The 72,089-nt window shown below is 38.5% G+C and overlaps 1 long non-coding RNA gene across 1 annotated transcript; it reads left to right on the top strand.

Moving 5' to 3' along the window:
- The first annotated feature begins 35,844 nt into the window (after nucleotides 1-35,844).
- Nucleotides 35,845-58,109, top strand: LOC139015703 (uncharacterized). Its single transcript, XR_011472484.1, has 4 exons — nucleotides 35,845-35,916; nucleotides 40,271-40,391; nucleotides 41,215-41,389; nucleotides 57,928-58,109. It is a non-coding gene; the product is annotated as an uncharacterized lncRNA (long non-coding RNA).
- Nucleotides 58,110-72,089: the final 13,980 nt, after the last annotated feature.

The following is a 72,089-nucleotide window of genomic DNA, read 5'->3' as shown; positions in this document are numbered from 1 at the left end:
ATATCTACACTAATAAAAGACAAACATGCAAATGGACCATACCTTCGCTACGCCTTAAGCCATGCCCACCAGCCAATCAGAGTGACTATATGCAAATTAATCCAACCAAGATGGCGGCCAGCAGCCACTGAGCTGGAGCAAGCAGGAGGGTTGGTTGCCCCAATGATGGAGAACCCAAGCTTCCCCGCCTGCTGCAGCCAGTTCTGAGCTCCACTCAAAGCAACAAAGTTTTAATTATAGAAGGTAAATAAACCCCAGATACCTGCTTTCAGCTGGCCGTGGCCATGGAGCTGGAGCAAGCAGAAGTGGGTTGCCCCTAGCGATGGAGGAAGTCAAGCTTCCCGGCCGGCTACTGCTTCCTCTCAAGGCAACAAAGTTTCAATTATAGAAGGTAAATAAATCCCAGAATTAAAAAAAAGAAAAAAAGGAGAGGCTGGGAGCTTCCGTCACCGGAGGGGCTTGGCCAGCCTGAAAATGGCCCTCAGCCCCTCACCCAGAATGGCCAGGCACCCCTGTGGGGACCCCCCACCCTAAAGGTGGTATGGCCAGCCTGAAAACAGCCATGAGTCCCTCACCCAGGCTGGACAAACCTCCATGGGGTGAGGGTCCCCACTGAGGGGGCTTGACCAGCCTGCAAACACGCATCAGCTCCTCACCCAGGCTGGCCAGGCACCCTAGTGGGACCCCCACCCTGATCCAGGACACCCTTCAGGGCAAACCAGTCAGCCCCACCCATGCACCAGGCCTCTATCCTTCCTATATAATAAAAGGGTAATATACAAATTGACCCTAACAGCAGAATGACTGGGAGTGACTGGTCACTATGACACACACTTACTACCAGGGAGCAGATGCTCAATGCAGGAGCCATCCTCTGGTGGTCATTGCGCTCCGACAGGGGGAGCTCTGCTCATCCATAAGCCAGGCTTATGACTGCCAGAACAGCGGTGGTGGCAGGAGCCTCTCCCGCCTCCTCAGCAGCACTAAGGATATCTGACTGCAGCTTAGGTCTGCTCCCTGCTTGGAGGCGGACATCCCCCGAGGGCTGCTGGGCTGCCAGAGGGTTGTCTGACTGCCAGCATGGGCCCTATCCCCCAGGGAGCGGGCCTAAGTCAGCAGGTGGACATCCTCCGAGGGGTCCCAGACTGCAAGAGGGCACAGGCCAGGCTGAGGGACCCCCCCCACCCCCGGCCCAGTGCACAAATTTTTGTGCACCGGGCCTCTAGTATAAATAATAAAAGCATAATATGCTAATTAGACCGGACAGCTGAACAATCTTCTGGACGTCCTTCCAGATGAAGCCACCACAGTGGGGGCTGAGACAGAAGAAGTTAGGGGATACCAGGCAGACATGCAAGCAGTTAGAGGCATCAGGCAGGTAGGCAGGCATATATATATATATGAAAGATTAGTAGGTAAAAAGGAAAATAATGAAGGCTTCCCCAGGTGAGGTAAAGTGGAAAACAGCAGCAGTTATGTGATCCATTTTGAATTCACTTTTCTGAAAAGTGTAAGCACTATTCTAGGGTTATTACCTTTTCAAGTGGAAGTCCAGCTATTCCAGCAACATTTTTTGAAAAGACTAGTTTTGCTCTGTTGTATTGTCTTTCCTTCTTGTCAAAGATCAGTTGACTATATTTAGGGTTTATTTTTGGGCTCTCTATCTTGTTCCACTAATCCATATTTGTTTGCCAATACTACATTGTATTAATTGCTATAGCTCTATAGGAAACCAGAAGTTAGATAGTGTAAGATCTCCAACTTTGTTCTTCTCCTTCAATATTATGTTAGCTGTTCTGGATGTCTTTTTGCCTCACATAAACTGTAGAATGAATTCATTGATATCCACAAAATAACTTGCTAGGACTTTGATTGAGGTTGCATTGCATCTATAAATCAAGTTGAGGAGAACTGACATTTTGATAACATTGAGTCTTCCTAATCCATAAACATGAAATATATCTCCATTTACTTAGTTCTCAGAGTATTGTAGTTTTCCTAATATATATCTGATCTATGTTTTGTTAGATTTATACCTATATATTTCCATTTTTAATAATATAAATTGTATTGGATTTTAATTTCCAATTTCATTTGTTAATTAATGGTATATAGAACAATGATTGACTTTGATTTATTAACCTTCTATCCTGCAACCTTGTTATAATCACTTATTAATTCCAGGAGGGTTTTCCTTTTCTTATTATTTTGGATTTTCTACATGGATAAGAACAAAGCATTTTTCCCCCTTCCCAATCTGGATGCTTTATATTTTATTATCTTGTCTTATTACATTAGCTAGAACTTCTAGTACAATGTTAAAAGAAGTAGTGAAAGGAGAGATATCCTTGCCTAGTACCGAATCTTATTGGAAAAGTTTCAAGCTTCTTGCCATGAAATATGTATGATGTTAACTGTCATTCAAATGTTATATTTCAAAGTAAGTCCTGTAGCTACATCAAATCCATGGTGGCAGAGAAGTACAATTCTGCCTTGTGATGAGAAAGAGACTGGTTATATTTGGTGAACAGCAAAAATGACTACTGCATTCATTAAGAAAGCAAAATAATTTCTAAAAAAATCTGTTACAATAATGATTTTTCAACTTTAAGAATCATAGACAAAGAGAGAATCTTAAAAGCAGCAAGAGAAAGCAGTTAGTTACCTACAAGGGAGTGCCTATATGACTGTCAGCTGCTTTCTCAACAGAAACTTTGCAGGCCAGAAGGGAGTGGCAAGAAATATTCAAAGTGATGAGTATCAAGGACCTACAAACAAAATTACTCTACCCAGCAAAGCTCTTTTTTAGAGTTGAGGATCAGATAAATAGCTTCACAGATAAGAAAAAGCTAAAGGAGTTTATCACTACCAAACCAGTATTTCATGAAATGTTGAAGGATATTCTTGAAGAAGATAAGAAGAAGAAGAAGGAGGAGGAGAAGGAGAAGGAGAAGGAGAAGGAGAAGGAGAAGGAGAAGGAGAAGGAGGAAGGGAGAAGGGAGAAGGGAGAAGGGAGAAGGGAGAAGGGAGAAGGAAGAGGAGGAGGAGGAGGAGGAGGAGGAGGAGGAGGAGGAGGAGGAGGAAAGATATAAAATGCAATAAATACGTATGTATCAACAATTGAATCTAAAAATCAAAATAAACGAATAAGGAATGTAATGAACAAAATAAACCAGTTAATAAAATAGAATCAGAGTCATGGAAACATGGAATTGACAGATGAATCTCAGAGGGAAATGGTGAGGGGTTTGGGTTGGGAAGAAATTAACCAAAGATCTTATCTATGGACACAGACAATAGGATGGTGAAGGCTTGGGTGGGTCAGGCAATGGGGGGGGAGGGGGGGGGGGAAGGAGGATATCTGTAATACTTTCAACAATAAAGATTAAAAAAAAAAAGAATCTACATAGAGATAAAGCAGGGAAGACTCCATTTTGTGATGCAAATGCTAACCTTGCCTTGGGCAAAAACTCATAACCTCTTGAATAAAATTCTATTTTCATAGAAACTAGTAACTCCTTGTAGCCTTTTGTTACTACCTTACTACACTAATGTTATTGCAAACAATGTTGAATGGAGCTTCTCCTGCTGTTTTAAAATATTGTCTGAGGAGCCAGAGCTAAAGGGAGTGGGCAACAAGTGTCTCCACATTCCAAAAAAGGACACAGTCCACTCCTCTCATCCAACCAATGGAGCAGATGCCTACATATTAAAAGTTCATTGAATAAGAGAGAAGCTGTAGGCACAGAGGAAGAGCACTTTGATTTCTTTTCTCCCTCTCCTTCCATCTACTGAGAAAATTGCTCATAGGCATTGGAATACCTATTAGAAATGGAGACTGACATCTTCCTTTCCTGATGACAGCTTGCTGAGCCCCAGAAGTTCACGAGGCCCATGTTGGCACAGACATCAGAAGAGAGGAAGGTAAGAAGGTTCTTAAGAAAGCTTCACAAGTACCTCATGGATTTTGCTTGAAGTTACGCAAACATAGAATTCCAAGTGAGAAATAGCTGGAGCATCTGAAACCCAGCGAAAGAAGAAACAGCAGCAGCAGACAGCCTGCACATCAGTGTTTTACGTGACAAGGATGTGTGAATATTCCATGGATCATGTGGAGGCCTCAGAGGCCTACTGTGTCATGGGAACTGCACCCGCAAGAAACTGTCGGGCAGAAAGCCAGGAGTCGGAGATGAGAGAGAGAGAGAGAAGAGGTCAGCCATAGAATGCATCATTCATCTCAGGAAACCTCTGGGAGAGGGGGCTCAGCTCCAGGAAACTACAAAATGTGCAATGAGCAGCTTGTGGACAACTGTCACCCTGCCCATCCCCATTTGAGAGCTCAACAATGTTGAGATTCAGGGAAAACATAAAAATACCAGAGAGAAGAGAGGCAGTGAAAGTGTATGAAGCAAACTTTGCTGCCTTTCCCCATGGCAGAAAGCAAGCCACCAGGCAATATCCAAGTAAGAGAAAAGAGGTATTTTAATTTGAATATGAAATTTATATTTTGTTCTAGACTAGATTTTAAATATGAAAGGGATCAGAAGTCTGTGGGATTTATCTTCAATGAATAGGGAAAGGAATGATTACAGAGTATAATTAGATGGAGTGATAAATAGAAAAATTAAAGATCTTTGTTGTTGCTGAGACCATTCCCAAACATATTTGTCTATTGCTCATGTCATTGTCTCTTAAACGGTATTTCTGGAACATGGCGCTAGGCAGAGGGGTTGAAGGAAATAAGCTTGTCGGGAAAGGGGAATGGGCTGGAGTACAGGCAAAGTAACCCAGGGCCAAGGTGCTGTTAGCCCAGGTCTATTCATGGAACTAAAATTGAAGCCTGGCAGGCAGTCCACATGAGGCATCAACCCAAAGGGGAGAGACGCAGAGTCCAAGTAGAGGGCAACAGGTTAGAAAATGGGAACACCAGATATGGGAGCAGTTCGAAAGAGAAGATGGTTGATAGGGCAACGAGATGTTTTGGTTACTGGAATGTTGTTGTAGACACAGTTAATACAGAATCCAATAGCCTCCTTAGCTGTTAAGACTGCTGAGCTATCTTAGATACCACCTGGAAAACCCATCTTCTATTTCTGACAGTGAAATTCTACCCATTCTTCTGGGACAGCTACTAGTAAAAGCCCCAACCTTCACAAAATATGCTTGCCTGCCTCTTCCCACATTCCCTAGCTGGACATTCTCTCTTTCCTCTTGGACTGCAATAACATGTTGATATTTACACTTACATATAAGTGTGTCCCCATGTTTCCCACACTCCATGTGAAAATCAGGAGGGTTAGCAGTTATTTATACACAGGAAGTATTTAGGAAGTCTTTGCTAGATTAATATAACTGTGAAAATAAATTCACAATATAGAATAATTTTGAACCTGACTTTTAAGCTGCAAAGAAAGTTGCAGATGAAGTCAACATCAATAAGTGGTATTTATTAAGCAATCACATTTACATATTGATGTCATAAGCAGCATGTCAAATAAGTTAAATAAATTGTTCCCAATTCTCTGGGACCAACTTGCAACCTTATGATTTTGTGATGTCCAGGAATGAATTGACTAGAAATACATGTGAAACGCTGTGAAGTCAAAAAAATAATTTATAAGATGAGCAGAGCATTTGGCAGAGTCCAACAACTAGAGAAAGATAAAATGATAGGTAGTGATCCAATTTAGTTGTGGTTTTAAACATAATAAAACATCGTGTATTTTTCTCTTGTACTACCACAAAACAAGCAGCACTGAACTTGCAGGCAGAAGACATACTGATCTTTTCCATGTTCTAATCTTGTTCTTGCAGGTAAATGTTGAACATAGGCATTTCAGTTACATCTTTGAGTTTCCTTTCCACCCCCTGTAAACTGAGAGTATTGAACAAATGAGTGGCCTTCATTATTTTCCAGTAAACATTTTTGTCTGAACAAATTCATGTTCTGAATTGTAATATAAAAAGTAGATAAAACTGGAGCTATTCGTCGGCCTGCGGACTGAAGGTCCCGGGTTCGATTCCAGTCAAGGGCATGTACCTGGGTTGCGGGCACATCCCCAGTGGGAGATGTGCAGGAGGCAGCTGGTCGATGTTTCTCTCTCATCAATGTTTCTGGCTCTCTATCTCTCTCCCTTCCTCTCTGTAAAAAATCAATAAAATATATTAAAAAAAACAAAAAAACAAAACTGGAGCTATTGTGGTTGAATGGAGTATTGAGTCTAGGGCAGTGGTTGGCAAACTCATTAGTCTACAGAGCCAAATATCAACAGTACAATGATTGAAATTTCTTTTGAGAGCCAATTTTTTTAAACTTAAACTATATAGGTAGGTACATTGTTATTAACTTAATTAGGGTACTTCTAAGGCTTAGGAAGAGCCACACTCAAGGGGCCAAAGAGCCGCATGTGGCTCGCGAGCCGCAGTTTGCCGACCACGGGTCTAGGGGATACTAGACTGTAATTTTGGCTTTCCTGAATCACATGTAACTGACTCTAGACCTTAACAGATATACATAATACACAGAAAGACTTCTAGTGTGGACTACTTCTTCCATTTGTTTCTGCATTCAGATTCTATATTGTACAATGGATATATCCTTATGTGCAGAGAATAAAACATACTTTCTAAGCATTTTTCTCAGTTAATGCTAAAAAGTCAAGAATGAGATAAAGGCAAGTGTAATTCCTACACTGAAATACAGAAATCAAGGCAGAGAAAGGTCAGAGACATGAGTTGGCCCACTCACTAACAAACTGAATCTGCCAGTATATCTGTACTGCCTTGGACTTCAGGTTTCATTTTGCCTGCAGGAACTTCCTGAAAATGTTGTGAACTTTTCTATTAAGTTATATATTTAGATAATGGTGAAATCTTAGAGACTTGATTAATGTTCTCAAATGGAAACATACACCTTATGAGTATATTTGCATGCTCAGGTATTTAGCTATAAGAAGAATATTCAACACCCCCGAGTAGATCAACACTATAGAGGAAAATATGAGTTCTAGTACCAAATATTCTTTAAAAGTAAGATGCTGAGGTTGATAATTAGAGAAACCAAATTGACATACTAGCTTACTCTGAAAGTCCTTTGTACTGGAATATAATAAGATTTATATCACCAGATTTTACATTTTCCAAAATGTTTACTCCACAGCAAATCTAATGTGGTTTTCTGAAGAAGAAAAAAGGAGGAGATATGAGAAGTATGATTTGAAAAGAGGGCTGTATTTGCTCAGGCCCACAGCCTGAAGCATTTTAGTGTAGAAGAATGACTGTGGGCATTACTGCATTTCTTTCAAATAACATTAGAAAAATCCTTGGTTTTGATTGACTACCACCAAAAACCATGCTCCATCCTGAACATTCTTTTTTGAAATAGGACAGACCCAGTTTTATTAAACCAAGCACAGAAAAATAATGCTTGTTCTCAAGCCAATTGGAGGAGGGCAACATTCTAGTCATCGCAAATATTGTTATAAACACAACAATGACATTGGCAACATGATTTGATCTTTGTGCCAAGGGTGAAATTAATGTCATATGCTCACCCTAATGAATGACTAGAAGTAAGTTTCTACAAAGCGCACTTAAAAGCAATGGTGTCCTCTCTCAATTCCATTTTTCCTTCTTATAAGTCAAGGAATCCTCACAAGCAATACTGACTACTTGAGGTCTAGAAGTTGCAAAGGAGATTCAGAAGTAAAAAAACAAAAACAAACAAAAAAACCCAACAAATTTAATTTAGAGCTATTTTGTTCTTCCTTGGCAAACAAAGAGAGAGACAAACACACAAACAAGAACTTCCAAAGGTATTAACATTTTAGTCGGCAAAAATTGCCTCCATTCTCTCCCAATTTCAAACACCTTCCATGATCAGATAAGTTCTTGCAGATGTTGGAAAAATCCATTATGACATGGGTGCTGGGAGGTTGGCCAGATCCAACTCTGGCAAATACTTACCATTCCCAATCTGGGTTACTCCGCATTCATTATTTTCTTTATGAACCTTCTCTTCTTGTGGCTTGTGGCTTTGTTAAAGAGGTTAGTAACAAATGAACATAAATACTTTCCTAGGTTATACATTTTCACTTTTAACTTGTGCCTTACCAGGTCACCCCAAGACAAATAAATGAGGTGTAGTGTGCTTCCAGGTTGAATCAACAAAGGCACACATATAGCTGTGAATTGATTGCACATGCAAGCTTTTGATTTTGTGTTTGCTTCCTGGCCAGGCAGAAACCAGATTTCGGTGAGGAATCACTTGTTTTTGTATATGGGAAAGCATGAGAAAGAGAGGTGCTACTTTTCATATTTCCACCTTCCTGTCTCCAACAATGAACTTTCTAAGGAAGAATATGCACTGGGGAATTTGTAAGAACCGATGCGGATCAATAGGCAAAGTTGGACGGTGATTCATTACCACGTTGGATAGAGGCTTTGGATATTTGTTTGTTTGAAAGCCAATTCAAGTTGGATTTGAAAAACCAGTGTTACTTATATTTTTCACTATAGTGCCTGTAGACTGATAAATAACAAGGCAGGATTCGTTTTACTTAAAATATCGCGAGTGAAAAAGGTGGAGGGATTAAGAAGTACAAATGGGCAGTTACAAAATAGTCATAGGGATGTACAGTACAACATATAGTCAATAATATTTCAATAATTGTGTATTGTGCCAGGTGGGTACTTATTGGAGGAATCACTTTGTAAGGTTTATAAATGTCTGAGCCACACCGCCCGGGGCGGGATTTCCTTTTGAATTTAAACATGTGCCACTGAAACATGGACCTTCACTTCCTGATTTAAAAATGGGGAGCACTTTTAAAGTTGATGATTGTCTCACCACCGTGCTATGCACCTGAGACTAACTGTAGTTAAAAACTAAAAATTTTAAAATGCATTAGAATAAGATTTTCCTTCCTGTATTTTTTTTTAAAATATATTTTATTGATTTTCCACAGAGAGGAAGGGAGAGAGATAGAGAGAGTTAGAAACATCGATGAGAGAGAAACATCGATCAGCTGCCTCCTGCACATCTCCTACTGGGGATGTGCCGGCAACCCAGGTACATGCCCTTGACCGGAATCGAACCTGGGACCTTTCAGTCCGCAGGCCGACGCTCTATCCACTGAGCCAAACCGGTTTCGGCTCCTTCTGTATTAAGGTAGTTTATTATCTTAGTCTAAAGTTGGAACAAAATAGGAGTCATACATTTTGTCATTTTAAGAGTTTAATTGGTCGCATTAAAAATTAGTCTTGGGGGAAAAAACCCTGCATACCTCGTTGGCAGTTAACAACAGGCAGAAATGATAACCAAAGTTCTGTAATGTGGCTCTTCACAAACACGGGCAGAGATGAGAAAGTTGTTGGAGTTGGAGGGATATCGCTGGGGCTCTGGGAGTTCCTTCTGAAGTCATTCTGAATTAGCAGCTAATGGGGAGCTTTCTTTGATAGCGCTATTATAATTAAATGCAGCTGGATGAAAATCAACCACAAAGCAAACTCGTTTGTTTATCATTACTTCTGACTTTGTTAGCAGATGTTTTCGAAGTACCATAGTAGCCAGCTTAATTTGTCTCCCTGTAATGTGGAGCAGGTAAACTTTGATTAATAAACTGACAAGTACATTCCTTAATTTCTTTTCTGAAGTTTCCTTCTGCGACTCTTATCCAGCACATATGTCAAATCCGGAAAACGCACGGATAAACATTCCGTTTCTTTTTATATATGTCAGGCCAGCTGAGATGGAGGTGTCAGTCGGCGGTGAGCTGGCTTGTCAAATGTTCATCTTGAAAGCTGCTGTAGTATTATCGCATGTAAGTAGGCTAGTGAAAAAGATAAACACATATGGCATATACATACCAGGCTACGGAGCGACAGCTCTCTCGGTTGTAATCACTATTGGCTTTCCATAAGGGACTCAATAATTTTCAGTAAATTGGATCCTTTATGGGTCTAAACATTAATTCATCTATTTAAAAAGGGTAATTTTGACATATCCTTTGCCTGTAATAAATGCCTCCTCCACTTCTTAGCAGGCAGACTTCCGCACCACCCACTTTGTCTGCTCAACACACTCTTAACTCCAGCGAATTCGTGCAGAATGCACTGTCTACCTGGTTTCCTCCCCAATATTGCAAAGTGCTTCTCTCCCATCATTTAAAGAACTCTTGGAAATTGCACCCCTTCCTCCAAATCTTTCCCATATACCTGGAAATAATGTTTTGTTTTGTTTTTATTGGCTGAAGAAAGTTCAAATATGCAGTGTCCACGATTCACAGTGTGTTAGTGACTAATACAACATATTCATGTGTACTATGATCTTGCACATTTTTGCTATTATTTGCTCAAGATAAAGTTGCATATGTATCTGCATGTCCTCTGGTTTTTTGGTCTGGGTCAATGTTATCAGATTTACATTGCAATATCTACATATGTTTTAATTGCCATAATACTAGTACAGTATTCCATATGGACTTGAAAATGACATTTCTTTTTATGTTGGTGCTGTAACACTAACTATTTATTAAGCTATTCATTACTTTTGAAAATTTGTTTCTAGGGATATGTGTGTGAATGTGTATATTTATGTATGTGTTCATGTTCTCACCTGTTTTTTGTACAGAATTTATTCAGGCTTAAGTTGGGAAAAGGGGTGAAAAAAAGCTATGGCTTACTCTGAAGTTCCCTGTAGACAGCATAAGGAAATGTAATCTTTGGCACCATCTTACATCCTTTTCTTTAAAGGTCTAAGTTTAAAAATATTCTAGATTAAGCAGAATGGCTAGGAGAAGGAGCCTGGCTTGGAGACTAGATGGTGTCCCTACCAGCTCCCCGAGCCTCATCTGTAGAACCAGGGACAATAGAACCACCTTGTGAAGATTAGAGTTGGCATAGCTGAAGATTCTTGCACAGAATAGGCCCTCAGCGTTCATTAGCCAATGCTATTAGAAATAAGTTCTATGCTCTTTCAGTAGAAGAGAAAACAAAGTTAAAAATGGTCACTCTTACTTGGAACAGTATAAGCGTGGCCTCCTGTGCTGGTCTTCATGGATAATGTTCACTGCATGCATTAGCACACCAACTTAGATATTATTTCATGTGACACTTAAAAATGTCACACTATCTGCCGTAACTCGTTTGGCTCAGTGGATAGACTGTTGGCCTGCGGACTGAAAGGTCACAGGTTTGATTCCGGTCAAGGGCATGTACCTTGGTTGCGGGCACATCCCCAGTGGAAGGTATGCAGGAGGCGGCTGATCGATGTTTCTCTCTCATTGATGTTTCTAACTCTATATCTCTCTCCCTTCCTCTCTGTAAAAAATCAATAAAATATATAAAAAAGTCACATTATCACTGAGAAGTAATTGAAATTCATTAATGCCTACAGAGTATTTCCTGTGAAAAGAGAACACCTTTCCATAACCAGCTGAGTGCTGACTGTATATGCAGCTCTCAGCTACCAATTGTCATTTGATTAAAAATAATCTATCTCTAACTGGCACTCTTCTAATTGGGGAACTTTTCAAGGAAGCTTCATTAAATTCCCAGTCTCTAAAAGTTTTTTAAACATTTGTATGAATTAGAAGTATCAGGATAATTAGTTAAATCACAATCTTAGGTTTGTATGTAGTGAGGATCAAATGTATGTTGGCACCTTTATGTCACTTAGAATATTTGAAGTTTTGTCTGGAATTTTTTTTTTTTTACCTTTTAAGCTTTTTCTCTAATGGGAATCTGTCTTTACTTTCTTTTGGGGTAAGCAGAGCAGGACCAAAGTAACAATATTTTCATGTAACTTCAGATTAGCTGATTCTGAAAAAAATCTTGTTAAGATGAATGCCCTTGAGAAAAATTCATGTGTGAATAACTGTCATTAGTTCATCTATTTTGCTAGAGAATAGAATTACCTGACCACATTTTAAAGGAGGATCAAATGTTAATTGGGAAGAAGTGTGGCTTATAAACAATGTGACCTGTGCTTTCTGGAAAAGGCTGCATGGGGATGGGTCAGAGAATTAAGTAAGGTGGCCATTCCATGTGACTTCAATTCTTGGCTCAGCATTTCAATTTATTTCTTAAGATGGCCAAATTTACAGACATCTACAGGATGAAGAGTGGGGAGCCCACAGGGTACTGTTCTTCACTTGAAAATAGCCTATATTTGATCGCATGTGCCTTTCTCAAAGCTGGGGTCAGGGACACCCTTTGTGCCAGCAGGTTGACTTCCTCTGAGATCTAGGGAAATCATATCACATCTTGAAAATCATTCCCAATAATTGCAGTCTTCATCAGGCAGGTGCGATTGAGTGTAAGACACTAGGTCAGTGGTCGGCAAACTGCGGCTCGTGAGCCACATGCAGCTCTTTGGCCCCTTAAGTGTGGCTCTTCCACAAAATACCAACTTCTGCGCATGGGCCACAAAGTTTCAATCACACTGTACATGCACACCCGAGCCCGCACGTGGTATTTTGTGGAAGAGCCACACTCAAGGGGCCAAAGAGCCGCATGTGGCTCATGAGCCACAGTTTGCCGACTACTGTACTAGGTTGTCAGTTACTATGTGGGTATAATTGCTATACTAATGCTATTTGAGCAGTTGATAATCAAATAGCATTATTTAAGCAGGATGCCTGTTTCACTATCACTGGGCAGCAACTTGCTGAGTTGTGAGATTCAGAATAGACATTGCAGTTTCAGCGACCATGACATTTGATGGTATTTGTTGAGTCCAGTAGAGTGCTATTACTTGGAATGTGCTCATGATACCGTTGTAATGAACCCAGGTATTAATAACTGGAAAGGAGCAAAGGGAAGGACACATTTTATAGACATGTCATTCATGCAGCTTTGCCGGAAGCTGAGTTTAACACTGCCCCAGAAGCCATCAGACTGGACAGGAGGAGAATAGACACATGCCTTGCAAGGTCTGGGTGGAATAGGGAAGGTGCTTGTCTGTCAGTCACACCTGGAAACAGGTCATTGGACAAAGTAGGTGTGGCCCAAGCGAGTGTGGGGAGTGTTGGTATACTAAACTCCCAAACAAAGGAGTTTGCTCTCTTGAGACTCTTGTTGCAAGGAGCATACTCTCTTGGCTCCCCTACATTCCCCCGCATGTCCAACAGCCACGTGGACCCCACACCTAGCCGAATGCTATAGCTGACCAGCCTCACCATGGAAGGGAAGCATTGAACTCTAACTTTGCTTCTAGCCCTGCTGAATCCCCAGCTGCACCTCTTCCAGAACCGGATTAAAGGAAATGGGATATGCAAATGGAGAGATGTAATTCTATGCAAATAAAAGCTTTCCACCACATCTCATTCTCCCGTGGGGGCCTCCGGGAGAATTCAGCGGCACCCCAAAAGCGCCACTCCCACTAGCAATGGAGAAAGACCATCCATACATGTCTCCAATACTACTCAGGGAGGCACTTGTAAGTAAAAGAAGAGGGACATCTAAACATTTTGGTCTAAGGCAGTGGTTCTCAACCTTCTGGCCCTTTAAATACAGTTCCTCATGTTGTGACCCAACCATAAAATTATTTTCGTTGCTACTTCATAACTGTAATGTTGCTACTGTTATGAATTGTAATGTAAATATTTGATGTGCAGGATGGTCTTAGGCGACCCCTGTGAAAGGGTCATTCGACTGCCAAAGGGGTCGCGACCCACAGGTTGAGAACCGCTGGTCTTAGGAGAGCTGAGGCCAGGTAGACAGTAAGTCTTAATGATCTTGGGGAAAGTCACATGCTATTTGCAATTAATGAGAAGCTCTTCTACCAGGTGCTACAGAAAATGGATGCCTGATGCCCATGATTTTTATTGTGATGCCTGGAATATGAAAGATTTGCCGTGTGTAAATCAAGGAGAATCAGGGCGAGACGGTTGTCATAGCTATAAGCAAAGGGTCTGCAAAGGTGATAGGGCTTCTGTAAAAGATATTGTTCACCAGGCAAATATGGCTTCAGGATGCTGTTGGAATGTGCACAGCTTGTTCTTTGTGTTGAAAAAATGTGTCCAAATGTAAGGAGACCAATATAAGAACATGTGAGTGGTGCTAACTGTCATACTTCTGGCGATGTGTGTCTGCTTTGACATTTCCAGAAGACCTGACCCTGACTTCAGTCTCAGAAGCTTATCTCTTAAGCTGTGTCTGGGCCTTCATTCTTTTGCTCTCAGCCTGCAGAACTCCAGGAGACTCAGGCCTGGTGAACATGGCGGTGACCTTGTTGATCCAGGAGATTTCCAGCCTCTGAAGCTAAAAGATCTATCAAAGGACGGACCCCCTAAGAGCTTCATCCCTTCTTGAAATTAAAGAGAGAGTGGGTGCTAATTTGAAGGATTGCTTTCTAGATGTGCATCTATTCCTGATTTTTACCCAGCATCTTGGGTGAAAAGTTCCACAGCAAAAGTCTGCAAAAGAAAACAGAGCAGATGATGGAAACTGATGACTAAAGTCAGCTGTTCTCTAAAAGCGGCAATAATGTCAGAGAAGTAACTGGGTAATCCATTCTGTTTGGGGCTTTGTCTATTTTTCTTGTATCTAAATTGTCACTTGGTTGTCTCATTTATACTTCAGCGAATGGTTCACAACGTGTGTGTGTGGAGACATATGTGAAAAGTAGCTGCATTGTAATATTTATCATTAAAGAGCTGCCTTTGTTTCATTTTACAACCATCACATTGATGATTTGAATAATAAAGCTGACTGGCTTAGTCACTGAAGGTTGCTTCCATAATGGAACAAATTTATGTACCGAGGTTCTCGCCTTTCTTTATTGGATAATTGGACAAAATGTTGAGAAACTGCTACTAATTGAGCGCTCATTCCAGCTTTTGTCTACAGTGAGGCTGGACAGGTTTTTCTGAGGTTTGCAAAAGAATTAAATATCCACCAAACCTTGCAACAGCTTCTCTTTTCCCGGTATGTTTTTATTAACTTTAACTGAGTCCCTGGGCTTAAATGTGGTTTATCCCAAAATTTTCACACTCACCTTTTATAAGAATCACATATTGGAGGATGTTTTCATTTTAGGAAAAAAGTGTGATCAAAGACAGGTCATATGTTTCCTCCTTTGAGGCAGCAGAGGCGAATGGGCAAGGTTCAGATCAAATGTTTTTGCTAGTGTGATATTCAATAGGTAACAGTTGCCCCAAAGCAGGGCATGAAAGAGTTAGGAGAAAAAATAATAGAAACTGAAAAACCTTTGAAAATCCATATAATATTTTGAGAATCAGAAATTTAAAACAATTCATTTATAGGAAATGCACAGTGGAGCATAGGCATGCTGTTTCACAAGTCCTTCTTTTCCTCCCACCGCAGCTGTTCTAGTTGAGGTCATGATAGTCGCTCTGTCTTTGTCTTTTAGACAGCTTCCCTAATGTACAGACTCTTTGCCTTCACACAATATGTCTTAGTTCAGGTCTATCTTTCAGGAATTATAGGCTAATTTTCTTGAAGCACAATTCTTATCCTGTTACTGTTATGTTAAAAGTAAACAATTCCTCACATCTAAAATAATAGAGCTTTAACTTGTTAGCAAGACTATTTAACCTGACCTGCTGCAAAGACTTATTCTCTACTATCACGCATTCATGTTTCCACCAAACTGGAATTACTACTTGCTCCTCTCAAGCAAACCCCTATGTGATCTTACCTGGGCATATGTGCTCATTCTCTTCTTAAAATCTGTACCCGTAAACTCTTTACATAGCTACCTGTTAAAATTCCACCTATCCTTCAGGCATAATCTAGTGTGCAGACTCTGAGATGGCCCCAATGATCTTGCCTCTTGTATTCCTGCTTGTGTTATCCCCTCCCTTTGAGTGTAGGCTGCACCTAGGGACTCATGTCTAATGAACAAAGGCATGAAATGTCACTCCTGGGATTAGATTACACAAAGACTGTGAAGCTGGTCTTGCTCATTCATGCTCTCTTGTCCTTTCACTTCAAGGGAAGCCGACTGCTATCTTGGGAGCTGTGCTATGGAGAAACCCAGATGGCCTGGGCTTGGGGGATGCCTTTAACCAGTGACCAATGAAGACCTTAGGCTCTCAGTTCAGTAGCTTGAGAGGACCTGTGTTCTGCCAGCCATTATGTGAGTGAGTTAGAAGCAGATTCTCCACAGTAGACCCTTTAAAAGAAACTGCAGACCAGAGGACACTTTATGAGAGATCTTGAGGCAGGGGCTTTCAACTAAGCTGTACCAGGATGTGTGGTAGAAACTATTGAGATGATAAACGTTTAAGGCACAAAATTTGGGGGTTGTTACACAATAATATATAACTAATACACATTTTGGTACCAGGAGTTGAGTTTACACCTCTGAAACCATCTATAATCTCTTTTTTTTTTTTAATATATTTTATTGATTTTTTACAGAGAGGAAGGAAGAGAGATAGAGAGTTAGAAACATCGATGAGCTGCCTCCTGCACATCTCCCATTGGGGATGTGCCCAAAACCCAGGTACATGCCCTTGACCGGAATAGAACCTGGGACCCTCCAGTCCTCAGGCCGACGCTCTATCCACTGAGCCAAACCGGTTTCGGCTCATCTATAATCTCTTCAGTAAAAACTAGAATCTCTCTTTTATATGTTCCTAGGATACATTGTATGTAACTGGCATTTTAGAAAATTTCAAATTCTGCTTTATTTTGTTTTCAGTTGTATATGGCTTTTCTCCCATATAAAATTGCAAACTTCATTGAGGTAGGAGCCAGTCATATTTATCTTTGAATCCCTTGCCCCCAGGGTTTTGGCACCACATTCACCCAGCTATATATATATATATATATATATATATATATATATATATATATCACTTCCAAACAGATTTATTGAGGTGACCATTACACTCATATCAAAGCCAAGTACAGGTCAGTATCCCTGATGAATATACAATATATTTTTTAATAATAAATGCTCAATATTTATTGTATTGAATTTAGTGAATATATTTAGTCATACTTCAATGAACCAAGGTTAGTGAAGAAGGTTAATTGTCCAATTGATAACTAAATATTTTACAGCTTTAAAAATTTGTCAAGAATTAGTGAGTGTGCCAGATGGGACCAAGATGGCGGCATAGGTAAACACCTGAGATTGCTGCCGCAAACAACCACTTCAAAAATACAACTAAAAGACGGAACGGACATCACCCAGAACCACAGGAAGGCTGGCTGAGGACAGACTCTTCAACTAGAAGGAAAGACAACAGCATACTGAGGCTCAGAGGAGGCGCAATGTGGAAAATATAAAGGTACCGAGGTGCACGCGCAAAGCGGGCTGGTGGCTGAGGGCGCGGTTGTCGTTTTCAATCAGGAGGGAGTCTCAGACTCTGAGCTCCAGATCCAGGCAAGTCTCTAGAGACTCAGACTCAAACGGGAGAAGCGGGATTGTCTGGCATCAGTTGAAACGTGAGGGCAGCTTTCTCTCCGAGGTTTGCAGCTGTTGCTGGGGTTCTGAGAAGCAGAGCCTCTGGGAACGGGACTGAGAGCAGCCATAACTGCTCCCTCCCCCCGCCCTGTTGATCCCGCCCCGCCCAAGCCCTGCGCAGAGCCATTTGCTGGATCGCTTCAGGCAAAGGCTAGATTAGCACCTCTCCAGAGGACAGAAGTTTTCCCACAGCTGATTCTCACAGCCAGTCGGCCTGGTGGTCAAATCCCTCTAGTATTAACTACAACAATCAAGGCTCAACTAGAACAAGACTGCGCACAAAGACCACAAGGGGGTACACCAAGAAAGCATAAAAAATGCGGAGACAAAAAAAACATGACAGAAATGGAGGATATAGAGCTAAAAAACGCAATTTTGAGGGCTTGCAATAATGTGCTAGAAGCAGCCAATAAACTTGATGAGAGCCTCACGAAAACTAATGAGACCCTCGATGCTATGATAAAGAACCAACTAGAAATTAAGCATACATGGACTGAAATAAAGAATATTATACAGACACCCAATAGCAGACCAGAGGAGCACAAGAATCAAACCAAAGATTTGAAATGCGAAGAAGCAAAAAACACCCAACCGGAAAAGCAAAATGAAAAAAGGAATCTGAAAATACGAAGATAGTGTAAGGAGCCTCTGGGACAGCTTCAAGCGTACAAATATCAGAATTATAGGGGTACCAGAAGATGAGAGACAGCAAGATATTGAAAACCTATTTGAAGAAATAATGGCAGAAAACTTTCCCCACCTGGTGAAAGAAATGGACTTACAGGTCCAAGAAGCGCAGAGAACCCCAAACAAAAGGAATCCAAAGAGGACCACACCAAGACACATCATAATTAAAATGCCAAGAGCAAAAGACAAAGAGAGAATCTTAAAAGCAGCAAGAGAAAGAGACTCAATTACCTACAAGGGAATACCCATACAACTGTCAGCTGATTTCTCAACAGAAACTTTGCAGGCCAAAAGGGAATGGCAAGAAATATTCAAAGTGATGAATAGCAAGAACCTACAACCAAGATTACTTTATCCAGCAAAGCTATCATTCAGAATTGAAGGTCAGATAAAGAGCTTCACAGATAAGGAAAAGCTAAAGGAGTTCATCACCACTAAACCAGTATTATATGAAATGCTGAACGGTATCCTTTAAGAAGAGGAAGAAGAAAAAGGTAAAGATACAAATTGTGAACAACAAACATGCATCTATCAACAAGTGAATCTAAGAATCAAGTGAATAAATAATCTGATGTACAGAATGAACTGGTGATTATAATGAATCAGGGACATAGAAAGGGAATGGACTGACTATTCTTGGTGGGGAAAGGGGAATGGGAGATGCGGGAAGAGACTGGACAAAAATCGTGCACCTATGGATGAGGACAGTGGGTGGGAAGTGAGGGCGGAGGGTGGGGCGGGAACTGGGAGGAGGGGAGTTATGGGGGGGGGAAAAAAAGAGGAACAAATGTAATCTGAACAATAAAGATTTAACTTAAAAAAAAAGAATTAGTGAGTGTGAACTGGTGGTATATTGAGGGACATCTTCCCACATATTCATGATATTTGACATTATTCTTATTTGGGGGGTATGTGAATTGCAGAAACACACACATATGATTTTGATGAGCTCTGTATAGATTTAAGTAATATTTTTCAAGTTAGATTATGAAGAATCTTAGATTTTGTTAGGTGGTGGTATCTACTGGACTATCAGGATTGTGAGGGTGTATGTGACTTAAAAAATGTTAGCCACCTGGATACCCTCACAGCATCAATTTCTCTTCAGGAGTTTTGTTTCTTTACTGAATGGTTCCATGTGGACATGGGTTTGCTATGCTGAATAGGGTTCAAGAACTTCTTGGAGATTTGGCACTGCCATGCAGTAGAAAGTGTTTGTTTTGGGAGTAAGATAGTTCTGATTTGAATTTTGGACAAATAATTTATTTGCTGTTTGACCATAGGGAAGTTACTTAGTCTCTTTGAGCACTCCACATATGTTAGATGACACAATAGACTCAAGCCATGGGTATTGAGGTATAATTTATACAGAGTGGGGGAAAAGGAGGCTTATAGTTATAAGTATGGGGGTTTATTTTTGTATTATTATTTATTATGTAATTTTCCATATAAACAATTGTAAAACCTACTTTTCTCCACCCTGTGTAGGTGGAGAAAGAGAAAGAGAAAAAAACCCCCAAAAAACAAAGAGAGCGGGAGGTGCTACATATATAGTATATATAGAGAGAGAGAGGCTAGCAAGAGTATATATGTTGAGTTTGTCTATCTATCTATCTATCTATCTATCTATCTATCTATCTATCTATCCATCTATCTATCATCTCTCTATCTAGAGACAAAGATGACAGTGGAAGACAATTATAAATTATGAAGTAAATAGTAGCTGAATATGAGACTATCTAAACTAGTTAGTATAATTCATAATATTTAATCATTCCTTCCATTTCCAATTTATATTCTAATGAAATTCATGGCTCTCCTTCCTTTTTTTTAAGTTGACCCATAGATTGAGGAAAATCTTCCTTGTCCCATCTGTGATTTTACAGACTTACCAGTGCTATGAATGAATTTAATCTTTCCCTTTGTTTGGTCATCCATTCAACAAATATTATTGGGCCCTTATGAGAAATAAAGGGCTGTTTACTATCACTTTTCTGAATTTCTGGTGCCTTTGATTATTTGAAATAATCACTTGATATATGACATCTATTAACCTTTGTTGTTAGATATCACTTAATGTGGAGGAAGATTGGCTCTAAGCAGTAACTTTGTAGTTATTTGACCTTGATTTAGTTTCTGAGTCTTTCCCTTGCCAGCTGTGTCAACTGGGGTGAGTCACTTAATTTGATTAATTATCAGTTCTGTAACTATAAAATAGGAAGGATAATGGGACCTCATAGGACAGCTATATTGATTAAATATTATATTCATTATTGCATCCTAGGCACATGGTCAGACATAGAGCAGTCAACAAAATTGAGTTATCATAAAAGTATGATGTGAGTGTATCTAATTTCACAAGTTTTACATGTTCAAAATAATGTAATTGTGCTCAAAAAAATGCAGAACTCTTTACAAGTGTAGGTGATCATTTTTAATAGTGTCTGGGATGAGAACTATTGCTAATACCTCATTGAATTCACAGGTCCAACTATTGATCAATGGGTGATCAATAATGGTTTGCTGTTGCATATGATGAGGTACTGGTAAGACACCAGGCAGGCCTCATTCAGTGCTGAACAAGCTGATTCTTTAAGGTATGGGTCAGCCAATAAAGTGTTTAATCACTCTCTTGGCTAGTGAGCATTAACATCCCACAGTGTTTGCCCTAGTTTGTTTATTCTTTCACGTTCTCTCTTATGACAATAACGTTCTATTTTGCCACCAAAGATATTTTCATTCCAAGCAAAAATTTTGATTGTTTTCCAAATGAAAAATAAACACAGGGTTCTTTTCATGGTTAAAACACACCAGATATTATAGCAGGTTGAAGGTTTAGCCTCAGATGAATGAGAAGGTCATGCTGTAGGCCTACTCACCTCCCAACAGAGGACCTGCCAAGTATGCTGGGAGACAAAGGACATCATTCTGTACACTTTTGCCACATGTTGACTTTAGACGTAGTAGCCACAGAGACGCATAGCTCAGATGTCCTTCAAGGGAGCCTACTGCCAGGAGCAGAGTTGACTGGCAGTGCCAGCTGCCCCCCGCCATGTGAACCCTGAGGCCATGCTTTCACTAGCTGCTCCACTCAGTGACTGAGCATGATAGGACTACTAGTGCTGGCTGTTCCCTGAGACTTAGAATTCTCCCTTTGACCTGGCTGGGATTTCTCACAACTGCCCTGCTGTCTGAGAGTGTTCCTACCCAATTCTTCCTTTTCTCTATCTTTTCACAGGTATTAGACTAGAGCTATGATCTAAAATCTCTCCCTGTCCACTACTGTTCTCTTTCCATTTACTCACAAGAACAGTTAACCCCCCAAGTTTGCATGTCAAATCCTGCCTTGGCTTCCCAGAGGGTCTGCCCGGACACAGTTGGTAATCTGTTACCACATTGGAAATACAGCTCCATTCAGTAGGGTTGCCATACTAAGCCCAGTGTGGAGCTATTCTACCCATGTCCTCATGTCCTGGAATCTGTGCTCTTGCACTGAACAAAATACGCCTCTTGTCTTAGTCATGAGAAACCTGAATATTTGTACAGGAAAAAAGACAAACTCCCCAAATTCATTAGCACAATCATGGGCTCCTCAACATGCACTTACAATTTATATCTTAGTATGTACATATTTATTTAATATGACTACATGTTTGTAAACATTAATCCACCAATTAATGGATTGTCTCCTTGAAGGAGGTTGTTGTCTCCAGTTTATATCACTTTGGATTTTCATCTCTAACATTAAATATGTTCAATACATGACAAGAAATATATATGAAATGAATCATTCCATAGTGGATCCAAGAAGGATCTGTAAACATTCAGACCTACGTAAAGATCCCAGTTGTGCCCTTTCATGTTTGTGTAACATAGGTCTTGTGTTTTTTGCCTCATTGAGCCTCAGTTTTCTCATCCATAAAGTTTTGTGAGTGTGAGGTGAGAAAGTGTAGTGAACATACAGTCTTTGGTGCAGTTAGCTATCTGCATATGGTATCAAGAGTTAATAAGCTTTATTGAAAATTAATGGTATCTATTGCTATACGTTCCAAATTCTCTCATAAGCACATCTGAGAACATGTATTTTACCAAAGATAACTTTTCAGGATCACAACTGGAAGGAAGTTAAATAAACCTTTATCCTGGATTCTGCCCTATAGATGCATAATTAATACGTTATCCTGTTAATACAATACTATTTATTAGTATTAACATTATTAATATACAGATATTATCATTAAGAATTATAGAATTATAATTTTATGATGATTAACAATGGTTAATATAATTCTAATAAATAATAATAATACAATTATTATTACTAATTGATATTAATGCTTATTATTATTAATTACCAAGAATTAGAGTTCTCTTGAATTATTTTAAGTTCAGACAGTTATAAGAAAACTGTGTACTCAATTGAGTTTCTACTATGCAAACACATATCTTTATACAGTCTTGCTTATTTTATAGTCTTTATAGAGTTAGAATATCCTGAGCGAAGAGCATGCAGTAATTTCCCAAGGTCTGTTCTGGTGGCTGCTATGAAACAGGAGGACAGCTTTTCCTTAGCTTACCTAGCCCCCATATCTTATCTTCTCAAGGCTGGGCTTCTATGCCTCCCAAGGTTACAACTGCCTGATGGGAACGAGTTACCCATGTTGATACCTTCAGGGATAAGACTGAAGACAGTTCCCAAGGCCTTTATCTTTTACAGGGTAATGTTCAGTTTACAGTGACCTCCAGATGCTGAAGACCTTGGTTTTTTCCCTGACTGAAATGTCCTAGGTCTCAAGAATCGTGGAGTTGTTAGAGCAAACAACTGGGGAATGCATTTTGGGAATGTGATTACTTTTGTTAGCCCTGAATCATAGCAGAGGCAGCCACATCTACTAATCACATCAGGGTGAGCCCACGTAGTTCTCATCCTGATGATATCAGAGCATTTAATATTGCTTGGAAACATATCCCAATTCCTACTGAAACTGGAGTTTTTGATACTGGATCAAAAGACATGTGTGATTTCTGCAAAACGTCCAGTCCTCTATTCTGCAATAGTGAAAGCATGTTCTTCCTAAATATCTATAATCTTTTAAGTTCTATGGTATTATCAAAGAATTAATTAAGATGTCCATGAGTGATAAGCTGCAGTAAGGAAGATTCTGATTTAGCGGGTATTAAACTGACCATGTAAACTTTTTGACAGCTGAGAAAAACACTAAACTATAAGAAGATGTGTTCTCTGCATGGACACAGGATAAACCTCTAAACCAGAGGTTCTCAACCTGTGGGTCGCAACCCCTTTGGGGGTCGAACGACCCTTTTACAGGGGTCGCCTAAGACCATCAGAAAACACATATATAATTGCATATTGTTTTGTAATTAATCGCTATGCTTTAATTATGTTCAATTTATAACAATGAAAATATATCCTGCATATCAGATATTTACATTACGATTCATAACAGTAGCAAAATTACAGTTACGAAGTAGCAACGAAAATAATTTTATGGTTGGGGGTCCCCACAACATGAGGAACTGTATTAAAGGGTCACGGCATGAGGGAGGTTGAGAACCACTGCTAAACCATAGCAAACAGAAATGATGACCTTCTGTGTTAACAGTTTCTCTCTCTCTCTCTCTCTCTCTCTTTCTCTCTCTCTCTTATTGTTTAAAGTATTACATATGTCTTCTTTTCCTCCAATTGACCCCTCCCCGGCCACTCCCACCCCCTAGGACTAGCCCCCACCGCCCCAGTGTTCGTGTCCATTGGTTATGCTACCATGCATGCATACAAGTTCTTTGGTTGATCTCTTAAACACAGTTTTTAACCATGACTACTGACAAAGTTCTTTCTGTTAGCTAACTCAAATGTTTTATGCTGCAGTTCAAGAACATCTTTCTTATTCCCATATATTTAAAGTACTTTTTGATTTATAGCAGAAATAATTTTCACATAGTCTTTCACCATCTGCTCTTAATTTGCTACTAGAATACCTCTGCCTTCCACTGTTCCACTTCCTCTGTTACCGAGCTGCTTTGCTCTGCCTCACCTCGCGACCCTAGATTCACTTCTGGCTTTGCATCCTGACTAGCATACAGGAATGTTCATATGCATATACTTGATAACTATAACCATTATGTTCAAACAACCATCAAACACTGATGATATTAGCTCCTAAATATTTCACAACTGAAACCGTATGTCCCCATCAGCAAAATCACTGGCTCGGTGCACACTTATCCAGAATACTGGGGTCTCTGATCTTTTGTTTTCCTGCAACCCAACTGATAAACATTCTTGAGGCCTTGCCTCCAGTTTATATAATTTATAAATGAACTTGTGTATTAATACATTATATACATTATAAAATGAGGGCCAAAAGTTCAGTTCCTTTTCTCTCCAAATGAATTGTCTTGTACTCTTCCCCTTGGGAGAAACATATCCCATGTCCCTCCCTTTGGAGGCTCTTATCCTCAGATATGACAATACTATACTTAACTCATGTCCTTGTCTTTAATGTATTGCCTTAATTTTATCTCTACTTACCTGTCTAGGTGGTCCATATGAAATGGGTACTTGGTCCTGTCACTCACTGCATAGAGCAATTCACAGACTTCATGTGGGGCCTCTCCAAGTATGAAGTCTCAGCCCTCTCATACAAAACTTTTCAAATCTGTCCCACTGGCTGCCTTTCCGTCTTAATCTTTCTTTATTCTTTGCTGAAGACTTCCCATTTTTGTAACATGAAGTAGCTTATAGTTTAGCTGTAAACAACTTACTCTTACATCACTCAGTTTCTGTTCATTCTTTTCTTGCACCTGGAACATCATTCCCAATCTTCTTGACTCACCATTCAAAGATGCATTCTTCAAAAGTCATCTCAAGCATCTCCTTTTCTAAGAATCCTTCTGAGTGTTATTTTAATCACTATTATATGCATAGAGAAAAAGCCTATGGGGTTAACTTAGCAACCAGAAAAAGAAAAAAAAATTCTGCAAACTTGAAACAAATAAAGATTTAAATATTGAAGAGTATAACATGTCATTCTGTCACCCAGTCAACTGCTACTGCAACTCAACTCAAATATTATATAGTTATATAAAAATTACATTTATTTCTTATATGTGCCAACTTTTAAATGTATTTACTATAACATAGACTTGGGCCTCCCAATTCGTAGAACTAAATATTGAATACATCTCAGGTACAAACATTTATAAATATATAAAGCATTAAGCTAAATTTATGAAATTATAAATATCTTGCATACATTCTTACTTTAACATAGCAAATTAAAGTGATAGATAAAGTATTATTTAAAAATAACAAAATGTACATATGGAGACAATTTAATACAATTAATTAAAATAAAAATCATTTAAAAACAATCAATTTTGAAAGACAAGATGTACCAATTGTTTAGTTGAAAGTATGCTTTTCTGAAAAATTTTTTCAGTGGCAGCCTTATTTCTGAATTTATACTAGTTAGAGAAATATCAAGGAAACAGATGTAAACTGAAGCCAAATATATTCCTTTAATTACTTCATCTTCAAATAAAGTTATTTTTTATTTAATAACTAGTGGTCCAGTGCACAAAATTTGTGCATATTAAAAGGGAATTAATTAGAGGAAATATTTTAATATTGCTATTTGCCCTTTCTCTATAATAGAAGTGTCAGAGATGAAAGAAAATTAGTAAAATGTATATGAAAATCTCCCTCCTGTCAGAATCTGGAGCATGCCACCGGACCTAGAGTCAAGTCCCTGCCCACCACCCACACGCCTTCAAGAATGCAGGAGACCCAGACCAGCCAGCCCCGCCCCCATTGGGTGAGACTCAGACCTGGCTGGCCCCAACCCCGCCTGTCAAGCCCCTCTGGGTGGGGGGTGCAGCCTCAGGTCCCCCAACCTAGCACCAGGGTGAGGGGTGCAGCCTGAGGTCCCCTATCAAGCCATGTCAGGCAGGGGGTACAGCCTCAGGTCCCCCAGCCTGGTGCTGGGTGGGGGGCGCAGCCTGAAGTCCCCTGGCCCGGTGCTGGGGCTGGGGGTGTGGAGTGAGGTCTCCCAGCCCAGTGCTGGGGCAGGGAGCACAGCCTGAGGTCACCCGTCAAGCCCCACCAGGCAAGGGACATGGCCTGAGGTCTCCGTCAAGCCCCGCTGGGTGGGGGGCATGGCCTGAGGTCCCTCGTCAAGCCCTGCCAGGCAGGGGACACAGCCTGAGGTCCTCAGGCCTGGTGCTGGGGCAGGGGGAGTGGATTGAGGTCTCCCTGCCTGGCACTGGGGTGGGGGGTACAGCCTGAGGTCCCCTGTTAAGCCCCACGGGGTAGGGGGCGTGGCCTGAGATCCCTCGCCCTAGCCAGGCACCATGCAGTCTCATGTCCCTGCTGTCTGGTCGTGACATTATGGCGTTCTGGGCTAATTTGCATTTTCCTCTATTATATAGATAGATTTCAGAAGACCATTATAAACTTTCTCCATGGAAATTCACCTAATCCTTTATTAATAGCTTTATGTCATTTTGTTTAAGAATACATTATAGTTAATATGTACATTCTCTGTTTTCATCATATATAAATGGAAAAGTCAATTTAAGGTTTCTTTATCAATATCAGTGTAGGCATGCTTGAGTCTATTTGCTCAGAAATCCTTTTTGGTAGACTAAGAATTATTTTTGTGGCAACAACTTTATCAAGTCTCATTTTCTAACTACTTTGGAGAATTTTGAAATAATTTTAAGTGTGGGCACTTTAATATCATTTGTGATTGGAATGCTGTATATACGTCCTGGGTTGAGATGTTCATTCAGCAAGTGATTTCAGCACAAAATAATGAATTTTTATTGATTTTGTTCGCAAGAGATTTTCACATTTATCCATATATCTACCCTTACCAAAGAACTGGATATTTTTACATGACTTTGAGTTATTGTCTAGCATCCTTGCATTTTAACTTAAGGATTATCTCTAAATTTTTTGCAGGGAAGGTCTAGTGGTAATGAATTCCCTCAGCTTCTGTTTACCTGAAAATGTCTTAATTTCTCACTCTTTAAAAAATAGATTTTTATTAATTTTTAGAGAGAGAAACACCAATGTGAGATCAAAACACCAATCAGCTGCCTCCCTCATGCCCCTCAATGGAGATCAAGCTCACAACCTAGGCATATACCCTGACCAGGAATCAAACTGGCAGCCCTTTATTGCATAGTTTGATGCTCCAACCAACTGAACCCAACCAGTCAGGGCTTCTGCTCATTTTTAAAGCACATATAGATATAGAATTCTTGGTTGACACTTTATTTTTTCTTTCAATACCTTAAATATACAGTTCCTTCTTACCAGAAATCTTCTGCTGAGAAATCTGCTGGCCATCTTATTGAGAATCTTATACATGATGAGTGACTTTTCTCTTGTTGCTTTCAAGATTCTCTCTTTGTCTTTTGAAAGTTTTAGTAGAATATGTCTTGATACAGTCTATTTGAGTTTATCCTAATTGGAGTTAATTGAGCTTTTTGCATTTGTATAATCATGTCTTTTCTCAATTTGGGGAAGCTTTCAGCAATTATTTCTTTAAATATGCTCTTCGCATATTTTTCTTTCTTCTCCTTCTGGGTTTCCCATAATGAGTATATTGGTCTTCTTATGAAATCCCATAAATCCTTTAAGCTCTGTTCTCTTTTCTTAATTCCCTTTTCTTTTTTCCCTTTAGATTCAATAATTTCTAATGACATGTCTTCAGGTCCACTGATACTTTCTTCTGCTTGTTTGAGCTGTTCTTGAATCTCTTTTGTGTATCTTTCAATTCAATTATTATATTTCTCAGATAGAGAATTTGTGGTTTTCATTTTTTATAATTTCTCTTTGTTGATATTCTCATTTTGTTCATATGTCATTTTCTGTTTTTGTTTTTTTAAATTTTTTTGTTTGTTTTAGCTCTTTCAGCATATTAAGGACAGTTGTTTTAAAAGCTTGGTTAGTAAGTCTGAGGCTTGTGTTTCTTCAGTCATGCTTTCTGGAAGTTTATTTTGTTTACTTTCCTGTTTCTTTGTATGCCTTGTGACCTTTTGTAGAAATTTGAGTTACCTCTCCCAATGTTTGCTGACAGGATCGATTATGAGAGAATGATCTTCACTAATAAATTCAGTGAAGAGTTTAAGGTCTTCTCCAACCTTTTTTTTGTGTATGCATTTCTGTGGCCCTGTGTGTGTGCTTTCCCCCCAATTTTCCAGTATACCTGGCTGCTTTAAAATGTCTTAATTTTTTCTAGAAGTTTCATCCATGCTTCTTTTTGGGGACTTACAGGCTCTATTGTCTACCCTTCATTTCTTGTCCCCAGGTGTAAGAAGGTCTGTAGTCTCCTTGCAGTTTTCACAAGTCATGCCTACTGCTTCCTGATGATTTTTCTAGCCTATAATCTGAGATAGAGTTGTCTATCTGTGCTCCAGGCTGGGTGACACATAGACCAGTACCTCAAGTAGCTTGCAGACAGGTTAGAAAGTTAAAAGTTTGCCTTACTCAGTTCTCTTCAGGTCACTGAATGAAATTGAGGACTTGACTGGATTACTGTTTTCTTCAACCTGGATGGGGCAAGAGGGATTTAAAACTCAATTAAATTCTCTACCATTTTGTATGTGGCTTTTTTTTATTGAGTGTGCTTGGTTGGTGTAGTTTTTTTTTTTAAGGGGAGAATGATGATTTTTATTTTTTTAAAATATATTTTATTGATTTTTTACAGAGAGGAAGGGGGAGGGATAGAGAGTTAGAAACATCGATGAGAGAGAAACACCGATCAGCTGCCTCCTGCACACCCCCTACTGGGGATGTGCCCGCAACCAAGGTACATTCCCTTGACCAGAATCGAACCTGGGACCCTTGAGTCCACAGGCTGACGCTCTATCCACTGAGCCAAACCAGTTAGGAATGGTGTGGATTTTTTAACTAATTATCAAAGTATCTATAAAATTAATTTAGTCTGTTTCAATTTATTTAGTGTTTCAGGGAGAATAAGGGCCACATCTTGCTGATGTCACCAAATTCAGAATTTTAAAAAGACCATTACAGAGACCCCTTCTAAATACCCTTGGCCTGATTTTTCTAGCCTCTGCTGCCATAGTTACCTTAGACTCAGGTGTCCTTTTCTGTAGTTGACCTCTTTGCTGTGGCCTCTGATATAGCTGGTTCAGTGGGGCTTTAATATTTTTCTGCCATATTTGACTCCTCTATGACAAACATTCAGAACCATTAATTCCAGGCAGCTCGTTTCCTCTAGCCAGAGGTTATTTTAAAAATTTTTTTGTTTCTTTCTGCCAACTGAGGAATAAATGACCTGTTCAGGCAGAGACAACCACCTGCTTCAGAGGATTTTTCCCATCAGTTTACTTTTTTTGAGGGTGGTGGTGAATCAGGTAGAGATAGAATGGGTTGAATAAGGAAACTGCAGGAACAGAATAGGAAAAGGGGCCAGGTGGGCTTCAGGTGAAGGTTTCAGGAAAGGGCAGAGAAGCTGGAATACTGAGCAAAGTTATTGACTTATGTTCAAAATAATGTTATTTTCTCTGTTTACCCTCACATTGTTAATATTACGAGATAACATGGTCAACTGAAAATAATGTACGACAATCTGATTTATCTTTGTACTCCCAGTGTTTAACAGGGTATATCAACTGCTTAATTTGTGCTCATTATACAGTATGTTGAACTAAAATAACAATTATTTAGTCTTAAAAGTGGCTCTGAATGGAGAACATTAATATATCCTCTCCCACAAGAAAGTTGGTTTTTATTCCCAAATAATGTTACATGTGCCTGTCCATAAAGAATATAATAACTACTTATAGTTGAAGTATATATACAAATATTTTAAAATGCATGCCACTTTCATCTTTGTGAAGTCTGGAGAAGATTATGAGTGTGATGAATATATTTTTCCTTTTTTTTTTGTTGTTAATACTCACCTGAGGATATTTTTTTCCATTGACTTTTAGAGAGAGGGGAAGGGGAGGGGGAGAGACAGAGAGAGAGAAACATGGATGTGAGAGAGACATATTAATTAGTTGCCTCCCGCATGCACCCTGAGTGGGTCCAGGGGTCAAGCCAACAACCAAGGTACATGCCCTTGACCTGATTGCACCCATGACCCTTCAAGTTTTGGCCAATACTCCAACCACTGAGCAAAACTGGCTAGGCCTATTTTTTTGTTGATAGGACAATTTCCAGTTTTTCTCCTATTATCTCTCTCAATCAATTATTAGGGTGTGTTTGCTCAGGATTTTTAAGTTGCTATAAAATAAATGTTATAGCTCTGGTCCTAGAAGAACAATGTGATATATCTGCTCTCCTCTTTCAAATCCAATTAAGCAAAGGATTTGTATCTTCTATCTGGGGCTTTCTATTTTATAAAACCTCTGACCAATTTTATTTTATCTTTTGATGAGTAAAAATTAGAGAAAGGTAGGAGAATAATCTAATTTAAATTCATTTTCAGGCACAGCTTGTGTATAAGAACTAGCCTTGGACTTATCAGGAATATATCTGTTCTAGTCTTAGCACTTTTACTCTCTACTGATGTGTAATTGTTCAAGGAAATTTAATTCTGCATTTTCTCACCTATAAAACAATGATAACCACAGTTTCCTTACATGCCTTGACAGAGTGCTTAGTTTTGATGGGTGTCCACGTGTGATAATGTATGAGAAGATGCTATAAAATATGAATTGTTGAATAGATTTTCCCTTGACCCTCCCTTTTGTTTCACTTTGTCTGTTGGAGGAAACAGACAGTAGATTGAAGGGCAGAAATTAGCAGCAACAAATGCCCAAGGTGGTAACCCATGGAGAGCACAGGTTGTCAACAAATCTCTGTGTATTGAAAAGTGGAATATTGGAAAGTGTGTGTGTGTGTGTGTGATTGATCATGTTCTCCCTGCTCACAATCCTTCAGGGACTTTCCAAACCACTTAGCATAAAATCCAATGTCCTTTCCATGGTCTTCAAAACTCTTTTCTCTTACTTTAAACTTACTAGTATTTCCTCCTCACTCCTACATCTCTGCTCTTTCACAAACATCCCAAGCCCAACTGCTGTTCATTCCTCTTTCCAGAAGGCTCACAATCCTCACAATTGCTTGACTTATACTCTCTTTTTATTCAGGTTTCTACTCAAATATCACCTCTTCCAAGAGGCCTTCCCAGGACATCTATCTAAAATAATATCCCCTATTTCTCTAGTCCCATGACCCCTCATTACCTTTGTTCATAGCACTTATTGCTATCTCTCTCTCTCTCTCTCTCTCTCTATATATATATATATATATATACACACATATATATATATATATAATCTATATCTATATCTATATCTATATCTATATCTATATCTATATATACTTTTAATTATTTTTTTCCTACTAGAATGTAAACTCCAGGAAGGCAAGGGCCCTGCTTATTATTTTTAAAGGTCTATGTTCAGTGCCTGGCACATTGCATGTGCTCAATAAATACTTATTGAATGAAATAAATGACTAGCTGAATGAATGAACAAATATGAGTGTCCATTGCATAAACTCTGCATAAGGTTTGTAGCCAAGTCTATATTTTCAGAAGTACTGTCTCTTGTAGATTAAATATCTGATCATAGTTAATAGCACTTAGCTTTTCCCACTTTCTATAATGGCCCACTCTTTTGCTCTTACCTCAAAAACCTGGAAGGGTTCTTTTAAGCCATTGCTTTGAAGACATTTGTATATTTTTCTAAAGATGTTTAATGAGTTGGAAATAACCATGCATGAAGCACTTTTAGTAGAGCCTTTACAAAGTTAGCTTTTGCAGGTTAGGATTCTGGTTAGATAACTCACTGGAGAAAAATGTATTCATTTATATCCGATTGTTTCTATTGCAGATGATTTTTAAAGCTACTTTTCAAGTTATTTAAAATATGTGGTTATAAGAAAGTGAGGAGACACAGATCCCCAAAAGACAGAAATCCAAACTGGGCTCACGTGGAACTCAATGAACACTTTTGCTGGCAGCATCACCACATAGGCAGTTAGAAGCAACTCTGTATACGAGGCAGTGGCTTGGCTCCTGGCACAGATGCTGAGATGGAGGAAAGCAAAACTAATTGTAATTAGTGAGATTCCAGATTTTACTGCCCTAAACACTTATGAGAGTAGCTGCCCTATAAGCAGAGGGAAATTTAGAGAAAATAGGGAGATATAGAAACCTTCGTGCGGTTGTGTTGGCTCTTACTTGGCTTCCACAGCAGTGCTGAGTTTTGCATTGCTCCGGTAATTTTTTAGCTATAGGATATATAGCAAAGTGTGCTGAGATACAAGGACGAGGAGCAAAGGAGAATGATAATTCTCTGTAAGGTAGATACGTGAATGTTCATAAAACATGTAGTTAAACAGATGCAACTGTGCGTATTCTGTAGTTAACAGTAAAACTGTAGCACTGATCTGTGGAGAATTTACAAAGGGAGGAAGTCACCTTCAAAAATTATATTAAAAATGTGTGTAGACTGAAAGGAGAGGAGTCATGCAAATATATTTCTTTGTAGCCTGTGTTACTATCTTCTTATAATTGAGAACAGTTTACTCCCAGGTTTGGCTAGGAAAATATTTACTCTAATTTTCTTTGTTTCATTTTTTCTTTTTAAAAAGACCAACAACTTTGAAGGAGACATTAGCATGATATTCTAGGAGGTTACTTGCTGAGCTTCATATGACAATGGAGAACATTGCTGTGAGCCAATCAGGTGCTGCCTGTGGAGATGTTTTTGTTTGCAGCATTTTCACACATACTTATTCAATAAAGCTTTTGTTTTACTCACATTGGAAAACTGCATTGTGCTGTGATTTTGAAGTGACAGTGTCAGTGGGACTGGGGTATAAGATTTGAAGTGAACCGAGGCTGAAAATTAAAGCTTTGTTTTTGCTTAGTTGGGAAGGAAAGTTAAATTTAACATTTTTTTTTCTCATTCCTGTTCCCACTACCGGAAAAACAAAAACAACAAAAGTACAACTGCAAAACCAAATTTGTGTCTTCCTTGCACTATTTTTTTTTTGTGAGAGAATGTAATTTCAAATATATTTCTATATTTCCTGGGGAAATAAGAACACTGATGGGCAATACATGTATACATCTCAATAAATAATATAGTCAATGTAGTTACAACTTGACATTCTGAAAAGTGTCTGTTTAAACTGGATAAGGTGATATATACCAGCAAAGGACAGTGCCCGTTATTGGGCTTTCTGTGGTAAATCCAAATCACAACAAATGTCTTCCCCACAGCTAAAATGTATGTTTCAACCTTAGAGTTTAAAGGGTAAGGCAAGGCATGATGAAAAACAATTGCAGCATAAATGGCTCTAACTCTGCCGCTGGCATGCTGATTGACTTTGGTGCACCCTGGAACTGCTGCAGGGTTTTATCTTCTTCATACAATAGGACGAGGGTACTTAATTGCAGTGTTTCTAATATGTCTTTCTGTTCTAACACTCTATGAATAACTTTGTTTTAGAAAATAACTCACACATGGTGAGTCTTTTAATAATATATCAGTAGGATGTGTTCTCCCTATATATGTGCATGTGTGCAAATAGACTATAACCTGGAAGTTATCATTTAATAATATTAGAGTTAAAAACATTACTGACCTCTGCATTCATGGAAGGGTTGATGAATGTAATTCTCCTAACAATGCTCTCATAGTTCCGTTTTATTTTTCCATTATGCACTCATGATTTTTGGTAATTATTTTTTTTTACCTTATCTTCCATTGAATTCTGCTGATTCCTTTCTTTAATGATATGTTGCAATGTCTCACATCTTAAAACAATTAATTTTTAATCCAATAATCATCACTTATCACTTCCTTCAAATTTAGGAGTAATATTTCACCCCATTTTATTACTTGTTTTCCTTATTTTCCTAGGTACTCATTAAACAAGCTATTTAATAGCACTTGATCTTGTCAATTACATCCCACCTTTTTGAAATCAACTCACAGTTAGTCATAATTCCCAAAATTCTTTGCAGGCTCCCCAAATTTCAGGGAACACAAGTCTTTGGTGTTTTCTGGAATTGAGGTTTGGCCTCCTGTTTACACTTTCTCCCAGGCTCCTAATTCATACACCTGAGTTCCATGACCTTCAGGTAACTTACAGTTTCCAAATTATTACCTGTAGTTAAGTCATTGCTCATAAACTCTACCTTTCTTCTGGTCATAGCTACCCAGACACTCACTGGCACTTTAGTCTCAACATGTTCAAAAGAGAACCAATAGGATCTCTTTCCCTTCTTCCCAAGTCAGATATCTATATGCTTCCCGGATTGTTTTCTCTGGGTTACCCTCCTAACCCAGTTAATAGGCCCTAACCTTAGCATCTCCCCTCTTCCCTTCCCAAGCCCATTGATATTGCTTTATTTTAGACACTGATCACTTCCCATTGGAGCTACTGTGATGGTGTGTAAGTTTCCCTGTCCAGCTTTTTTCCCTCCCACTCATTCACTATGGTGCAGTCAGAGAAATTATTTAAAACTACCGGTATGATCACGTGTATCACCTATTTAAAACCTTCCATGTACGTTCTTGCCTTCTAGACAAGTCCAAATATCAGGGAATGAAGGGCCCTTTCTTTTCTGTACCTACCTCTCCAAATTAGTCTATTGTACTTCCTCCAATTGCTCTTAGAAGCTGTGTTAGAGGCAAACACACTACTTACAATTCTCCAAACATGGCATGCTATTTTATTTCAGTCCCTATACTGTTTTAATTACGTGGAGTGCCCTTTACACATGATCAGACTGGTAAACTCCTATTCATCCTATGAGACCCACTACATGAAACTTTTTATAATACTCCCCATAAGCACAAGGGATTCTTCTCTCCTTGAGTTTCTCCCATACCTTGTGCAGTCCACATCTATCTTCTCTCATTAACCATGTTTTATTTATATGTGAATCCCCAGTGCAACACTGTCCCTGATTTATAATAGTTACTCAATACATGTTGGGTAAACAAAGCACAAGAACATATTTGAAGAGTGTGATTGATAGTGCAACAATATTTGCTGAGGATTCGGGGATCTTTTTTTGTGTGACACTTTTCTCTCCATAAAAACAATCAGTGGATAAAAGAATAAAACGGAGAATAGGTTGGTATTAAAATCTTGAAGGATAATGTGGCTGTCGATAGGGAAAGATCAAGAGGAGGAAGCTGGAGTATTTTGGGCACTTCTGAAGGGGAGATGGAGACCATCTGGAGAGGAGGATGCTGCAGGAATGAGTGCCAGGATAGAGATAAAAGTGAGTGGAAAGGAAATGGTGGCTGAACAACATCAAAGAGGGAACTCTACTGCAAAATTGAACAAGTAACCGTGCACTCACCCTGGCAGAGGTACAAGTGGGTGGCATTGGATGATGTATCCTGATGGTTCTGACAAGCACTGTGAAATGGGGACATGATTTGGGTTAAGAAACCTTCCTCCAGCATAGCTGGGCTTATGTGCTTAGGACAAAGTAACAGGAAACACTGGTGTATGTTCTGATGTTTTCAATTTCTTTTTATAAGCAAATGTATCTAAGTATTTTTTTTCTACTTTAAGTAACACTAACTTAAACTATTAATTTAAAGTAGCCCTTATTAACATGTTTAACTCTTATTTTCTTTTTTAGAAAAATCTATCCAATTAGTACAAGTACACCAAGAGTATCATCTAAGATATCTCTCTTTTCTGAAATCAATCATTTCTGTGTCTGCCACGGATTTTTCTCAGCAGAGCTCAGGTACATCTGTGTGTGGACAGCAAATTCATGTGACTAAGAGACTATATTTGTTTGATTTATAAAAAAATAATATATAAAGGCAAACATCTTCTTCAACCATTTGTTTACAATTAATTGCTAATAATAGAAAGATTTGAGAGCAACAGGAAGTGTAAATAACATAGGAAGAAAAAAGAAAGAAGAACAGTGTTAATAATAGTTGCAGATGGTTAGCGTTTTCTCTGGAAAGTATTGTTTTAAATTTCTGTTAAATCTTGCCAGATTTCGGGAGATTGTTTGATCTTAAGTAGAACATGTTGCCACTACTCCAGTGATAGTAAAAGCTGCTGAAACATTTGCAAAATAAAAATCAATATACTGGAAATGCATGAACTTATATGTTTAGGTGATAAATCCATGAGTACCATAAAGAAATGACATTTTATGTGGTTACACTTCTAGAAAATCAAGTTGGATCTTTCAAAGTATTTATGCAACACCCAAGATCTGAATTGTAATTTTTCTTGGATGGAATAAGTATTTTAAAAAACCTTTTACATACATATACACATATATATTTTCCTTAATATATTTGAAATTAATTTCTTGCTTGTTTTTCAAACAATGAAAACAAATGATGTAAGTCAGTAATTGATATTTGTACTGATCTAAATACTGGGAGACTCTCTAATAGTATAGTTGCAAAGAAAATATTTCAGTGTGTTTTGTACATGCTTGGATGACTCACAGTTCACAGCTTCACTTAAGGTTGAAATGGTGACACGTTTACTATTGTGTTACATTCAGGCTTTTTTGGCTTTTTATCTAAGGAATTTTAGTAAAATATGTGATAACTGCATCATCTTCAACTTCAGGAGCTGTTAATGAATGAGAATATGACACCAAAAACCTATTAGCATTAATATGTTTGTAGTGCAAAGTAGCAAAATGAGAAAAAACAAAAATGCAAACTAAACAACAACAAAGCACTACCCAGTATATTTTGGCTACTAATACAGTATTTCTTAGTGCTATGTATAGAAAGTGGTTATTTTAATTAATTTTCACTTTAGTACTGGGTATTGTTTTGGACACTGATTTATTAAAGAGTCAGCGGAAGAATCTATAACAACTTTTAGAGTTGAATAAGAGGTGTTGTTCTAACAAAATTCTTTGAAAGTTGTCCCTCTTGAATTTACAGTCACAAATTTATATTCCCTTTGTGATCTACATGGAATCGATCCATCTTCTGTTCAAATTACTGGTCAATATGTCAGTCAGATCAGATGCCACTAATAAGATGCTAAAAAGTGCTTCTGAGAAACAGGGGGATTCCTTTACCAAGGCATAAAGTGCTTTCTAATCCATTTTCTACTTGTAAAAAGCATTATGATTCTTACAGATTGTTCTGTCATGATGTGGTTTTAATTCTTTATAAGAAGGAAAATCGCATTGTAGAATTCTAAAAATAAGTAAAGAATTGTGTCTGGGTAGCCTCCATAATAGGAGCCCTACCTAAAATCTGGGTAATAACATAGTATCTCGGGAAGTACTGTGACCAACAAAATGAGGAGGAATTTTAAGAAAGGCTATAAAAATATTTGGCAAATCCCTTTTTAAAGAAATAAGTTCTCAAAACTTGCTTTTGACGTCTAACAAGTTTTGTTTCCCATGTTCTGAATCAAGTCCACCAACTCCAAAATACCAAACCAATGAATAATCGTGGAAATCCTATGAAGAAGCTAAGATGATGTTGCCCTGTGGAAGAGAATGCTCTATTTTTCTTGTGAAACTTTGTTACCTCTGAGAGCAAGAACAAAATTACCCGTCTTTTAGTGTTTCCAGATACATCATTATTCCCATTGTTTACCTGCCTTTCTTCTCATTGAAGTATAGTGACCACATCTTTGATTAAATTGAATTCAACTCCATTCATACATAAGTGTTAGAGGCACAACAGTGAGTAAAATCCCAAGAGCAATGGAAAGGGATAGAGACTGGGATAGGGGTTGGTGTCAAGGTCATATCAATCTGCCTGCTGCGTGAAGAATGAACCGCACAAGGGAAAGTAGATCAGATAGCATACTATTGCAGTCATACAGGTGGCAGGCTGATGACTTGAATTGGGGGCGGGGGGGGGGGGGGCAGAAATGGTGATAGGTTTTGGATTGAGTAAAGTTTTAAGACATTATGCTGGTTTGGTTATGGGGGAGGAGCACAGGAGGGGGATCATGAGTGGTGCTTTGAATTACTCAGTAGATAGGAGAAAGCATCGGAAATGAACCAGGTTGGGGGTGGAGAAAATGGGGATAGAAATTTGGCTTGGAATATTTGGGACCTATTGAATCTTTTTCACCTTTGCATTCTAGACTTCATCCCCATAGTCAAGTCTTAGTGAAAGGTCAATAAATGAGTTAATTAGTGAGGTATGACCCACATCCTCTATATACCTTTCTATATATAATGAGGAAAAAGTCAAAGCAAAGATATACACTTTTCAACATGTCATCACTCCTGTTTGAAGCTAGAGATATTTCATCATGAGGGTTTTCTCAATTAGGATTTATGTAGTTGCTTTTTTGGTTCTCTCAACAAAATTAAAAGAAAAAATTTCTTTCATTCTTGTATTTTAAAAATATCTTATTTACTGTTGTTTGACTAATAGTTCATATATGGGGCTTACTTTTTATAATTGCCAATAGTCTAATAGATCATGATAAGCACTTAATTTTTAGTATTTGGATACAAGAAGTTCCAAGCAAAATTTTTCTACTCAAATTTTTTAGAATTTCATTCTTTCTGCCTACAAATGTGTATTTTTGCTTCATGAATGTCAAAAGAGGTTTCTCTGCTTTATCTCCAAGCCCAGTAACTAACCTAAAAATCAGCAAATTTGACAGACAACCCCGACCCGCAAAACACACTGATATACTCATGAATTCCCTTTTAAACAAAAAGTGAATTTGAAAACTATGCCAAATGTATTTGACCAGCTTGAGAAAAAAATGCTAATTCTTTGTTTCATTCTATGCTGACAAAATTATTGAAATTTTGTAATTATTTGAATACCACATTAAGAAAACCAGATTTGAAGATTTAGTTTCTCATTTCCTACTAAATTACGGACCAGTTCTTTGACATGGCATTTAAAGCGTTCCACAGCACACACCGAGCGACTTTTCTATCTTTATCCTCTTCTCATCCTCTCTCTAGAAGCCGGTGTTACAGACAAACTAGGCTGCTTGTCATTTTTTACTTTTCCTAATAGTTTTCTAGACCTGAAATCTTTTTTTAAAAAAAAATATGTTTTTATTGATTTCAAAGAGGAAGGGAGAGATAGAACATCAATGATGAGAGAGAATCATTGATCAACTGACTCTTGTGTGCCCCTTACTGGGGATCGAGCACACAACCCCGGCATGTGCCCTGACGGAAATGGAACTATAACCTCCTGGTTCATAGGTTGATGCTCAACCACAGAGCCACGCAAGCTGGGAACACCTGAAATCTTTTGCTCTCTGACCAGGTTAATTCTCTTCTTTCCTTTAATTTCTTGCCCATCTCCTATTAAAATGCCTAAAATGTTGATAATTTCCCCCCATAAAGCCTGTCTCAAATGCTAGCTCCACCATAGCAATGCATTGTTATTTTTTAAAGAATTTTAGATCCCTTGCATGCTTATCTTATACTTTAACCTTGTTTAGCTCCTATTCATCTTCATCTGTATCCTTGTAGCTATCATAGTGACTTGCACATACTATGCAACCAATAAATATTTTTGATTAAGTTGAATCATCCCCACTGACAGCCCCTATTTACACTAGGCATTGGGAAATTATTCAAATCACAGAATCATCTTGTTTGCATAGACAAAGGTACTGTACCAGGCTCTCCCCATTATATTGCCTCATTAGGCCTCATTCACCAAACATGGGTTGAACACCTACTAATTGCAGTGTGCTGTGTTACTCTGTCCTGGAAACAGGAGCAAATGTAATTACATATGTAATCATGTGTCAGGAAAAATATATAATTATGTGCATCTCACATATTCAAAATAAATTTCTAAAATAAAATAATTAGACTAGCTTGTTATCAATTAAATCTTGTCTAAATAAAGATTGAATATTCAGCTTTGTTCAGTCTCATGTAAATGCTCATAAAGAGAGTTAATCCTTACACTTGAGAAAAACAATTAACACATATCTCACCCAGGCTCTCATTTATTCAATAACTTTCTCAACCAAATTCATAAGTGAAGAAATTTTCTCTTTCTCCGCCCCTTGGTTGTTTCTCAAGGACACTTCAAAGGATTTGGTTTCAGAGTCTCAGATTTTAGGTATGTCTCTCAGAATTATTATTATTTTTTTTAAAGGCAGAAGTAGAGCCAAAGTCTAGCGGCAGCAAACAATTGTGGAAAATCTGTGAAGTAATGTGGTCCTTGCAACATTTTCCGGCCTAGTTTTCAAGACCCATGGGCTTCAGATAAGCATTAGGTATGTGTCCAAAACAAACCACTGGGATTTTTAAGCCACTGTCCATCCTTGGTGTAACTTTCTCACAAACAATAAACTTAATAAAGTACACTATTTTTTCCCATGATTAAAAATTTTGGGGGGGTGAGGTGGAGTGGGGAACTTCTTGGTGTGTTTGATCTGACAATGCACATTTTTAATTTAAAATTTCTGCCCAACATTGCATCCATAAAATGACCACATGATGACATGTACGCCAAAAAGCATAAGAAGTGCATTATGGGTAAGGAGTTTATTTTTGTTATTCTTTTGAAATATTCAGCTGGTATTAAAAACAGATCTTTTGAGCTGGAACAACAGTGGTACAGGTAGACTTCCTACTTTTGGAAAAGATCTGGTCTTTAGCTTATGGGAACCGAGCCGAAGCAGATGTGAAAAGTTCAACTAAAGGAAGAACAGATTAAACGCACTTTTGTGGTTGAAAAACCAAAACAGATGTTATTATTAAACCTCAAAAACCTGGGTGCATTTAAGTAACACTAGGTGTCTGAATTTTAAATTTGTATTTAAAATAATTAAGGCATTTAAAGCTATACAGGCTGTTGTGTGCGTCTAAACTCCTTAATCTCTAACTGAGGAGTTTGCATATTTAAAAGAAAAACACACACACACACACACAAAACTTTCAGGAACATTGAGTATCTGTCACTGTGCTTGTCATCTGAAAATGAGAGAGAAAGCATCTGACAATGACAAACAAAACCTTTTGGTTATTTTTAAATTCTTTTTTTTCCAAAGCATTTTTGAAAACATGTATTTACATATTTTTTTTGTGTCTTTCCAGAACAACTTTGAAATGTCTAGATGACTGACTGTTACAATGTAAATCCTAGAGATCAAGTCACACAGCAGAATGAAGGTAATGCCAATACATGAATTCACAGACCATTGGTCAACTGACTGGAATACTTCCCCACACCTGACAGCCCCTACCAAGGGATATAAAACGGTGCAGGAAAGTAAGTATAAATCAGAATTGTCCCGCAGTGGTGTGGCTACTCTTTGATATTTAATTTTGGCTCTCTCAATAACTTTTTGTTCTAATATGCCACCTCATCTACTTCAACCCAAAGAGGTTAGAAGGCTGAGTCAAAAGGACACGGAGACCAGGTGTTATCCTGTGAAAAATCCTTGCTAGAGGAAGGCCAGCAAAGAGAGAGCTTGGGACAGGAAGGTAGCGGTGCTTCGTTTCGTAGTGAGCAGCCTTTGATGATTAATCTAGACGTGTTTTACACATTAAGCCAAAAGAGATGTATTTAGCTAAAATGGACATTAAGGATGTAGCCTTTCCCCTCTATTTGAAAAAAATGAGTGCAGCACGAGGTGGGATGATTTAGAAGATTGCTGGGAGGATGCCAGGCCTCTACATCACGTAATTTTCGGGTGTTATTAGTGGGAGAGTCTCCATTAATTATCCATTCCCATTGGAAGAATTCTTTTCCACTCTGGTTCTCAAATGGAGAGAAGGAATGGGTGACTTCTAAATGGTCTGGGGCATTGTTTTCAATCGACACATGCCTTTGCTTCCTACGTGAACATTTCAAAAGGTTTTTGAGATGATTTCAAGTCCTACCCCCTCATTCTCTCACTCTCCATCCTCAGTTTAAGAAGCACAGCTTTTTAACATTCTAAATGGAATGACCACTGCTTTAATTTAACGCTCTGAAAGATTCATGACATGTCCAGACTGTCACAATGCACACGTAGTTCATATAAGAACTTGTATCATCATATTGATTACATGTTGGCCTCGTGATGTTCAGATTTATACTGAATTAAATAAAATATATTATCACAATCCACTTCCCTGTTTCTTTTTAATTTTTAAAAATGGCTACCAGAAAATGTAAAATGACCTCGGTGGCTTGCATTATGTTCTTATTGGACAACTCTATTCTATCTGGTGGGGAGATAGAGATGAGAGAGGCGGGGGAGGCGGGGAGAGGGAGAGGTTACTACTTGGGAAAATAATATCATGTATCTCTTTACATTCAGCTGTACTTTTTCCTTAATACCAACAGTTTTGACTTCAAATTTTATTTAAAAACAGGGCCGAAACCGGTTTGGCTCAGTGGATAGAGCGCCGGCCTGCGGACTGAAGGGTCCCAGGTTTGATTCCGGTCAAGGGCATGTACCTTGGTTGCGGGCATATCCCCAGTAGGAGATGTGCAGGAGGCAGCTGATCGATGTTTCTCTCTCATCGATGTTTCTAACTCTCTATCTCTCTCCCTTCCTCACTGTAAAAAATCAATAAAAATATATTAAAAAAAAAAAACAGTCTTAAAAAAAATTTTAAAAACAGGTTAGGCACTTAGCAGTTCTGAGAGGAAATAGCAGGCAAGATCCCAGAGCAAGTATCTCTTGGGTGGCTGGACCAATAATGAAGGAGAAGAAAGATGGCATTTCAGCTGGGAATGTGAGGGAATGTCCTTGCCTGAACCAAGGACTATGTATAGAGTTGTGCCGAGGATGGCTTAAGCCACAATCTCTGGAAAGGTACATTTCAGATAAGACCTAGTTGTGGATAATCCAGTATGGAGTTCTTTTGAAAAACTGTGAAAGAGAGAATGTGAACAGAGAAATGACAATATATAAGAGGGATGCAGCTTTCTAACAATAGAAATCATTTGTTAATTTATATTTTAATTCCATAAATACCCATTGAGTTTCTATTGAGGTCTATTCAAGAATTTTTCTAGACAGTGGGGAGGGAAACAAAGAAACAAAATGTTTATCTCTATGATGTTTGCATTTAAAAGGGAATGGGAAGATGATAAACAAGCAGACAAATGGTTAATGCACCTGGTTTTTCTCTGAAGAAAAGTAGAGCAAGAGGATAAAGAGGGAGGGGATGTAATTTTTAAAAGTGTTTAAGGAATCCCTTTTTGAGGAGGTGTCATTTGAGCAGAGACCTGACTGAAGAGAGAGAGCAAGGCAAGTGGGTAACTTTGGGAAGACTGTTCCAGGCAGCCGCAAGGCAGCCGGGGCTGCGAAGGCCTACTCTTGCACGAATTTTGTGCATCAGGCCTCTAGTTAAAAAATAAAATCTAAACACACTTCCCTACTGTGTAGTTGCTATAAATTGTTATTTTAACAGATTCCTCAGCACCATAGCTCTTGATTTTTGGCTCATATTCAACAGGTGGTTGTTTTCATATAAATTTAAGTATTTGCTACATTGAACTTAACTGATTAATATTTGGAACCTAAATCCATAAACATATTTGCTCTTAAATGTTATCTTCCTTTGTAATTTTAGATTGTCAAAATGTGTTTGTATATTGACTCTATATTCCAAAAATTAGCTATCCCTCAAGCTTTACATTAGCATAAAAAATGAATAAACTTCCTTCCGTGTTTCTTAATTTAAGTAATTAAAAAAAAACTTTGTGCAAAATAAAAGAACAGAAGCCTGTGCCATACCATATTAAATATGCTTCTCAGCTTATTAATGGTCAAATGAGTAAAGTTGCATTTCATCAGAGATGAATTTCATTGATGGTTAATTGCATTATATTCTTTGTACTAGAGGCCTGGTGATGAAATTTGTGCACAGAGAGGTGGGGGGAGGGGGGGGGTTGTGTGTCCCTCAGCCCAGCCAGCACCCTCTCCAATCTGGGACCCCTCAAGGGATGTCCAACTGCCTGTTTAGGCACGATCCCGGTTGGATCGGGCCTAAATGTGCAGTCGGACATCCCTCTCACAGTCCAGGACTGCTGGCTCCCAACTGCTCACCTACCTGCCTGCCTGATTGCCCCTAACCACTTCTGCCTGCCAGCCTGATCACCCCCTAACGTCTCCCCTGCCAGCGTGATCAATGCCTAACTGCTTCCCTGCTGGCCTGATTGTCCCAAACTGCCCTCCCCTGCGGGCCTGGTCACCCCTAACTGCCCTCCCTTACAGGCCTGGTCCCTCCCAACTGCCCTCCCCTGCAGGCCTGGTCCCTCCCAGCTGCCCTCCCCTGCTAGCCATCTTGTGTCCACATGGGGGCAGCCATCTTGTGTTGGAGTGATGGTCAATTTGCATATTACCTCTTTATTAGATAGGATAATACAAATAAGAGGAGGGAGATATAAGAGAGATAAAGAGAAAGATAAAACATGATACATAATAAAGGCCTTCCTTTACTTCATTCTCCTCCATTGGTGTATGCCTTATGGTTTTAATGCTCATAGGAATCCTAATTTTCACAAAGGTCTTAGTTTGATCATTTTGAGAGTGATTCTAGCATTTAAAGGTTTTTTTGAGGGAATATACAATATGGTTTGTAAACTTGAGCCAACTATATAAAATGCTCAAGCATAGAAAAAAAAGAATAGTTCCATTGCTACAGGAAAAAACGGCTGTTTTCTTCTTACTGAGATACATTAAAAGTGTTTTAAGGATAATTTTGACCCCACAGCATTATTATCCTACAAAAAATAGTGAAACCCTTAACAATATACAACTCCCTTTAACTGTACCGTGATCTAACTCACTATCTTTATTTTTTCAATAAGGATATGGTGTATAATTTTTGATGGGAATAAATATATGTTATTCCTTTGCTTTTCCCTACTAGAAATACCCCCATAAAATAAAGTTGAGTCATTGAAATTACCTACAAATATTTGCTGGCTCCCAGTTGTCCCTTTTTTAAATTTTTTTATCACAAATTATGTTTTCTCACACATGTAGCTTTCAGTATTTTCTAGAATTCCTTTAAAATTGGATAGAACCTTTTACATTTAGATATTCTGGCATGAATGCAGAGGGCAGTGCTAGCTACTTCTTAAGCAGAATTTTAGTTGTCTCGTCTTGCAAACTACTGAGCACTAGACTTTTTTTTTCTTCCTTTTTGACTTTGTTTCCCGATCTTTCAAATTAAATTTATTGGGTGGTATTGGTTAATAAAATATAGGTTTCCAGTGTACATTTTTACGATACGTAATCTGTATATTGCATTGTGTGCCCACCACCTAGATTCAAATCATCTTCTGTTATGATATATTTGGCCCCCCTTTTCCATTACTAGTCTTTTCAATTTCTGTACATACATTTCCCTATAAGCCACATTTCATACTGCCTTCAAGACCCTGGCAAAGAGTGAGCATTTTCATAAAGTTTTCTCTGAACAATAATACCCTATGCTAAAGCTCTCCTCTCATAATATAGTCATCACTTATAAAATAATCATTCACTGTAAAAAAATGTCACCTTGTAATAATTTATTCATTTATTATTATTTGTAAATATAAACCAAACACTTACTATAATGCAGGTATCATTTTAAGTATTGTAAGTACAGCAATAGCAAAATAGAATATTTTATAGTCTAATCTAGTAGTACAAACCAAAGAATATACATGCTTACATGCATGTCTAAGAACAGTGACAGTGCAGTGAACGCCTAGGGTGGGGCAGGGACTAGGGGCAGGGGGACAAAGGAGGGTCGAAATGGGGGACATCTATAATACTGTCAAAAAAATGCATCTGCAATCACGTAGGGTGTGGTTTAAGATAGATATCTTAAGAACATGCAAGTTAAGCTGTTAGCATCTATTTTCTGGTAAAATCCCTTCCCTGGCTGCACATTGGAATCACCTAAGGACCTTTTAAAAAAGTAACCATGTCTTGGTTTCATGCCCATGGTCTGATATATTTGGTGTTGAATAGACCAAGTGTATAGTTTCCCAAGTGATTCTTAGCACCACTGGTCCCCACTCTCGCTGAATGCCTGCCGCAGAGCCTTGGTTTACAGGATACTGACTTGTTCCTCTGGCAAACCATCAGTACCTCACTGGGCTCTTCAAGCTTTCACAATGGATAGTGATAGTTCAAAAAGTTTAAATAAAGAATGGGTTTGCTTTTAGCATCTTTTTTTCTGGTAAAAACTTTGGTACTACCAGAAAAGAATTAACCTGTGGACTTTCTGCTGTGTAGCTGCCAGGAACAGCAGTCCCTGGAATTCATAACTTATTTAACAAATCGATGATCAGGCATCTGTGGTCTTCATCCTCAGAAAGTGAACAGCAGCCATTTGATTTTCTTCACGAACGCCTTTATAAGTGACACCTTGGCCTTTAGGCCTTATCTCCGCCTATTCTTTAATTTTAAACTTGGTTTTCTAAGCCCAGGCACTTGCATTATTTTAAGCAAAATCTGTGGCAACTATGGCTAAAAAAACACAAATAATGTTACTAGCTAGCCAAGTCTACTCTAACAAAGGAAATTATAGAAACATTTACTCTCTTAAGTCAGGCTAAAAATGCTATTGTTTAGGGCAGGGTTGGGGAACGTCTGGCCAACAAACTATGTAAGGCCCTCAAAATCACTTGGTCTGGCCCTGCCAATGCATTAGGGGTGAGTTAATTAAATGTTTGACCAAATAGAACAGGCTGATTTGTAAGCTGATAAATTTGTAGGGTCCACGAATGATGTTATACATGTCCAAATGGCACTTGGAAGAAAAAAGGTTCCCCACCCCTGCTTTAAGGTATAAAGGTAATTGAAGGAATTATTTTTTTTTCTCCACCCACTATTTCTCTGGACGATTGCCTTATTTTCTCACCCTTCATAATCCTGCCCTGCTAATGTTGCTGCATAAACAACCTGGCCTTCCCTTTTGTGCTATCTGCTTTTTCTTCAAAGGTTAAAAAAGAGAGAGGGGCTATACAATCTACATCGCTACTTAAAACTATTAGGCATATATAGAAGATAGCAATTCGCTAGTTGAGACAATCCAATTCAAAACACCAAAAACATAAAAACATAATAGGTTTAGAGAAACTGGCATATGTTAGAGATTATGCAATCATTCATTTCCCACAGATTTCTTTTTATAGGAAACTTTGGAAAATCCCAAAAGAAATAACCGAGTCATTTAAACCACAACAGGTTTCTTTCAACATCAAAATCATGGGTAGGAATAGGCAAGAAATGATTCTCTCTCTCTCTCTCTCTCTCTCTCTCTCTCTCCCTCTCCCTCTCCCTCTCCCTCTCCCTCTGTTTCTTCTTTCATTCTTTCTGGCTTGGAGAGCCTGGTTCCAAGTGTGCAAAGCTGTGACTTCTTTGCTCTGGATGCCTTCTGAATAGCAGATCTGACTTCCTCCTCAAACTAAAGCATCCTGAAAACATCCAAGCGGAGGAAGCATTTTTTCACCATGACATGGGAAAGGGCCACAGAGATCCAAATGGAAACGGACATTTCATGTGAATGACTGTTTCTACCCCAGCTTGGCTTCTTGCCTAATTCAACAGACACTTAGGTGGCTGAAGAGGGAAATTTTTCTTGAAGGAATCCAGCTTGGAGTTGGACACAGAGCATTTGACTGGTGGCCGAATTCCTTGTGCTAGCTGGCAAAATTAGCAAATTTTTCTTTTAGTTGTTGTTGTTGGGTTCTGAAAATACTTCATTTCCTGGCAACAGTTTTTTTTTCCCCTCTCTAGTAGATAAAGGGAAAGATAGCCATGTACACCATGTAATACTTCTTACATCTTAGAAACTATTTTCTCAACCAGGCAGGATCCCCTGAAGACTCACTCTCATTTCATGGCCTCTTGACAGCTGGCTTGTAACCAAAGGGTCTCAGAAAAGTCCTCCCTTTCCCTGATTGTGTGTGTCAGTGGGAGTCTGTTTGCTGTCATCAGAAGGTTCATCTTACATGGATGACCATGGGAGCTGTGTGTGTGTGTGTGTGTGTGTGGAGTGGGAGTGGGCACAGTGCCTAGTTTGAAGCTTTTAAGATTATTCAAAGTCTCTGATTAAAAAATTAGAGATTAAGGTGGCACTTCTTTTCCTGTTGCTCCCCAAGAAACAACATTAAATCTCTCGTATGGGCTGCCAATCATATTGGTGAGACATTGTCCTGTGCATCAGGAAGTTGCTGGTTTGATTCTGGTCAGGGCAGGTTGTAGACTTGATCCCAGGTAGGAGGTGTGCAGGAGCCAATCCATGTTCAGCTCTCACAAAAATGTTTCTCTTTTTCTCTCTCTATAAAAAAAAAAAATCAATAAAAATACACATATTTTTAAAAGTGAAAACAAACTTAAATGTCTAACATTTGGACAGTGGTTAACAACTATGACATATCCATCTAATGGAAGATTTTGAAGTTGTGTTTTTGAAGAGTATCCAAAGATATGGGGTAAAGTTTTTGCTGTAATGTAGAGTGGAGGAAAATTAAGAATAAAAAACTAACACAGTTCAGTAACAACTTTGTATAAGTATGCATAGTGTAAATGACTAAAAAGAAATGTCCCCAAATTGTAATAGTGATTTTTGTCTGTAGCTTGGCATTCCAGGAAGGATGGATAGGTGGATGGACGGATAGATAGATAATTACATATAGATAAAAGTTCTTTTGTAAGAAGGAAAATGCATTTTATTAGCTATAAAAATATATTTACTGAATCTATAAATACTATAAATTATGAACATATCCATATCAAAGTATATTTAAGAAAATACTGGTTTTGTTTTATAAGTCTAATCACCACAGAACAGAAATAGCGTAAAACAAGATAATGACATTCCAGACAGGGCAGAGTTCTGAGAGACTGCCTAATTCTCTCTACCTTTCCAGGGGAGAAACAAGAAGCAGATAGGTGCTATCTCTTTTATCAAGGTTATTGTTCCTTTATAAGAAAGCCAGAACAGATCCTAAGCTCATTACAATATGCAACAGATTGAATTTTATTGTTAATGCTGCTCTCTCTTTGTTTACATGTAAGTCAATTTTGATTAAAGTCTGGATTATTTGGTTGGCATATTTGCCTCCCAAATGGTCGGTCACCTGTTTCTTGATATGGGGGGTGGTTTGACATTCTAAATTCAAAAGGGTTGTCACAATGTTAACAGAAGCCTTATATGTTAACCATGTCTGATAAATGTGGGTATGCAGCAAGAGCTTCTCTCTTTGAACCTGTTGCAATTTATGCATCTGACTTTTAAGATAGGTGGTTTTGAATTTGAGACTGTCTGATAAAAAATGAAAGGAAAATAAATAAAAATAAATGACTTTCAATCCAGTAACACAAAGTAACTTTAGTTAGGCATTCTTCTTCTGCACCACATATAAAACCGTGAAAGAATTCAGTAAAAACTTGACCAAGTTAATAAATGCATGATGTTTTCAAAAACACTTTCCTGGTGGTATAGAATTATTAGTCATTAGTTAGAATTATTAGTTAGAATCAGCAGCATTATTTAAATAATTTGCATAGGTCTTTTCTTAAATAGTTTGATAAAATAAAATTTTCTGAAGCACTTACAAGAGTAAGTTTATTTTGGTTTAAACTCTTCCCTATCCCAGTATGTGGATCTTATCTTGCAAATATTAACTGTGAACACTTCACATAATATCTACCTGGTGTTACAACCTTATAAGCCGGTCAGTGAGAATTTGTACTTTTTAACTAGGAAATATTTAAGGTAATGAGTTCTGAATAATACTTATTAACTGTGTTTTAATGACCCATCCTTTTATTGAAAATATTAAAGTTTCTTAGAAATTAGTTTATAAATGCAATTCTAATTATTTTACCATATTCATAAACCACTGCTTTCCTAAGAATAGAGATTTCATGATTCAGGTTTAGAGAAACAAATTGTGGTGCTAATCCTCAGGTATTTCTCTTTTGGATGTGACCACTAATGTCTGAGCCTAGTGGCACAGGCCCCATCCCTGTATTGTTTTTGTAATCTGACAATTAATGGGTCTGTGCTGCCTGTCACTACTTGAGCCAATAAAGCAGAGATAGAGTTGAATCATATATGAGTGTTTATTCCAATACTGCCAGCAGTATGGGAGAGTGGCAGGTCATCCACAAAAATCTGCTCTACAGCCCCCTTAAACCAGCTGCTTGTATAAGGTAGGACAAGGATTACATGGGGAAGCAGGGATTACAGGCATGAGGAAGTGGGCTATGCAGGCTGGAGTGGGATTCCATTGTTTGGGCAACAAGGTTATTAATCTTTCCATAATAGGCAGGTCTTGATTAAGAATGACCTTCATTTCAAGGTTGACTCCCAATCCTTATGCTTAATCCCTGGAAGCCCTTGCCTAGAGGACAATGTAAACACATGTGTCCTTCCAAGATTACTCACCCTACTGACTGCATCTAAAGATAAAAATTCTAATAAAGGCCTAGCGAGGCAGGCAATCGAGACTGCCCTGGCTACTAAAGCTGGGAGAGCCCTTTAGACCTCTCTTGCTCAGTCAAGCTGTGTCTGAGTAATCTGTTCATCCATCGTTCAGGGGCTGCTGGTCAGCCCCGGCATTACATAAAAGCTGGGTGTCCAGCTCTGATTGCTATATTGGAGGATCTGGTAACACTTGGTTCTCTTCCTCTCCTGTCACGGATTGGCTTGTAACTAGGTCGAGCTGCCTGTTTATACCAGGAAGGAGCCCTTCACTAGCTACACCCTATCTCTAACCTAGCCAGCTTCACTCAAATATTAATACATTTTCTCCTGTTTTTTAAAAAATATATATATTTGTATTGATTTCAGAGAGGAAGAGAGAGGGAGAGAAACATCAGTGATGAGAGAGAAAAATTGATCGGCTGCCTCCTGCATGCCCCACACTGGGGATTGAGCCTGCAACCCGGGCATGTGCCCTGCCTGGGAATTGAACCAGGCATGACCTCCTGGTTCAGAGGCTGATACTTAACCACTGAGCCACGCTGGCTGGGCAATACATTTTCTCCTTGATCAGCACGTAAATTTGATTGTTTGACAAAAGCATTGCTGGTCCTTTCTTCTGCTCCAGGTATGTTTTGTAACTTGACTCAATACTTAATCCCACATTGCACCTGAAAGTACACTGACATTTCACCACATAAATATCACTTATATCCTTTTAAGTGTGAATTATAGCCTCTCTTTATTCATTTTATCTCTTCCATTTTTAAGGAAATGATGCAAGGCTTCTTAACCAGTTTTTTTCTGGCTACTGCAGTCTGCTTTTCTCCCTTTTCTATAGCATTTCTTTTTTATCTCTAAGAATTTAGTTCTTAAGATTGGCACTATTATATTGTTCTTGCATTCAATTCAATCGAATGTTAGGCATTTTTCTCCATGATGGGTAAGGATCATGGGCTTCACTAATATTACACATGTGAGTAATAATATACTAATATTAATTTACTCATATTCTTGATATTACAGAACTTAGCAGAGTGCTGAGTGCACAGCAGAACTGCAAGAGCAACCCTTGATTGAATCAGTAGTTTCACTTTTTTACTATTTAACCTAAAACATTAATTTTCTTCAGCATGAAAATCATGTATTGAACTGTGACATATCACCCATACTACACAGCAAGTGAAATAATGCCGATTTCTCTTTCGTGTCTTTAGGAAACGGTACTTCTAACAAATGCATAATGCAGAAATGTGCATTCCTGCCCTGAATTTCTATCGCCTTACACGTTTCTTACCACGACTGAGCCAATGTTTCCCTCTTTTAATTTCTCTATTAACTTTAATTAGGCTCATGAGTTTGCTGGCCAGGTGGGTTTTCCCCAAATGCTCACAACTCCGGTTTCCAGGCTAGCAGTAGAATTAAGCGAAGCTGCAGATTTGAGGCAGAAGCTACCATTATAAGCTGTGGAGGTTTCCAATGCCACCACAACTCATTCCATCCACTGAGGATTTCAGCAGGCAGCACTTTTAATAAGCCAGGCTCAACATTTTTCAAGGAATACTTTGGGATCCATTTTTGAGAGCAATATTGGTTATGATTCCACAGCTGGAAGATTTCCGAGGAAATAATGTTTGTCCTCTTGAAAACATGCTTGGTCCATGTGGCATAAAGACTATAACAGCTCTGAGCAACCGGTGCTAAATTTTACAGTAACATATCTGTGATATGTAATTTTCCACGAGCATTGCACTGGGCACATGATAGGATGAAAATCATGTATTTGGTAGGATTAGTTCCGATTCACCCTTTCATTACACTTTGTCTTTTAGGAAACGTACACTTGCCTACATTATTTATGCATTTTAGCGCATTAACATAGATTTCATTTCTAATTTTCTTACTAAAACTGAAAAGAACAGAGCCGAAAATCTTCCTGCGATCCTACAGGGCATTGGATCGTCTCAGGTACTGGCGGCTGGTTTAATAAAAGGAGAGGATTTCCATTTACTCCAGGCAGGCTTAATGTATTGTTCTCCGAGTGAGACAGTCAGAATGAGTCAGGAGCCAAAGAATACACTTTATAGACACAAATAATCGTAAATTCAGAATGTCACCTTTAGGCAGAGGCATTTTTATTATTGTTAGTGGAGCTGCTGAGTAGGTTTGATGTTTTATTCTCCTGAGGACTCAATGTTCCCGAGTCCTGGAGCCCTGTCTTTATCAGGCTCGCAAGGAGGGAGCCCAGCCAAACTTGCTTCCTATACTTCTCTATGATTGATAGCAGATGGCATGCTTTAAAATAAACCTATCCATTAGCAGTCCTCAGTGTTTTTACTCAAGGCATTTACAACTGTCTCAAGCAGAAAACACATTCACTCCACGAGCTAGTTTCAGTCCACAACAGCTGTACAGGTGCAAATCTCTCATTAACTCTTCAATAGCAGTGAAATAAACAATGGCTTTTTCTCTGACTTTATTTAGGGAGTGTACTTCAAAGCTGCTGTGGAATTACTCTCCTCCACTACAGAGCTTCAAAGAACGGAGTTTTATTAAAACTGAGCAATATTATGCAATGATATGCTAGCCCAAGGAATATATGGGTCATATGGTGGATGTTAGAGTTTAAAAGTTGGTTTCTATGCACACAGATTTAGTGGTAAATTGCCAGTCTCCCAGGGGTGTTTGTGAAGAGGTAGAACAGAAAGAAAAACTCAGCGAGGGTTCCTGGCGGCGCTGGGTCCCAGGTTACCTGCACCTCCATTCAATGGGCCTTGTTCCATCCTCCTCACTTTCCACTCCCTGAATGCAAAGGGCGTGTTCATGCTGAGCTTTTATCAGGATGATGAGTTAATGGTTTGCTTTTAGGCGGCCAATTGAATTTCCATACATATTGCTAGTTAGACAAAAGCAAAGTCATTTTAAAAGTTAATTTGTTACCCTAATTGAATATAGGTGAGCAGGGGAGAAAAACAAAAACTTTGAGCTCAAGGGGAGAAGAAAACAACTTTGTAGTTCAAAAAGGTCTTATTTATTAATATTGTCAGACAATCCATTTACCTTATGCTAAGTACGGATCTAGAATCTTACAAAAATTAATTTATTAAATCTCATCAAACTCTTGAGTAAACTGCTATCAGTAGCCTTAATTTTACAGGGTAGGAGGCTACTATGTTATATTACCTTTATTATAATTAGAAATGAGCCCTAACAAGAGTAATTAATGAAATAATTGAGAGAATGGATTCCAAGGCCACAGTGCCTGGGTTCCCATTCTGGCTTCAGCATTTACTTGCTGTATGATGGTGTGCATGTCACTTGACAGCTCTGCCTCTGATTTTTCACTTGCTAGTAATTGTACCTACTTAATATGGTGGCTGTGATAATTGAATGAATTAGTGTATGTATACTAGTTAAAACCGCCCTGTGCTTAGTAAATGCTATGCAAGTCTTAGCTATTGCATTGTCATCACCATCATTATTGAAGGTATTAGATTGACATTAAGCCCTTACTGGAAATTAGTCTTCTCTGATTATCTTCTATGTCTGGGACTCTGTTTTGAATTTTTTTTTTGTCCAAACAAAACAATTCATTTGTTTTTATTTTACACGGTATTAATCAAACACATACAGATTTGCCAATCAGGGACTCTGATCAGCATGAGGTAATAAGAGTTTTCATATGAAATTGATAAGATTTTGCCTCAAAGCAAAGTAATTCGACACTCTAGCTTTAGCAGCCTTATTATTGGTGCGGGTGCTATTCCCTTAGGCCTTCTGAAATAATGAAACTGCTTAATGGAGGGCCTCATTACAACCTCCATGGGTCCCCATGGGCCAATGCTGCTATGATAGGTAAACCTGAGCCAAGATATCTCTTCAATGGGCATCTGGAAAGGGAAAGCAGTGAGAGTCATAAAATATGCCTGGTGACTACCTTATCCACTGCTATTTTTTTTTAAAGGGTAGTCTGTGTTAAAGGATTTTTTAGAAGAAAGCCCACATAATAGAGACTTGCCATTGATTTCCCAATGAACACTTAATATAGAGAGTTCTGAAAAACATGGTGGAGGCATCCACATGTGCGTGAGGAACGTCCATTATAATCCATCTTCATGGTGTCTATGTGTTTCTTCACCAACAGCCTTTTGTAGAGACATTTGTTTTCTTGTCTTTACAAGTGCACCCAAGTAACAGTTTAGAATGAATACAGCTATGGACAAGGTGAAAGATAACCTAAGTGACTTAGGGAAATTTAAGGAAAGAACAACACCGATCAGTAGGAAGTTATTTTACATCGATAGAGATATTAGAAATACAATACAGTTACAATTGCAACAACTATTTGGTTATATTTTATTTGGGTTTCTGAAACTTAATATGTTGGGTGTGGTTATAGAAGGTATTAAATATAGATCAATGGATATTTCATACTTCTTGCTATAAATGTCAAGGGAATATGGCTGGAGATTATTCAAGGGCACCTTGGAATGCCTTTTAGAACTTGTATATTAATGGTTCTTCTACGTTTCAAGACTAGTTTTAGTATCATACTGAATGGGATCCAGTCGGTTAGATTTATACACTGTGTAAACAGAATAAAAAGTCTAAGAATGGAGATGAGGAAGAATAGTACATTGTATTGCTCTAGAAAAGGAAAATAAATTTTACTAATTTTTCCAGGAAAAATAGATATTAAAAGACTAAAAGTAGATATTTTGAAAGACTTAAGAATATGTTGAAACATTAAAATATTTTGGTAGCATGAACTAAGAATAGTTGTTATAGAAGTACAACTGTGTATTAGTTATATCTACTGTAGGATTTCAGATAATCAGCATTTGGAATGCAATGATAGAAAGAAAAGACAGGAACTATCTGTGTGCATGTCGAAGAACAACCCAATATCTGTCTATCCTTAGGCCAATTATTCCAGCTCTTTATTCCTAAATATAAGCTCCCCAACTGTAAGTTAAGAGGGTTGGACTGAATGAGAAAATCAAATAAATGGCAGGTAGGCCTGGGCTCCCCCCTCCCCTTGCCATGACAGGCAGCAATAATTGATTACAGACTCTTCCTGCTGAGCCAGTGTGAGGCCTTCAAATTCTCAATGCAGTGACCCAAGCAGCCTTCCTGTGGTCCTCATCACTCAAAGTGAACTTGAAATGAGACTTGTTGGCTTTCCCTGTTAGCTGCTAGATGGTCCCTAAAATACAAAAATTCTAGATTAATAATGTTTCTCACCATGAGGTGGTGTCTACTAGTATATTTAAATGGACAGATGTGTTAGAGAAATAAATAGACAAAGAATTCATGTTTTGGTGAGTATGGCATAATTGCTGGTGTTTTTATATTGCTTGCAATGACTACATTCCTATGAGAAATGCATCCTTTTAGGGAAATTTTGCCATCTTTCCTCATTGGTTCATTATTTACCATTACAGTGTAAAAACTGCTGAACCTATTGTTTTCATTTAGTTGTTCACTTGGCCCTTATTCAATATAACCTTCAACACTTTTTGCTAGTTTATAACCAGTCTGCATTCCTCCAAATGAATCCAAAAATTGTGTTCCCAATGTTCTCTGCAATAGCTCTTTATCCCTTGGGTCCCTTTTTTCTGTTTGTTGTTTTGAAGACTTGTTCTCGTGCTAAAAACTTGAAATTAGAAATTTCTAAGTAGTGTACTATATCTGTCTCTTTCTCTCTCTGGGCTTTGTTTTATTGGAAAGTTTTACAAGTTAAGGTTTATTCTCAACTCTGGGCCACAGTTGGGTTCATTTGCTTTATTAGTTGTGTGTCAGAGTAGACAGTGGTTATCTGGAACCTTGCAGCATGAATAACAGCCTTTGCAAAATCAGGAAATTATTCTTATATATTTATCAGTGAAATTTCAGAAACTTCACTGATAAATATATAGCTTATTGTATTATCAGAAATAATAACAATTTCTTAAGAAATAATAACAATTTCTTAAGAATATATTGAGTTCAGTACCCCTCTTGCAACAATTCTTTTGTTAGTCTTCACCAGAGAATTTCCATTGATTTTTAGAGAAAGTGGAAGAGAGGGAGGAAAGGAGGATGAAAGGGAGAGATGGAGGGAGAGAGAGGGAGAGAAAGAGAGATGTGAAAGAGACATATTGATTATTTGCCTCCTGAACATGCCCAGACCAGGGCTGAAATCAAACCTGCAACCCAGGTATGTGACCTTGACCGGGAATCAAAGTCGAGACTACTCAGTGAGTGGGCCAACCCCTTAGCAACACCAGCAAGGTCATTGTTAATATACATAGTTTCAGATAGAAAAACAAACTATCCTAGTTAAGAACTTTACTACTATTAAAGTTTTAATAACATGTTACATTTTATAGAGTGCTCTGTAGTTCCTATTAATAAAACGTGGTCTTTGGGATATGGTTATGGGTTATGACATAGGAGACAGATTTTGGCACTCCCTAACTCTGTTGACCCCTGATTTGGTCAATAATGATCAGCGGCTTTGTTTCTCTACAATCAAGCTTTTGTCTCAGTAAAATGGGTGCAATATTGCTAATTTTCTTTGTGTGTTTATGTGTACTAAAGAAATATTATCTTAGGTACCTTCCTTAAACTCTTTAAGAGAAGAAAGCCATAAGTAGCATAGACTAGTAAAGTGCTACTTACTATGTCATCTAGGACTTTGTTTCCCACCTCATGTTCTCTTCCTAACAAAGAAATACATTATGAAATTGTCCTCCAACCAGAGGAGTGGCTGGATGGTAGCCAAGGATTTGGGTTGAATCCCTAGTGATGCTTGACATTTGTGTTAATTAGTTGGCTTTCTTGTCACCTGGAGTAATGTTAAGCTAGATTTGTATCTTCAGCCCAATGAAACAAGCACACAGATTTTTAAAATATTGAACATTTAGCAAATTAACATTTATAAGGCTTCATATCCAAAGGCAATAAAGCATTGTTATATAATTAAAAATAAACAAAATTTACATTGACAATAAATAAATATATGTTTCAACTTGAGGAAATGTGAGCAAATATATTAGCAGTAATTAACACATAAACTTTAAGTAATATTTTAATTGTTTATAAAACTCATTTTTCTATTGTACATTTACAGCAGGGCATTCATCAGCCAGGTTCTGAATGGCTGACTCTCAGGTTTGAGAAAAATCAGGTCAAAGGCTCACTCGTACGATTTCTTCTTTGAGAAATCTTCCTGTGACTATTCCCAGGATGATTAAAACAAAAAAGAAAAAAAAGAGAGAGAAATAAAAAAAGAACTTTATAATAAACAAAATAGCAATATAACTTTACATAAAATTTTTATTTTCAAAGGATCCCAAAATGCTTATAAACTATTATTCAAACCATATACAGGGACCGCTGCCGCACAGCCACATTCTGGAGCCAGAAGAGGAGGCGGAATGTCAGCTGGAGAGGATGTCCTGCTCTGAAAGGGGTGTGGCTTGCATGACCAAAGAGGGGTTTTCTGGCTCCAATTTCTGCAGTGCTGCGTGGGAGGAATCCTTCTGCTTTGGAGCTGCTGTATTGCTGTGAAAGGTGGGAAAGGAGAGGACAGTATGGGAAGAGGAGGCATGGGAAATTGTTTGTGTTCCTGTCACCAAGTGACTGACTGCAGCAGTCACCAGTGGTCAGGGCTTCCTGCCCCTGATGTAGAATAATTCTGTTCCAGGTGCTATTTGAACCAAGTTACTTGAGTTCCCAAATGAAATACTCTTCTCCTATAGGACTGTTTTGCAGAAGAAAAAAAAAATGAGTACAAAATTCGACTGGCTCCCACGTGGAATCATAGAATGTTAGAACAAAGTAGACCCTAGATCTTGTTAGTCAAAACCTTTATGTTCTCTTTGATGAAACTAGAACATGAAGAGGGGAAGTGGTGAGAGTATTACCTTAGATCAATATCAGGATTTCTCAGATGGAAGAGACCTTAGTGATTCACTAGTTACATCCCTCACACAATTATAGAATGACTTCAAAAACCCCTCTAAGAGTTCTTTCAGAAATTCTGCTGACTAGCAGGGATTGAATAACCTCAAAGAACATCTCATATTGTTGAAACCCTTGGGAACATCTTCAAATACTCTTTCATTATATTCTTCTTTCATTTCTTTAATGCACATTTATTGAGCACCAATTGTGTGCCTGCCATTAAACTAGTCTCTGGAACATGAAGGAAGATAATACTCAAACATTAACACCTAATTTATTGAGAGCACACTACATAACCAGCCTGTGAAATGGATATTGTTATTTTCCCCAATTTACTTGTAAGGAAGGCAGTGCAAGTAACTTGCCAAAGAGAAGCAGCTAAGTGGCAGACCATGGATTTACACCAGGAGTGATTGTTTTAGAACACAGGCCCTTAGCTCTATTGCTATACCCTTCCTTACGTTGCCAGCTAAACAAATAAATAAACATGTGATAAGTGTTCTTCAGCAAGATTCTGTAGAGAGTTTAGTGGGGGAACCTCATGAGTAACAGTGGTCAGGAAGGTCCTCTTTGAAAGAAGGGAGGGTTCCCAGGAAGCAGCCATGAGAGGAGCCCTTGTCAAGGGAAGAACAAGCTGAAAGGCTTATCCAACCCGATAGGTATTAGAACCCAAACTTTCTTCATCTAAAATTCTCCAATGTAATTCTACTCTTTAAATGACATGGAGGACATTGAATCCCTTTATCATATACATTTAGGATAAATTAGGCTATTTTCTCTTGAAAAGTATTATATAAACCATAGATCACTAATTTTATCAACAGACCTTTGCCTTTTAATCAAGACCTTTGTAAAAACTTCATCTCTGCTTCTTTTATTTTATTGTTTTTATTACTTCACTCCCTGCCTCCCCCTTTTAGGATAATTATGTTTGTTAAAAATGACCTCCACTGACCAATGACACATTAAGGAAAATAACTAAAATGTATTCAGAGATTACTGTGTATCAAGCATCATAAAAGGTACCTTATATACTTTATCTTATTTAAATCTCACACTTAAATAAATTGTATGTTCAAATCATTTTATACATTGCTGCCAGAGAGATTACATTTACCTAAGGCCACCTAACTGGTTAGCAGCAAATCCTGGATTGGAAAGATTTGTCTGCATGATTCCAAAAATTCCCCAGATTTTTTTGACCCATAACTCACCCAAAATATATGTATAGCTTTACAGCTTTAGTTATGATAGGGAATTTCTAAGACAGTATAGGAAACTTAAGTGGGGTTGAGGACCTGATTTTTTTTTAACATACATATCTCTGATCTCAGGATGTGTCTTATAATTGACTAGGGGCCCAGTGCACAAATTCATACACCTTGAAAGGAACTGTGGTTGCAGGCACAGGGCAGGTCTTGGCCCATCCTCCGCACCCCCACCCGGCCCTTCCCACCACAGCTCCCGGTCCCCTGTGTGCTGACAGCCCTGCTCCCACCGCTGCCATTCCCTATGGGCTGACGGCACTGGCCCCACTCACCCCCGCTGATGGCACTGAGCGATTGAAACTGGTGCTGGGCACCAGCAGTGGGTATGAGTGGGACTGATGCTGGCAGCAGGTGTGAGTGCCGGGCAGGACCAGGGTGCGTGGGAGCAAATAATTTTCAGTAACCACCAGAGGCTCGCCCCGATGACAGTGACCAGTGCTCCACCTTGGTCTGGAAGCCCTGCTCACCTGCTCCACCATCCCTGCACCATCAGCTGCAGCTGATGCCCGCCATGTTCTGTGCACGCCCCCTGGTGGTCAGTGCATGTCATAGCGACCGGTTGTTCTGCCCTTTGGTCTATTTGCATATTAGCCTTTTATTATATAGGATGTCATCTTATAATCCAGACATGGCATAGCTGTCATTGCTTATTTATGAATGCCCTTGGTCACAGATAATTATATATTGTGTGTGTGTGTGTGGTTTTTTTTTCTTCAATTGATTTATATGAGGAAGTTTGAAACTACATATGTTGAGTGTAATAGCTTTTTAAAACTTTTTTTATTGTTGTTTAGCACTTGCTGTTGACTCCTTGTGATCAGACCAAAAATTATAAAATAAAAACTTGCAGAATAGTTTCAAGTGTTTTGTAAAGACATTTAGAAACAATGGTGCAGCACTCTTAAAGAAATGTTCTGCTGGCACATATAATGTTACTGTGTTTAAAAACTAACTGATGAGCATGCATCAGGCCATCATGAATTAGAGGGGCTTTTATTTTCTCAGGACATAAGAAAAACCTTAATCTTGTGTTAGAATCTGTGACACCTTAGAGCTAATGAAATAGAATGAATAACTTGAGCAAATCTGAGTAGAAGGTACTAACAGTGCCCACAAAACTTGTAGAGGGTCCATACACCAGATTCTTTTTTAAAAAATATATTTTTATTGATTTCAGAGAGTAAGGGAGAGGGAGAGAGATAGAAACATCAATGATGAGAGAGAATCATTGATCAGCTGCCTCCTGCAAACCCCCCACTAGGGACCGAGCCCGCAACCCGGGGCATGTGCCCTTGACCATAATCGAACCTGGGACCCTTCAATCTGCAGGCTGATTTTCTCTATGGCACAGAGCAAAGATAGGCCAACTTATTAATTGTATTAACAAAGAAAATGTATTCAGCAATATACCTAGATACTACTATGTAACTTAGAACAGGATATAATAAAAATACATATTCTATCAATGTATATTACAATCCCAGTGTAAGATGATATGCTTTCAAATGGTAATGTTGATCTGATTTCCTACAGTTAGTCTTTAAGGACGGTGGATTAAGATGGTAGCCATGCCATAGCAAGCAGTGTTTTCATCCTTCATGCTAGGTTCCTCCCACAGTGCACTTCTTTTCCTGAGATAGAAGACTGGTAGTCTAACATGTAGGCACACCTAGGCTTGGCAGGTAGCAGTAAACTGAAACATGACAGTACTGTAGGAGAAGAACAAACAAGAGAAAAACCAAAACTACTTAGGAAAGAGTTCCCACATGGAAGAGTATCCTTGAAATTAAATATTTTTCTATGCAAGTTGACATTTAAAATGTGTGACTTAAGAGAGATAAGGAGAAAATTGTGAGAAACATAACCTTAAATATTTTGGATCACATTTTCGTGAATTATGCAGCATTTGGCACAACTTTTAGGAAAGAGAAACACTCTAGGGTAATAATGAGCATTTGTATGCACTTTATGTGAACATATATGCACACTTACACAGTTATATTTATGGTATAATGTACCAGATATATAGACTATGTCTATGTAAAATTGTTTTATATGTAACATTCCCTGGGACTAAATGTTGGCTCTTTAAATATGTTTGTTTTTACGAATGCTTCCATGCTAAACTCATGGATCATAGATGTGGGATAGCACAAATGTTGTTTTAGTTCTTTATGGCAGTCCAAGACTCGTTTAAGGAGTCACTCTAGAGCCATCCTTAAAAATGGCATGTTGTAGACTAGACAGAATAAAGCAGCAAAGGAAATAAAATGAAACTATGTTATCATTGGCTATCGTTTAAACACATTAAAAACTCTCAGAAGAGATAATCTACAGTAGGGAATAGTGCTGTGTTGGCAAGGGTGGACAGGATGACCTAATGGGTCTTTAAGCATAGAATTCTCTCTCTCTCTCTCTCTCTCTCTCTCTCTCTCTCTCTCTTTCTCTCTCCTTTTCTCACCCTTTATTCTCTCCACTTTTCCCCCCTTCCCTAGAGTTCAGCAGAGAATCTCTTAAAATAAACAAAAACTGTGAGAAACTAAGAGAAGCCAGGGACTGGCCCACTTTTTAGAGGCAGAATGTGGAAAGTATGAAGCGCTGATTTGACTGTAAAGGCTGCAAGCTGAGGGCCTGAGCCGTTTATACTACAGGCAGTAGTTAAAAAAGGACAAAAAAGAAAAAGAAGAAAAAAAAAAACCCTTGAAAAAATGGGTGTAACCCTGGGCTTTGATACAACTGGCCTTCCAGCCCCCACTTGAGACTTGAACATCCCCAAGGGAAGCTGTGGTTTGGAATGGGATCGTGCATTTAATTTCACTCAGAGAACTTATTGGACTTGGCACCAAAAGAAAGCATTTGCAGTATATTTTTTGTCATGATTAGTGGCCCCCTCACCACAACATTTGATTATTTTGGAAAGGGAAAAGTTAAATCCTTGTAAAGTTGTGATTTACAATTTGCGAGCATCCAGGTAGGGAGCATGACTCTGCCAGCTTGATCATGGGATCCACATTTTATTCTCGCTCATTGATGTGAGAAAACAAAACAGTCCTGCGGGGGGAAATAGACTTGGAAATCTATCCCTTGATTATCCTGGGAGATTTTCTCTCCGCACTACATCTTCTCTCAGTCACGTTGATTTTGGTCTCTGCTGGAACTTGTAGCAAAAAATACTGGCATGTGGCTGGTTTACTTTTCATTTCTAATCTGTCGTATCTGGTATTTTTATCATTTGATTTCTTTGCCCTCACAGTTATGTAAATATTGAGGCAGAAGAGTTAAAAGGAGGCTCTAATTTTATACCTGAAAATAACTTCCACTGGACATTTTTTCTCAAGCTTTATAATTAAGATTGGAGAGCTCCTGGGTATTTTAATACTTGCTAAAATATACCCAAATAGCCAAAGGAAAGTGAATGACCAACTGGGTAGGCTGATGAATATTTTCCTGGTAGATGCACAATTTTCCCCACAACTGTGATGCATTATCCTTTGACATTAAGAATGCTGTTTGCAGAAGTAACCTTTCTTTGAACACACAGCTTTCTGAAATCATGTCCGGCTACAAGGACTGAAGCAGGGTAAGTTTGAGCATCAAGACTGAGTAGCAGCCAGGCAAAATTAGATTATGCTCTATTGTTCTACCCTGAAATACAGTCAGTGAGGTCTTCAAATAAATCTTGAAGCAGAATTAATAATAATAAATTCCACCTCTTCTACTATTTTTGAATCATATTTGGTCTATTTCTAGTTGCATTTGGGCTTGCTGGAAAGCCATTTCTAATGTTTAGGCAGAGAGTTCTCACCAGGCTTCCTAAGTGGAAGCAATTTTCTGAATAATGCAATGCGGCGATGTTAGTGGTATTGTTGGCAGAGGAAAAACACTTTTTTTCTCCCATTCTGGACTTGGACAGGAGATAAAGATAAATACAAGCATTCCATTGGTATTTGGGAAGTGCTATACTTGTCCCATGTGAACACCGTGGTTAAGGGAATGGATGAGTAAGGACAAAAAGCCTGGGTTTGTATCTCAGCTGTTTGTGTAACCTTCGGGCAAACTGTTTATCTCCTGTAAGCCTCAGTTTTCTCATCTGTCCTATGGAGTAAGTAAATCTAATTACTCTATTTGAGGAGAATGGAAGGAGTTAATATAAAGATATTAGTGGTGCATAATGATTGGCAGGTAATGAAAATTCAAGAAATGTTAGCTATTATGGCTGTTTGGTACTGACCTCATTAGGATATTTCCAGGTTATATTAGCAGGTTATGGATGGTGGTACATGTAGATTCAGTTTCTCTGGGGAAGTAAGATACAAAATCTGCTCTCTCCACTGATTTAATGATGGCAAGTCAATGAGAGATTTATTATTGGACCTTACCTTTGCCAAGAGAGTGTGAAATTTGGATCAAAAGCCAATTCATTCTGTATTAATGAGACCTCTTTCAATTGACAGTGACAGAAAACCAACTAAAACTTTCTTTTGTAATTTCTCATGTTTCTAGAAATTCTGACCTGTTGGCTCTTCTCTTTCCTTTTCCCTCCTGCCATTTCTCTTACACACACACACACACACACACACACACACACACACACACACACAGTTTTTTCTTTCACTCTCTGCCTTCCCACCCTAGGATTTTTTTTCCTCTATGATGGCTGTGTTTTTGGTAAGCTGTCTCCACATAATGGCAAGTATGTCCTCCAACCATCTTGCAGTATCAATGTTAGAGGATGGATATTGGTATATTGAGAGAATGTGGCACAGAGACAATTCCCATAGCTTAGGCTAAATTTCCCCCCAAATATCTGTGATGGATGTACACTTACAAGTTACCACTTATGGCCCATTTCTCTCTACATATGCTTTTCTTTATAAGTGAATAATTTTGTCATGCTCTTGCCTAAAATAATGCAATCCTCCTGCATACAATGAACAGATTCACCCTTTTCACAGAAGACGACCGAAATCTCACTGTTACTGCGTCCCAGGTCCAAGTTTAGGAACTTGGAGGGATGTGTATTTGCCTTGATTCTGAAGCAAATGCAGCAATTTCATGGTCCACTTACTGATGGCAAATGGTATTATCAATCATGGACAAAGGAAAAGGAAAAGGAAGGTGAATTCAGTAAAATTAGCAGTTAGAGAAGAGAAGGGGAAACACTTATAGTGGCTGAGAGGCATTGGTGTTTACCATACTCTGTTGGACGAGAGTAGCAGGAAATCTTCCTCCTGCTGGCCGAGAGGATTCCATAGTCACCCGAGCGGGCAGCTCTCTGAGAGATTCCCCTTGCTCCTTGTCAACTATAGCCTCACACAAGGTATTAGTGCCCTGGAGACTGGCTTGAGGATAGACCATTCCCAGACCTTTATTTGACTGTCTTTGGTAAATACCTTTAAAACTGTAGGAGGCTACCCGTCTCTTTGTTTGCTTTACCTTAAGGGTTCTACATATGTATTTTTAATTCTGAGATGCATATATATTTCAACTCTTAACACTTCTGAAATTAGGATGTTGCAATTAATAGTGGCTTACATTAGATAAAATGAGGGAGTTCCTAAAGCCAATACATGTTTGGAGTCCAGGGCTGGATTCTGGGGGTTTCTTTTTTATTAAAAGCCTTGGTGTGTTGCAGACACCTCCCCTGCCGCTTATGCTACTAACAAATACACTAAGGAAGGCAAAAATTCCTATAAAATACACTGCTTTCAGTGTTTGGGAATGTGGAGGGCAATGATGGGCAAAGTCAAAACACATTGACATGCACAATAATTATCTTTATGGTTTAAAAATTTTACCATTTACTATTATCCATCCCTTTGATGTTCATTAATACCATTTACATCATCTAGGATATCTACTACATCCTCTTTCAAAACATCTCTTGCTACCACTTGCAGAGACACAATCTAGTTTGGATTTGATTAATATGGTTGTGATTGAATCTGGTATTTTAAAATGTTTGTATGTTACCAGAGCTGTCTGTATTCATAATTTCTTCTGCTGTATTAAGTTTTAATTTGCATTTTTTAAAAACTGACATTAGCAAAACCCACATAGTCTTTTGCAGATTAAGTCTATTCCAAAACTATTGTATTTAGTATATTTTCAAGAGGCAGAGCTTGGTCTCACATTGACGTAGGTAATTTATCAGTTTTTTCCTCCATCCAGCCCACTTAGTTCCATGTCCATTCATTATACTCACTTTCTTTTCAATCTGCCCTTGAGTACCTCATACCTTCCTATTCATTAAAACACAACTCTATCCAAACCTCCATCAAGAAACAGGTCTGGTTTTAATCAGTTTTACTTTGATTTGACTTAAAGCCTGTCCTAGTTGTGCATTTCTGTTATGATGAAACATTTAGGGAGAACATTTCTCACTAAGTAGACTGAGGAGTTGATGTCACTCTTTATCTCTGACGCATGACTAGGGAAAATACTGCTCACTCAAATTAAAAATAAAATTGAGTTTAGAGGATGGGTTAGATGTAGGTCTAGAACCATGATTATCCAATTTAATCATAACAATTATCTGAAGTATTAAGAAGTTTCCTGGAGTCTATTACAGATGCATAAGGCCAGGCTCTCTGGAATAAGGTCTTGAGAATTATTTTTTAATGATCTTCCCAAGCATTTCTTGTGAGCAGGCAAGTTGGTCTCAAATAAGCCAATAATGGGAGGGTATATAAACACAGGGAAGCACAGTGGATGCCAGGAGAGACTACATAATATGCAAAGGGGTAAAATTTTGATCTAGCTCCTTCAAGTATATTTACAGTTGGTATGATCATTGAAATTTCATTGTTCCTTTGAGTTTATCTTTCTTATATTGCAAACCTGAGTGAAAGGTGAAAGATTATATGCAGTTTGAAACCAGAGAAAATAAACGAGACTACATACTACAAGGTATGAATATGAGGAGTCTATGAAAGAGAGATACACTCTGCATTCATATACAGAAACAATCCCTTGGTCTTGTCTCATTTATCGCCTGCAGAGTAACTTTACTCCAAATTTAGCATTTCTTTGCTTATATTTGTCAATATACTTTAATCTTTCTTTTAAAAATATTTTACTTATACTTTTCCAACTTTGAAGGATATGTGACAAATAAAATTGTGTAGATTTAAAGAGAATAATGATGTGATGATTTGATATATATTTATAAAATGATTACCAAGATCAAGAGAATTAATGTACCCATCACCTCACATCGTTAACTCTTTCTTTGTGTGTAGTGAGAACACTTAAGGTCTACTCTCCGCAACTTATAACTTTGCAATACTGTATTATTAATTACTAGAGGCCTGTGCACGGAATTCGTGCAAGGGGCTTGGCCCTCACAGCCACGGCCCTTGCAGCCCTAGCTTCATCCAGAAGGTCGTCCATAAGGACATCTGGAAGGTCGTTTGGCTGTCCCGTCTAATTAGCACATTACGCTTTTATTATTATAGATAGTCACTATGCTGTATATTAAGTCCTCAGAACTTGTTCTTCATGTAACTGAACATTTGTGCCCTTTGCTCTATATACTCCCAAACCCTGGCAGTCACCATTCAGAGAGAATTATGCCAAGTGAAATAAGCCAGGCAGAGAAAGACTAATACTGTATGGTATCACTTATATGTGGAATATGTATATATGTGAAAAATGTGCTATGTATTTTTTTACATAGCCTATGTTGCAAACATCTCAGAGGAGGGATAAAACTAGGGTAATCAAACATTTTTATTCTAAAGCATGACGTCCCTATTTAACTCGACCTTTCTATAACATGTATTCAAATCACTTCGTGATTCATTCACAATTTCTGATGTTAATTGTTAAATTTATATCTTAAATGGCCTGTAAACTGGGTAAGTACATAAATTCTGTATTCCATTTAGTCTCTGCTTTATAAATCAGTGGCCCGTTGCTAGTGGCATTTCTGTAAGCCTAAAAAAAAGAGACCGACTGCTCCAGGTCTGAGGTCATCACTCTCCTGGCCTTGCAGATTTCCTGGTCTAAGACGCTGTGAACCCAGCAAAGAGAAAGAGTTAAGCCTATTCTCCTAGTTGGCAGAAACTTTGTAGTTTAAAATTACATACTGCCTCTGGTGTAGAGACACAAGAAATTATAGAGCAGACACTGTCCAGGACAACGTATAATTTAAAATGTACTAAAGAATGTATACCGCATGGCAAAGTAAGTGAAGTGCTTCTTCAAATATAAGTGTTTTGCATAGAAAGGCAGTAATTATCCACTCCTAGGGAAATGTTTGCATTCATTCGAAATCAATATTTACAATTCATTTCTTGTGTTCCACAAAACAGGGATTTAACTTTTTAAAAATTTTAATGAAGCACTAAGGCTCCAATAATTCTGCAATGCAATTGTCTTGATATGAAATATCGCTAAAGCGTGTTGCTATCTCGGGAAAGAACAGTGGGAAATGGAAGGGTATCCCTATTTGTGAAATGTTAAGTTGGGAACATTCAATTCAAACTCAGCCAAGCAGGGCGCCTCACCAGTTTTCAAAGATAACTGAAGCTGTCTCCTTGGTGAGGCCCTTAACTAGGATCACTCAGATGAGTCTTTGCTTTTATATATTTCCCCCTTTCTTCTAAAACACCACACTTCCTAATAATGATTCTGTTTCAACTCAACTATTGTCTTTTGAGAGGTGTGTGTTTGTGTGCCTAAGAAACTCTTCTATACAATTAATTTTTTTTCTGTAGGAGGAAAAGATTTATTTACCCTCCCAATTCCTCCTGATTATTTAGTTCAAAAGAACCTCAAGGAAAATGCTAGAGGAAAAAAATAAGAAAACAGGACACATGGATACTGTACGCTGAGACGAGACTGAAGGTCTCCAGCATATTTTTATTTATAGAGTTTATGATCTGATCATTCTATGACTTTCCTTTGGAAAATGACTACAATTTTTTATCACAGAGTCTAAAAAAGAACTGTACAATATAACGATACGTTATATTATGACATGAATACTCTTTTTCTCGGCAGCACAAACAATAATGGCTTTGCCCCTGAGTTTCGGGTCAGAGCTGAGGCCTCAGTGACACCATCGCATTACCAAGTTTCCTACAGGCTGGTGTTTTTGTCTTCCACTTCTGGGGATAGTTTAAGGCCCAAGATTTTCTGTTGTTCCTCCTTTGCCTTTTTTGTTTTTGCTGTTATTTTGGGGGTGGGTGGGACCCAGGAGACATCTTTTTGAAAACTCCACCACTCAAATGAAGCTTTTCAGCTTTTATATTGATTAGCTGTTTCACATTCGATCTAACCAATCATATCTTTTCAAATTTGCAGCTTCTAAAGTGTCTATTATTTAGGATGAGATTTAGAGCAGGAGGGGGATCAAAAGTAAATGATATACCTTTACTCTCTCATCACGTAGCTTGCCTTGCCTCTGTGACTTTAAAATGCTCATGTAGCAGCCGCGTGGCGTGGGTCTGCACGGAGGTCCCCCCTCTGTGCCTTCCTGCCATTCATAATTCATGCACGCTCTTTGAGTGCATTGCTATTTGGTACGCACTCTGGGGACAAATAATATCATTTATGTATTGTGATTGCTACTCTATTCTATTTTCCTTTTTATTGACAAGAAACAAGGGTGTTGCTTGTAGTTCTGAAAGTAAATGGGGTGCAGAAATCGTTCTTCTCCTTCTGAGAGAGGCACCTTCTTCCTGCAGGAAGTGCTATTGTAAACCGTGCCCTTACAAATGGCGTGTTAGTTCTCAAGATATTCCTGTCTCAGTGCACGAAGTAACAAAGTGTTCCTTTAGCATTCAGCGGAGGGAGCCAATGGAAAAGCAGGTGGTTAAGGACACGTCCCGAAAGTCTAGAAAATCAATGGGACACTAAAAAGGGGACTGAAGTGGACCGGAAGAAACCTCTCGAGGGTCATTTAAAAAACCAGAAACTGATTATGAACAGAGCTTTTACCCAAGGAACTGGAGGGGGCCAGCAAACCCATTCTATTGCACTCCAGTTAAATGTCTGCTGGTTGAGATGTTTTCTGCACAGCCCATAAAGGATAATGAGGAAGGCTTTGATAGCTTTAAAGAAAGTCTCTCTGTGGCCTCTCACAAAAACATGATCTGAGTGTAAGTGGCAAAGGCTTGCAGACCCCAAAGTGAAAAGGGGCAGTGCCAGCTAGGTAAGAAAGTTACCTTGCTAATTGCACGGGAAAGGGATCCTGATGTGAGTTTGTGCCTGAGGGGAAAATAAAAATAAGGGATGTCACACTATAAAATCCAAGCTTCCACTTGCTTATGCTGAAGCCTTCTGGAGACTTTAAAATCATCTATGATTTTACTTCTGCATGTTTATTATTTAATGTAGGTCACGTTAAGGATTAACCTGCATTTTTAATTTTTTTTTGGATGATGAATAATTTCTTGCATTAGCCAGGGTTTAAAAAAGTATTGCATTACTCCTCTCCTACTGCAATCATTTCTGAGCGTATTCTTGTGTATAACCACTCCCCCGCCCCCAACTCCAGAAAGAATAGACCTCATGAATAATTAAAGAAGAAAAAAAGGAGAACATTCATGTTGAAGTATTTATATTAAGTTTGGTAATGAAGAAAACAAGTTTCGCTAACTGTTCTTTTTATGGTGCCTTTGCTACTCTTAGCAAAAGTCTATTAAAAAGAGAAACCCTAAAATCCTCTCCCAAGGCACTGAGGACACTTGTACTGACCTTGTATTCACTTTTTCAGAATATGAGACAGTCACATTGAATAAGAGAGTGGTTGAATACTTCTATTCAAGGAAGTAATTTGCTACACGGTTAATAAGCTAGTTCATCAGCAATGAAGTAATGCTCTCTCCTGGACTTTAGGCAAGAATCAATCAGTTGATGACTTTACAAACGTTGATTATACACTTTCTTGGCATGACACTCAAATGATTGTTGAGAGTTAGGTGAAACAGAACACCTAAAAACAGAATGGAGAATAATAAGTGTCCAAAAACTCTTCCTAAGTTATGCACACTTCAACCAAAATGTAATGCCCTGTAGAGGTATATCCACTAAAGTGGCTTTCCATAAAAATCAAATAACAATGCTCATTGAATTGATGATTTGAGCAAAGGGGCAAAGGAGTGTCCAACAAGGAGTGTCCTCAACCACTCATGGGAAGCCTACTGCTTGCATTGACGTGGATGTACTGGTTAGATTCTCTCTTTAGCCTAGCTCTGCAGTCCTGGATGACTGACTGACAGGTGGGCACTGAATCAAAACTGGTCACCACCCTCACCTCAACTTGTTTCAGGTCCAGCGGTGTTCAGTGCACTATTACTCATGGCCCCTGCCTCCTCTTATGATTATTTCACAATGTCAGCAGTTCTCAAACTTTTTTAGTGTCATGGGACCCTATTACACTCAAAAGTATTGAGGCCATTCAATGATTAGGTGGTATATCTATCAATATTTACCCTAGTAGAAATTTGAACTATTTAAAATATTTATTTGTAAAAATAATAAATCTATTGTATTAATATAAATGCTTTTCATGAAAACACTCCTTTTCCAAGATAAAAAGTATTTAGTGAGAAGAGTGGCAACTTACAAGGAATAGACACAGGGAAATAAATTTACAACAGCTGTAAAAAAGAATAGCCAGCCCTGGCTGGTGTTGCTAAGTGGTTAGAACATTGGCCCTGTCAAGGGCAGGTACCTGGGTTGCAGGTTCAATCCCTGACCCTTGTCAGGTGGCAATCAATTGATGTGTTTCTTTCACATCAATGATTCATTCTCTCTCTCTCTCTCTCCTCTCCCTCCCTTGCACTCTCTCTAAAAAAGCAATGGAAAAAATATCCTCCAGTGAGGACTAAAAAAAAAAAAAAAAAGGAGAAGAAGAATAGCCAGTGAGTTATAAGTTATATTTATCAATCTTCTTTTTTAAAAGCTCACTATCTTAAGCAAAATTTAAATTTATTGAGGAATATCCAGAGATAAGAGGAATGGAGAGAACATGGAAAACAAGACTTGGAAAGTGGTCATGTAAGTCCTGGAGAACTGGCTAGCACAAACTATAACAAACACAATACAACAAGAACTGGCCCAGGGGAGGGGTTTGGAATCTGTTGCCTCTGCCAGTACATAAATGTGATATCTAATCAACCCTACATCTTGATTTGATCAAGATTTAAAATCTCAGGAGAAGGTGCCTCATTGGTTGAGCCCTGCAGACAGCACTAACTCATGTGCTGGGAAAAGATAAAAAAGATTTTGTGCCTTCAGCTTCCATAATAGGAAGCAACCATTTACCTCCAACCAGAACTCTCCAGTGGTTCTCAACCTTCCTAATGC

The sequence above is a fragment of the Myotis yumanensis genome, unplaced genomic scaffold, assembly GCF_028538775.1.
Source record: "Myotis yumanensis isolate MYYU_CA2020_CCGP unplaced genomic scaffold, mMyoYum1.0.hap1 SCAF_8, whole genome shotgun sequence".
NCBI lineage: Eukaryota > Metazoa > Chordata > Mammalia > Chiroptera > Vespertilionidae > Myotis > Myotis yumanensis.
This window is presented reverse-complemented; position numbering and strand designations above follow the sequence as displayed.